The sequence below is a fragment of the Pholis gunnellus genome (assembly GCF_910591455.1).
Source record: "Pholis gunnellus genome assembly, chromosome: 21".
Taxonomy (NCBI): domain Eukaryota; kingdom Metazoa; phylum Chordata; class Actinopteri; order Perciformes; family Pholidae; genus Pholis; species Pholis gunnellus.
The window spans coordinates 13,485,935-13,546,854 of record NC_136548.1 but is presented as its reverse complement, the minus strand read 5'-3'; the positions used below and the strand labels follow the sequence as shown (position 1 = coordinate 13,546,854).

Genomic DNA, 60,920 nt, shown 5'->3' with positions numbered 1-60,920 from the left:
GAGACAGAACTACCAGATCCGTCAGAGACAGAGCAGATTTCAAGCACCATTTGAATAGGGTGGCAGGAAAATAAATAGCTTGTTTTGATGAGGGAAAATAAAAAGGACTATAAATGAGAGGTTGAAGACAAATACAGAAGGTATATTGTGAATGTCAACCGCAGCTAAATTCCTTCACGTCTGAGTCTTTCAGTTATGCGGAGACTATTGACCAGTGACCGATACAGCTGTGTCACGAAAGACATTTTGCTCAAAGAGAGTTTGTGCAGTTTTAGTTTTTTTTTCTTCTAAAAAGGAATCCGTGTTGCCTTCCAGACGCGTCAGGACATGAATATTGCATTTAGTTCATCCCCCAAACACTGACATTATTTATGGAGGCAATCATCATCAGCCATGAAGTGAGCCCTGTCTGCCTGCACCAAGCAGCTGACCTCCAACAGTCTCCTTTGTGTTCAAAACTGAAGCTCTTTGTGGGTTAATACAGCAGCGATTCAACCATCACATTGGTATGCGTTTCGACATTTGATAGAGACACTTTTTAATGATCTGCATGAATTTTCCCATCATCCCCGGCTACGTTGGCTATGTCTCGATCTCGCCTCCTCCTTCACCCCCACTGTCTGTCTCTTCATTGTGTGGTTGATGAGGCTGTCAAAAAGACAGCGTCTGGCCAAGTGATGGGATGAGACAAGGGCGAAGACTCGCCTCAACCAGACGCACCTGCAGCCGCAGGTAAAAGTCAGGATGAGTGTGTGCGTGCGTGTGTGTGTGTGTGTGACTCAATGTGTGTGCAAATCTGTGTGATGGAAACCTCAGGTACTCGCTTTTATCTAAACCCTCAAAATAACTGTGGAGAGCAATTATTGAGCATGAGTCATAGCTAAATAATTTGCTGTTTGTGGTACTGACTATGCAGCTGCTAAGTATTTGCACATCCACACATTTTATTATGTTTATGGATTGGATTTTAAGTGAGACGATTGAAGTGAGGGTAAAATGTTGACTTTCAGATGTACATTGAAGGTGCTCACATCCATACTGGGTGAACAGTGTAATAATTGTAGCTACCTAACATAAGAATACAAAGAAGAGGATGAAGAAGAATGACAAGAGGAGCACAAAGAAGAAGAACGTTTATAAAGAAGAAAGCAAATGTGAAAAAGAGGAAGACAAAGTAGAATGAGACAAAGAAGAAAAGAAGATTTACTGCCGAAACATCATCCGGGAGAATATTATTATATTATATTGATATACTGGTATCAGTGTATATATCTGTTCAAAAATGGTTCAACACTAGTAAGTTTATTTTTCAACTATAAAATGAACTGCTCAGTACAGACAGTTACGGTTCTTTAACCACAAACTAAAGGGAGCCCTAAAAAAATAATAAATGATGTGGTTACTTTGACCCCTGATTTATGATTTATATTTATTCAAGGACATTTGAAGTTTTAACATTTTAACTTCTCCTATGAGGACACAATTTATATAATTGCACTTGTGGTTATATTGTCATTCATTATCAGTTTATATACCATGCAGCATCCCATCCAGTAATGAATGTTTCACAGAAGGAGTTGAATTTGGGGTTGAAGTTAAGTATCAGATGAACTCTCAATATCAGTATCAGAAGAAGAGTTGTTCCGATATCGATACTCGGAAATGCCTACGGTACAGCCTAAAATACTGGTATATATATATATATATATATACAGGACTGTCTCAGAAAATTAGAATATTGTGATAAAGTTCTTTATTTTGTGTAATGCAATTAAAAAAACAAAAATGTCATGCATTCTGGATTCATTACAAATCAACTGAAATATTGCAAGCCTTTTATTCTTTTAATATTGCTGATTATGGCTTACAGCTTAAGAAAACTCAAATATCCTATCTCTAAATATTAGAATATCATGAAAAAGTATACTAGTAGGGTATTCAACTAATCACTTGAATCGTCTAATTAACTCGAAACACCTGCAAGGGTTTCCTGAGCCTTGAAAAACACTCAGCTTGGTTCAGTAAACTAAATCACACGTATGGGGATTATCACAATATTCTAATTTTCTGAGACAGTCCTGTATATATATAAATAAGGTATCGGCAAGTGCGTGATTCCATGCACCGATTCGATATCACGTTTTCATATCATAACGTATCTTACAGCTACCCGATAAGGTCCTGCCCGATCAGTACTGCACATTAGTTATATATTTGTATAAAAAAGACTGATATCGGATCGGTACACGGTACGCATGTAAAAAATGTTTTGCGAAAATCTTCAGAAGCATCATAAGAGGTACTTAAAAGATGCATCTGAATCTGCAAGTATCAGATCCTCGGGGTCATTGTTTTATTTTAAAATATGCTGGAGTGCAGAGACAAAACAACGGAAAATGTGTTCCTGTCCAAACTCTTACGGACGTCACTGCATGTGTAAAGTAGGTCAGGAGCAACGAAAAGTAGAGCCGGGGAGGATGGTTGGTGTGAAGTGATGAATAGGAGAGAGTTCAGCTCAGTATGAGTCATCATGGGTGGCGAGGTGGTAGGCAAACAGCATTCCTGTGTCAATAATGAAGGAGGGACTCTGTGAAGAGGGGAGCCATCATGAGGCAAACTGAACTATCAAGTCGGAGCGGCTCACAAATGAAACGGAAAAGTTAAACATGCTCTCACCTTTGTAGAGGTGGGAGTGACACCGAGAGGTAAAGATGGATTCCAGTTCATTTCCATGACTTGAAAGCAGCTCACACACACACACACACACACACACACACACACACACACACACACACACACACACAGCACAAAGGCATCCGGCTCAAACCACCTTACTGACTTTGAGGTCGTTAAGGTGCCACACTAGCTTTCACTGTAAAAAGCCCAGCAGGGTTGAACGCCTTTCCTAATGAGCATCTGCAACACTGTCAGCGCCGCGGTACATGTTTTGATGGCAAACACTGCAATCCATTATTCCGTTCAACTGAGAAACAACAAACAGCGCGGAGAAGAAGAAGGAAAAAAAAAAAGAGAAAAAGTCCAGGACACGCAATCAGGCCCTGCAAAATGTGCAGCACATGAATAAAACATTAGCAGAAGAAGAAGATTTTACACAGTGAAGTCTCTCCGTGGACTTTTTTTACTGTACACAGAGAAGCTCGAGCAGTCGGCGATAATGCACAGCGAAACATTTTATGAACAGCTCATTTTTTGCTCTGCAGGTATCCCGCTATTCATGCAGACCGAGGGGGGACAGTTACATGACAATTTGAAACCTGACTCTGAATATGTGAAGCTCAGCCCCCTGTGGATGTTAATGTATTAAATGTTCTTTACCGACCGGGGAAACCTGTTTTCTCAATCAGCCTCCTAAGATCCTACATGAAACTATTTTCTGCCAAGGTTAGAACGGCTTTGGTTATTTCTCACGAGAGACCTTTTTAGTATATTTATCAGTCTTTGCTTTCACCGGTTTGCCAAGTTTGAGTGCTAAACATACCTAAGCATGTTTTCTTTACTTTGACAGTTGCTTATTTAGTCATGAATATTTAATATAGAGACATCTTTTAGATGTTACAACTAACTTTTCTCAAAAATCTGACCTTTATTTAACTGGTATGGTCTCTCAACAAACATCATCAAAGTGTAAGCGTCTCTCCTCCAGCTCCGTGAAGGAGCCACGATTCTATCTGCAATTTTCCCCAAGCCCCGTGAAATCTGTGAGAAGTTTGCTTTTCCACTCAGCTCGGCTGCACCTTGGTGACAGGCCTACCCAGACTTTACATCCATGAGGGGCCCCCTTTTTTCATATTACAACATCAGAAATTCCTGCGGCCGTGTTGCACAGTGCCCTGACTGTCTGGAGCTCCTGCCAAGTCCATAGTAACAGACAAGCCTATATTTAGCCGTGTGTACGGACCGTTGGAACACGCTTAAAATAGTTAGGAGGGAGACACGTGGTTTAATGCCGCCCCACAGGGGTCCATCGGGCTGTCGAATATTAAAACTGCACAAACACAGCTCTTATTGTGCTACGACTGGATCTTGGCTCTTGAACATGGACATGATTACTTACCTGTGTATGTGTTGCAGCTGTGAAGAAGTCTAAAAACTAAATTGAAAAGTCTCTAAAACCGCAATGAATCATTTACTCCCCTAAAGGTTGTCAAATAAGACTGCTTTGCTTGTGGATACAGAAGCCTTTTAGCCCGCAGCTATATGGGCTCAACTCGAGCGAAAATGCTGTGGATTTTTAATGCAGCCTTTGCCCCCTTCCACTTATCTAACAGGTCCAGCTCTCCAACCTAGTCCAGAGGGAAGCCTGTAGCTTTAAAAAAATAAATAATAATCTGGCAGCATGCCATGAAATGCCTAGAGGAAACAATGACTGACGGTCCACAACATCAAAGATGTAACCCAAGTCACCTTGATGCTAGAGGTCCAGAGACACAAGCAGAGGAACATCAAAACTCCAGAGCCTCCGGCCTTCATGCACGCGCACACACACACACACACACACACACACACACACACACACACACACAGCTCAGATGGATGTCAACTATCTTTCCACATTTTAGACGAGACTTTGAACAGCATGCACAATCAAAGGCTCAAAGGGAATCATGATATCATGAAAGACACGTGGGCCTCAACCTCTACAATATACGTTTCTGTTAAATATTTAACTCTCACATTTATAATTTCTTTGAGAGGAGACCCTCTGCAGCTTCTTTTGGAATTTATAAAAACAGCAGAATGAAACACTACACGCCATTGTCTCCATCACTAACCTGGGCGATCCTAAGTATATGTTTACAGTCCGTTGAAGTGATCCATCTAATGAATCACTACGTGAAATGTTTCACTACGTGAAAAAAGAACCAGAGGCAATTGCTGTTTAAGTGTGGAAGGAATCAGAATGGCTGGAAGCTGAGATAATGATGTGGCATGAGCAGATAAACTGGCGGTGTGAGCCAACAACTGAAATTCCTGATACGCTCCTATTGTAAACATAGGAGCGTATCATCACTATATTTAGGCTGAATTCCATAGAGCCTGTTTGGATTAAGCCATCTCTTTGTTGATATTACGGATACATGTCACAGCCAGATTTTCCACAAGTGGAAAGAAAAATGTAATCAATCCATCCATGTGCAGGCAACTTTCTTCCACGCCTAAATAAAAAGTCTATCCCAGTCTAAGCATGGCGTCCACAACCGCAGAGGAGACCCAGGGCTGCTAAAAAAACATGCTTCATACACTCACCGATAACCTTTAACCGGCTAATAAACATCATAATTCTGTCTGAAAATATTTGTTTTCCACCTGCAGGAACCATAAGGTAGGTGGATATTTCGACGTGCACAGATATTGGGAGCAGAAAGGTGGAATAGTTTTTTTTGGGAATGCAGTGGGCTCCGAGCGGCACGGTGGTCCGGGCTCCGTGACCCTTGTGTGCGATGGTGTGATGGTGTTTGGGGACTTTTTCAGACAGCGGCTAATATCTTGCCAGCTGGAACAAGTTCCTAGAGCGTTCTTGGCTCGTTCCCTGCTCTGCTGACATTAAAGCCAGCGCTCTGATTGCCTCCTTCCTTCCCTCCCTCCTTCCCTTCCCTCCCTCCTCCTCCTCCTCTCCTTACACCTCTTCGAACCTGAATAGCTGCTCCCGTGAAGCCCCGAGATGCTGATTATGCTGAGCAACGCGCGCTGGGAGAGCACCAATTACCCTGATGTACCTTTTCATGTTTGCACATTGTTGAGCAGCACGTCGGCTGGTGTCCCAGGTGTACACAGCGGCACCACATGTCTGGAGAGGCAGCAGCAGCGGCCGCAGAGGTGACTTTCTCTGAAGGGATGAAGAATAGATGGAGGGCGGCAGTCATGATTGTCACGGGAAGAATGATGATGAACAGAGAATAAACCAGTTAGGGATGTCGCGATATACCGGTAATAATTAATGTATTTTCCTGGTTTTACCAGCCATCTGCAACTAATGAGTATTTTCAATATTGGTTAATCTCTTTATCATAGTTTGATTAATTGATTAATTATCCAGTATATATTATGTGAAAAATGTTCATCAGAATTTTCCACAGCCTGAATTAATTAAAAATTATTTAAAAGCAGCGAAAGGCAGCAATTTCTAATATTTGAGAAGCAGCGAAGGCTTGGCTTTTGTCCCTGATAAATGAGTTACATGGGGTTAATTCATATTTAATTTTGCACAAGAATAAAGTTGGGAGACAAAACTAATTTAAGAATTTAATTAATTTAACTTTGACTTCTATGCAACCTCGCCAGGATATCTACACGTCTCCTAGCTTGGGTCAATGTGCAAAAATGCAGAAGCCTACATTTCCCATAATGCAACTCAAAACATATTTTGTAAGACTTCCCCTGCCTCCTAAATTCACATATTTTAAGCTCCATGCTCTTGTTTGTTACACATGCTTTCTGTTATACATTTTAAATCTCAAACCCAATCTGAGGTAACCTGTGATGTCATCATCAGGGCTAATTTCTTGGACTTCATTATCTTCATTATAAAACAATAGAGGACGACTATTTTCACAGGCACGATGACTGAACTTACAAGGAATCAACTGCTTTCCCCCCTCCATTTTGTCCTGGAGTTAAAATCCTGCCTGAGGTATGAATTTCATCTTCACACATTAGCATCAACCCGACATCACAATCCCTGACTCAGCATTCGCAAAGTGCTCGTGGTGTGATGCGTATGACTGCAATAAATAGATGACCCCATGTCAACTCTCCATCAGCACCCAGACCTTGGAGAAAGCCCTGCGCTGTGAACGGCCTCACTGGCACCGAGCTGATGCAGCTTCTCACATCTACCGTAACAGAAAGAGGAAACATGCAAAACGAGGTTAAACAGCACCATTTAAATGCAGGGTTGGTAAGCTGTAATTTTTTCCAGCCGTATGCTAAGCTGCAGGACATCTCCATTCCAATTCGTGCATTAAAACGCTTAGTATCCATTTCAGAAACACAGCAAATGTAATGCTTTTATGCAGAATTACATAATGAATACATGATTACAAGTTGCTGCTGAATGCTGATGTGTACATTAGGATGAATGAAAATCAGCTTGTCACACATTATCCCTGCTAAAGTCCTTAACACCATGAGCTTAAGCTGACTCGCGGTAAGCATTTGTGCAGATACTTGGGTAATTATATTTCCATTTGGGAAAATCAACAAAGCGAGCACATGTATGTCTAGAGTACTGTAGTTCTAAAAGGATTTTCTATAGCAGGTGCGACGTAGTGATGTCACCCTTTTCATGTCTGATGACATCTCTGCGGGCAATTCCTCTCACAAAGTGATTTGTTATTGTCTCCACAGGTCACAATTGCAATCAAATTGTTCAGGCGTTCAGTAGGTGAAGCAGATCCACGGTGCCAGTTTTACTTTAGGTTATAAAGCCAATGATTTGCTTCTAGGCTGGTTTGAAAAAAAATATCAATCTAATGTTTGAGGTTGCTGGAGGAGGTAGCAGCTCATTGGTGCTTCCCAGAGGGATCCAGCCCATAATGCCTCTATCTAACCTCTTGGGCTGAAAAAACAATCAAATTCGCGAGGTGGAGGTCTCTCCGAGCGTCTGCCTCCTATAATAACACCTGTCTCTGTCGGCTGGAGGCGTGTGAGCAGCGGCGGCCATGTTGGAGAGCTTTGCAGGAGCTCCTTTTGTCGGCACCAGTCCGTGGCCAGAAAAGGAATGCTCGAACAGAGCCCAAAGCTTCAGGCAGTGATAACAGCCTGAAGCTTAGAAAAAAGGTACATCACTGACAGTCCTCTTGTCAACGACGATATTAAAGCAGAAGATGTATTAAAGAATGTACAACAAAGAGAAAAAACTAATGAGTCCACTATGTTTTAATGTGTGTTTCCATTACTCCCACAACTCTACTGTTGGTTCACTCTCAACGCTCTCATCTGCATCGTTGTCCGACGTAGCGACAAAGACGATGACGATGATACGTCAGCGTTGTTTTTACGGCTCGTTTCCGCTGCCTCAAAGTGGCCACAAAGGCAGGTTTAAGGGTAACTTTAACATCATACCATTTTCATTGCTGCTTGTGTTTTTATCAGCTGACATGGCGATAAAGAGGAGGTTAACATGCAACGCGGGCCCTCGTCTGGACTTGAACCGTGGATGATGAGGTTTTCTACAACACTTTTAGCTTTCTGTTGGAGTGCAGACCTGCGTGGCAACATTTCCACCTCGGCCAAGCAACAAAATCGTTTTGTTTTCTATTTATTTTGAAAATGTGCAAACGGGTGAATGGAAATGTACCTTCAGTCCTCGGCACCAGGCTCGTGGAACAGAAAAAGCATGCTGGCTAGCTCTTTGCTGAATACAAATGAAACGTTTTCTGTATGATTCGGGCATGTATGCAGTACGAATGTAATACGACGTTTCTCCCCAGCTTCCCATTTGAGATGCAATGCTGAAACCACTCAAATGAAAAGCAGCGTTGAGGAGCATCTTAGTGTTCATTAAAGGTGAGCAGCAACATCTGAGGAATATCAAAAAAAAGGCTTGGGCTATTGCCTGAGTCGCTCTGCTGTGTTTTGATAAAAAAAAAGAACCCTCTTTGAGTTAATTTAGGCTGCATCATTAATCAAAGAAATTAATTTGACTAAATATTTCAGCTTAGGAGTGCGAGGCTGATAGATGACAGCTTTTTTAAGGTCAGAGATCAGCAATCCCATGTGTGATATTTAGCTATAAATGGAAGAAGCAAACGCAAGGGATTATCCACAATTAAGGATGCATCCTGGTGAATATTCATGAGCGGAGGTTGCAAGTGTAAAAGAATCTAGCTCTTTATCAGCTCGCATGCAGATACTTACCTTGGGCTTTTTGGAAGCCTCTTTTGATCCTGGTATCTCCTCAGTCAATCTATCTTCCCTCAAACCTTTGCTTTGACAGAGATTTCTTTCGTCGATTATTCTATATGAAGCAAGTGGGCACTTCAGCAAACAAACTTGAACCCACTTTAAGTGCTTGTATGCCTCAGGTAACACAAAACAATCTTGAGAGGACTCATTGAAGTATTCAAAGCATGCAAAGATGTGAGAAATCGTTGTATTGGCAGCAAGAGAATCATATCTGCCACCATCTAATCTTGCATCCTGTGTATGTGTGATGGCATTGACCCCCCCCCCCACACACACACACACACAGATTCACCCAGAACATGACGAGTGGTAAAACAGCGTCCACATTTCCAACACAAGCCGAGCAGAAAGGAGAAGAGCACGCAGACTGGATCCAAGTTTCTTTTTGGATCCAACAATTTGTCTCCTCCTCAAACTGCGTCCGTTCTCACATCCAACAACTTTGTTTTTAGAAAATTTAAAATGAGTTGCATAACAGGAGCAAAACACAACGCTGACCTTTTGGGGAGGAAACTCTGAGTCGATGTTCTGAGACATTTTGTACCGACTGCTAAAAGAAACTTTGGCGACCTGAGAGGGCATCGGCGCTGACCAGAAAGCAGTTTCCAGCAGAATGTGGCCTTCATACTTTCCACATTAAGAAAACATGAGCATAGAGAATTTTCAAATCCACATCTTCTTATAGAAGAAATCGCACCGACAGGCAAAGAGAGTCCCTCACAGGTTTGTGTGCGGTCCAGTACGGTTGAGATGACATTTCCATTAATGCACCATAACGGGCCACTGCAGCACAGAATAAAGTGCTGATCGATCCCACTCTAATGTTCTCCATCGAAGGGAAGAATGCCATCATACTGCGTGTAATTAGGTATGGTTGCTTCAGTAACAGCGTATACATTTCTGAAGCTGAAAGAGCTTTTTCATGTACCAATACTCTCCATAGTTCATTCTGTGTGTGGTGTCACAGACCTGCTGTCTTGTTCAAGGATCAGTGGACTTTACTTTTATGAATTATGATGTTATACTGCATCTTAAATACTCTTCTCTTAGTTCAAATGTTTTAGTATTTTTCTCTTGAGTTACATTTCTTGTGTGAAAGTTGCTATTTAAATCAAGTTTATAGTTATTGCTGTTATAATATTTGAAATCCTGGAGTCTATTATGACACCTTTTCTTTTGAAATGTGCTCTATTTGCCCCATTTGACTTGTATTATTTTAAATTGTTGCACCGGATGTAGTTTAAAAGAGTCTGAATTGTAATAATCACTAAGCCTGCATGATAGGGATGATGTATCTTTGTAGGCATTGCACAGGTTCCCTCAACAAAATAAGCTCTTCAGCAAACATGTTTATGATACTTGCACGTTTTGTTCAGCAAGATAAGCCTTACAAAAATGACCACCGCTTTTTGACCAATGACAGCAAGAATTCTTCAGTGTGCAAACACGGGGAAGAGAAAGCCGTCCTCCCTGCCTAATTACCTTCGCACATCATGCTGATCACGGCAGGCTATGATCGGTTGGGGTTCAAGATGCAGTGTGACATGTCTAACCAAGTCTTGGCAGGAATCCAAGCCATTAATCCTCTGCATTCTTAATGAATAACTCTACAGCTAATTAAAAAGCCTAAAAAGTTTACCTGCTGAACCAGTTTGTTTCTATTTAGCTTTTGCAACAACTAGCCTGTATGCTTAGTCAGCTTGGCTCTTAATAAGGGCTAAAAAAATGTATTTTAAAATCTACTTTTCTGGGTTTCACATTCTGACACATGCTTGTACTGCAACTTTCTCTATACAAAGTGGAAGATTTCCTGCAGACCGTGTAAAATGTGACTGCATCTATGCTCATCTTTTAAGACCGCAGTTCTGGTTGCAGGTGAATTTACAGTATCTCCTGCCTACTTGTAAACAACAATGATTTATTCCCCGGCAGCAGCTATACGCGTCAGGATGAGAATCTCAGAAAGATCGACGGCTAAGCACACAGCGGAAATGAAATGGAAAACCCATGTTTAGAGATAAACAGACGGAAACAAAGAGGGGTAACAGTGCAGAGGAGGGGCGAGTAACAGATCTGGCATCAGTCTGGAGCCCAAGTCATCAAATTAAATTCATCGGCTGTAGAATAATGACCCGGCTTAAAACCGCTGAAGTGCTGACAAACAGCTTTAAATATGCATGTAAACGGAGTCACTCTCGCATGGAAAATGTGAGGCGGCTGTGGGGAGTTTGAGCCCACTCCTGCTTGTGTTGTGGGCCGCAGAGCTGAGCCCACTTTGAACTTTATGCCCCAGTTTCTCACAGTCAGACACAGCAGGCATCATCCCAGTGTTCCCCCATGAAAGCAGCTCGGACCGGCCATTATCCGGCAATAAAGCCTTTGGCTTCGCTGTATGGTGGCCAAAGCCCCGGGGGATGAGATAAGACGTGAGGGTGGATTTGGCTCTCAAAGCTGTAAATCTTTTTTACATGCCCTCCTCCCGACTCATGTTGGAGGCTCTTGCTGTCCGCGCTAATTGGTTGAAAAGGACTCTCCCGGCACGAAGCTATGAAAAGAAAATGAGCGGCGGGAATCCGATTGGCTTCGCGTACACATACAGGAGTTTGGAAAATGACAAAGGGATGAAACAAGGGGCGGCGAAATGAAAGTAACAATGTATCACAAGACAACGATGTGTTGGTATGGATTGCGCAACAGTAAATATGGATCACGAGATTTAAGGAATGGTTTAACATTTGGGGAAAACACTTATTCGCCTTCTTTGCAAGAGTTGGATTGATACCGCTCTCATATCTGTGTGCTAAATATGAGGAGTGTCGGCGGTAGCTTAGCAGACACGAGAGTGATATTGATCTAACTCAGCAAATTTTCTAAACGTCGAACTATTCCTCGACTAAATCAGTTCATGCTCCCAAATGTCACAAGTGTATGCTTGAACATATCTGAACCGCCTCAACTGCAGCCTGAAAATGGCGACAGGCTTCTGATCTTAGAATAGATCCTAGAAATGTATCTTTGAATTGATGTTTGTGGAAAATGTCGTTGTTTGGCAACTTTAAATCACACATTGGCTCTTTATCTATATGAGGCGTTTCCTTCGAGATATTTCTTTTATAAAGTAAAAATGCTGCTTCAGTTTTAAATGTAAGATATTCTTACGTTTTTTTTTTATTTACACAAAACACCTTTAAGAAAAGCTACTTTGAAAAAAAAATTCAGATTTGCCCAATTACAGAAGGAACATTTAGAAAACGTGTCCTGTTACACTTTGTATTAAAATGTAATGTCAGAAATATGTTAATGATATTAGCACATTAACTGTTTTAATACTAAAAAATAAAGATGGGGAGATAATGGCAAAAAAAATAAAAATCAGAGCAGGAAGGGATGCAACAACCTGTGTTTTGGAAACAGCAGCTTGGAGGGTAATAATGACCTTGGACATGTGCCCATGTCTGTGTGAGTCAGCAGACTGTGTGCTGCTGCTGTGCTGCTGCTACAACAACACCTGAATCAGTGTGAAACAGCAAGGCATCACAATAATGCTCAGTAGAGACGAGGTGTGTGTGTTGGGGGGGGGGGGGGGGGGAGTGTAGATTTGTGGGTGTTGTTGGGACAGTGATATGGGAACATCCATTTGGAGTTTGCAGCCAGTCTTGAGTACTAGATTCATAACATCTTATCACCGCATTACACGCTCCGATTTGAAATAAAGCAAAAACGTCAGAATGAAACAAGACAAGTTGTTAGTGAAGATGAGAAGCCCAAATAACCCCCCTGTGGCGGTTGCTATTTTGAGCTGTTTTTTTAATTATCATCCCCAGGGGAGTCACATCTTGTCAGAGGTCGTTGTCTCCGACTGAACGTCGGCAGTGATTTAGCATTTTGATCCCAAAAATCTGAACTGAACGGACATGATGTGTGCAACATTGTCCTCTCAATGTCCTCAGTGCTGAAATGATGAGGTCGTTTAATCGGTCAGTCAATCAAAAGAAAATAAACTGACAACACTAATAATTGAGAGACTGTTAAATACAATAATTAAGCAATCTCTTTGACCTAAATATATTTGGGTTTCAAAGTATTACTGGGCATTTGTAACGACCACTTTCCACTATTCTTTGAGATTTTGAGAATGATCAATCAATTAACGTCAGAATTGCATAAATCCTTCCCAAAAATATTCATGAGTGGCAGCCCCTTTGTTGATTATTCCTTCGTATGGCCTTGCTATCCAGTATTTTCCATCTTACAGGTGCAAGTGAGCACATTAAGTATTTTTGCCGATGTTTTTTAGATGAATACACCGTGTCCACTTTCCATTCCCTTCCTTTTTTTTCTTCAGTCTTGCCCGATCCTCCCGTCCCTTCTGCTCGATATATTCTCCCCGTTGTGAATGAATGGGACTCAGTGTTAATGGAGGATGTGAAGTCACCCCCTTGGCGGAGGAACACAGGTTGGCACCTGGACGGAGCAGCTGTCTCGCTGTCTGTGACTGACAGATTGCAGCTTGGGAAACAGGACAAGCAGCCACACAGCCGGGCAGACAGCGACCTGGACGCCGGCCATTCAATTAATCTCCGCCGCCATCAGCCTCACAGCCATTTTGACTCGGCCACCGCTCCGGTGCAGATTTACTCACCTGTGTTCCCCCTCCAGACCAGTGGAGTGGAGCCCAGTCAGACAACATCACCCTTTATTTCCATTTTTACAACCGAGGAGAGGCGCAGCAAGCAAACGTCCAAGTATAGTTCGACAAATTCAGCTCGGATTTCTGAATTACACACAGAGCTGTGTGTCTCTCTAATTTAATAGATCAATATTTGACAGGCCTCATAACTTAAGTCCAGCTAAATGTATTTCTACTGCAATTTGATCATCTGATCTGTCGCACAGAGGTTGATTTTGGCTCTTGCGTGAATATGGATGGCTGCTTTTTCTTGAATAGTGAACCTCTGGGCTCTTTCTTTCATTCAACGGGCCATCTGCTTTTAATCTAAAGTTACAGTACGTGGCAGACGTGAATGCGTTACTGTCTGTCACCCTGCTGAACCAAGTCACTTGTCATTTGTCTTGGCGTGTTTGATTTAAATACCAAAGTTGGACTTCGAAGTGTGTTCATTGTGTCAGCAAAATTTTAGAGAGCTGAAACAATGAAGCGATGAGTTGATGGACAGAAAACCCATCAGGATGTTTTATTTATTTGACAATTTAACACATTTATCAAGTAACAATGTCAAACATTTAATCTTTCAACTTGCTGCATTTCTTAGTTTTATATATGTTAAAAATCTTTACACGTATTTAGTTTTGTATAAAAAAAGTTAACTTTTTCACTCCCCATTAAGCACCAGTGTCCCTTTATATAAAAACCCAGCTTGTCAGATTTGACGTGCTGCTGTGCACAATAGACTCAGACCTTCTCTCACTTTACTTGTCATTTAGAGATATAATAGCTCGCTGTGCCCCAGAAGTACGCACAGTCCTCTGTAATGGAAGTTATCATTATACTCAATCTGCATATTACATTTTCCTTGAGAATATTCACAGGCTTTATGACCTTATGCGCTTTAAAAAATCTCTTGTGATCACAGAACTAAAGAAAATCCAATTTAGGTTCCTCACTATCAGGCCGTGGGGTTTAATGAAATGGCTGGTGTTAGCCGCGCTGCTGGGGCAATCTGAGTTCAGAGAGGCATCCCGCAGTACGTTGACCCATCAGAACCATGCTAATTAGTTAAATGTGGAGGCCGAGCAGTGATTACCCTGCTGGAAATCCCACAATGCAATGTGCAAATCTTTTGCATTAAACCAATTATGTGCGTTTGATCTGTGACCGGAACACAGGAGAGGTCTTGTGCCTGTGAAATCATCATTAATCACTGTTATTTGTATGGAAACGGTTATTGATTGGTGGAAATAGCCACACAGCTATGCCACTGCTGTGCCACTGAAAACATTTGTCATTTGCTCCCTATTCTGTTCTCTCAGGGAAGACAACAATCACAAGATGAAAACGTGACTTTGAAGCTAAAACTGCACAAAAAAAAAAGCCTGCGCCTCCCCCGAGCAGGAATTTCATGCTAGTATTCATTCATAGCAGGAAAGGGATGTGCAACGGTGAGGACATCAAAAGCGGATACGCCATCAAACTGTTTCTGATGAAGCAGAGGAAATGTGATCCCCCCAGTGTGCACACCCTGAAACACTGAGCACAAGATTTTGAAGTGAGCCGACTGAAAAATAAACGTGCATCCACACTCTGGCACACTGCAACGTAGTGCAGTGTTCACAACTCGGCATCGCTTCAAAAGCCTCGATGTGGTCTCCCCCACTTCAGACATAAGCGTCTCAAAAATATACTGCTCAAGCTGCGTCTGCGGTCGCTGTTTGCCTGTAAAACCAGCAAAGGAATACTGAACCCATGAATGAAAATAAAAGTGAGTGACAGGTTTCCATTACTCTGAAATAATGACTTCATTATAACCCTCTTAGAGTCCACGGTTTATTTACACGGCAGTGCCATTTAAGAATCTCATTAAAGCAGGATAAGATGCTAATGGGAGCAAATGATATGTACTTCTGTTTACCTCCAGCCATCTTTCAGTTCATGTCCGTGTCTCGGTTGATATTTGAATTCCTTTGTCGGCTCATTAAAAAACCCTCAGTCCCAAACCAATGAGGTTTGTTTCCTGGCATTAGGCATGTTTAGTTTTCCTCAGGAAGACATTCAAATAGTGTTTATTCTCTAAGTATGTGGAAACGTGAACATTTCCTGTGAAAACATGTTTCTTTAATATACTCTGGCAATAACCGACATTGCCATTCACTTTCCATTAGCAAAACCCGGATGCCAATTATTGTTGGATATGACAATAATATGTGATGAAACCAGCAACGTTTGCAGAAAATAAACGTATTTGTAACCAAGGAAACAGCCAAGGAGCATTGTGAATTCAGATGGAGCCTCTCAAATAATATCTGAATGGAAAAGTTATACATTTGGATATTAGTTATACACTCCATCCCTGCAGCTCTCTGACTGACTGCAGTCTTTCTAAGCATTGGAAACTAAAAATGTGTCTTTTTCTTTCAATGCTTTCAGAAAACTCTCTTGAAAGAGATGGATCTTCAAGGTTAAAACGCTGACAATTTGACTTCTATTCACTGAACTTCTGAAGCCAGTTAAATACGTCGGTCTGTGTGGACAAAACGAATGGGCCTACATTTGTCTCTTCATCATTCATTCATTTTAAAGCAAAAGAAACACATTCAGGGTGATGACGTGTTTTGGCACAGTGTTTGGTTTTGAAAAGTTGTGTGTGGGTGTGCATGAGAGGTTGAAAAAAGGATATTGTGCCTTTGGGCTGCAACAAACGCTTACTTTCTTTCGGGACTAATCTCGCAATTATTAGATGGTTTCGTAAAGCTTAGAAAATTACAAAGTAAATCCATCACAATTACCCAAAAGACCAATTGTCCAATACCAAAAGATATTCAATTTACTAAATTGTAGTCGGTTAATATTCTGACAATTAGGGCTGCATTCAAAGATTCAAAGAAAAAGAAACTAAAGATTATTTTTAGTGTCAATTAATCATCAATGAATCGTTTAAATATTTAAAAAATAGTGAAAAAATGCCACTCGCAATATATAAGCCCATGGTGACGTCTTCAGTTTGTTTTGTCCGAGCAACAGTCCCAAACCCTAAGATATTAAATGTACTATCATGTATGACAAAGAAAAGCAGCAGACCTTCACATTTGAGAGGCTGAAGCCACAGAATATCAGGCGTTCGTGCTGGAAACTTACTGAAGCGTTTAAAATCTATAATAAAACCAGCAGCTTCCGATCGAACAACCGACTGATCGCCTAAATGTTGCAGCTCAACTCAAACAACAACTCCATCAAGCTTGCATGCATGAACTATCTGTATATTCCATGTTGTTAACATTATATTGTGTTGTTACCTTTCAGGTATGGGAGATTGTATATACGTGTGGAAAATGTGCGTATGTGCACTGTTATGGGCAAATGGGCGGTGACCCTGCCTAGCAAGCTGATGTATGGCTTCCTGTCCAGCGCTACAGGATTCGGCTCTATTGGGCTTCCTCCAGAGACGAGACCACTTCAAGAAAAACCTTTTCCACGAGAAGGAACCACAAACACGAGCGGGCCCTCATAAATCAAATGTGTATTCCTCTGCTGTTCTCCCCTCCGGTGACTCTTTGAGCGCAGCTATTGAGTATTGCAACAGAAATTTTCAATTCTTCCATTCATCCACCGACGTGTAAAAGAGCTATGACGAAGACGATGGAGTGTGGCAGCTCCGATCGAAAAGACCCCGTTTGCTCAAAGTGCTGAGGCAGCACTGTTTCTCGGCTGATGTCTCCCCCGGACCGTTGAGTCAAATATCTTACAGAGATTACAGCAGATTAGCACATATGATAACAATAATAATGACACAGATCAGCTTTAGTCAGCTGAACTTGGAGGAACCCCTCTAGTCGAAGAAAAACATCCACTAATGGTGGTAAATTTAGCCTGCTCTGTAGTAAGCCATATAGGAGTTTGCATTATTTATTCACATGATGTTAGTCTGTATCAAACCATCATTTAAGCTCTCTGGAACATCTTCCAGTAGAGCTACGAGAACTTCCAAACTCTGGCTTTGTTAAAAACATTCAAAAATGAACTAACATTATCAACAGAACGTGAAGAAGTAACAGTGTTGGCATCATTTTACTGCACACGGCTACTTTTTCATCAATAAATACAAGCAGTCTGATAAATCGGAAAGCAATTCAACCTGCGTCACTCAGTTTTTTTAAAATCTACTGAGACCAAACTCTTTTACCAACCGTAATCAAGTGTTGTGACTTCCTAAATATAACCACACACACACATGTTACTCGTGTTTTAGCTGCTGCTAGTAGCAGATATTGTACTGGAAGAGTGGATCTTGCAGAGAAAACATATTCAATAGATTGAAACTATATATACGTGTGACATGATTTTAAAGATTTTCATCTTCTGTGGGAAGAAATCAGCTCGAGGCTGAGAGCCACAGACAAGGTAGGGAAGTTTGAAAGTATTGAGATGAATTAACGCATTGATAGTTTGGGGAATTTTCATGGGTAGTTTTGACAATATGAAAACTACAGATCAAGATATGAACTCAAGGTTCGGAAAAGTTCATCATTTGAAGATTTGGGGTTGTATTAAGATGGTATGAAAAATGAGGGACAATTATTTCTGAAACTATTGTATCTTGTTTACTAAATTTAAACGTAATAACTTATTTTTCATGATGATTTCTCTGCAATATGAAATATCAGTTAAAGCGGGATTACAGCCATTCTTCAATCTGAAATTGCATTCCACGATCTTAGTTTTCGACCCTTATATCGGTGCTGAATAGCACATATGGGTCAGGCTGCAATCACCTTTCAGCCTTGACAGACTGAATGAAAGAGATGAGCAATACTCAGGCTGGAAAGAACCGCATGGCAGCAGCTCTAAAACCAGACTTAGCAACCAACACATTTGCACGGAGGACAAAATAGAGACACCTCATGCCCTCGTCATGAACAAAAGTATTGGAAACATACTGCATTCAGTGGAAACAGTGAATCATTTAAACATGAGGTCAGTGTTCACTCTACTCTAGGAAATCCCCAATATAATTTTATCAGACATCTTTTCCGCCCCCTCTCACTAAAAGGCATGTCTAAGAGCTATTATTTCTAATCTCATTTGACTGTCCTGCTCGGGTTCTGTGCAACATTTTAAACTCTTTCCATTATACGGAACACTAGAAACTGAACGACTATGTTTGAGCTGACGGGGGTGTGCTGTTCATAAAAATACCCCTCAACAGGGGAGCCGTGGGGATGCAGTTTCCTCCTCTCCATCCAGGTGAGATGGAAATTTCTGGTATGGATGTGACTCACGTGGACTCAAATGAGTTAATAACAGGGAATCAGCCTGACACTACAAAGTCTCGACTCGACTACAAAATAAAAGCTTTTCAATTTGATTTCTTTTGGCTCCTATTTTAAGGAAATATGAAACCTGACAAAATGTAACTTCATAGACTATTTTTGCGGTTCTTTGATCACATTTGGAGGCTTCAAAATCGGTTAGTGCAGTGGAAAACCACCACACTATGAGTTGGATTTGCTGACCACCAATAGCAGTGATGACACTGAATTGATTGTTACAGTGATGCATAAAGGGGAGTAAAAAGTTTCATGCCAACTGCCAAATATTAGCACTTTTATCTTTGGCATGCCGTTTTTTGAGAAAGCAATACTGGAATGTGTGCGATGATGCAAGCGACTGACTGAATGACACGGCCAAACTGAATTAACTAAGGTTCTGGGTCAAATATCTGGTCATTCATTTCAGTGGAATTGGCTCGAAGGCGAAAAAATGGCCACAAGGGCTTCAAGAACAAGCAAACACACACACACACACACACACACACACACACACACACACACACACACACACACACACACACACACACACACACACACACACACACACACACACACACACACACACACACACACACACACACACACACACGTGCGTCGCCTTCCTAATGTGTGTGTGATGACACACACACACACACACACACACACACACACATGTGCGTCGCCTTCCTAATGTGTGTGTGATGACACACACAAAACAAACGCGGGTATGCAATTGTCTTAGCTGAGAACACACAGGGAGACAGAACAAACAATAGCAGCAACGTTTTCCTATTTGTTTCCTTTCCAGTGACTTCCAGCGGGGTTTAATAGAGACGGAGGCTGAGACAGGCTGTTGCTGAGAGGCATGTCTCACTGCAGACGTGGGGCAAACCACACGCGCCGTGACTCATGTGCTCTGGATGACTTGCCAAGGAGATCACCATCATCATCATCAGTGTTGTTCATCAGAAGCTTTGAGGATGAATACTTGCAAACTGTGCTAATAGTTGTTTGGAATGAGATCATCCTCGAGTGAGATGTACAGCAGGCGATCAGAAAAATTCATTTTTTTGAGTAGATGAAATTCTTGAAAATCTATAACCTCCCTTGGGCTAGCTGTTTATTGCAATAAAGGAAAAGACATACTGGCAATAACGGATGTTGGAGGCCTCTGAAACTAGCACATGGAAAACAGCAACTGAAGGCTTAATGGCAGCCACGAGGATGCTTGTGATGATGATGATTGACTCAGCGACGGCAGCAGCAGATCCGTGGTGGCATCGCTGAAACACAATATGAAAACAACATATTTCCCAGCTTTGTAATCCGTCTCTCGCGGAGACAACTGCGGCCGCATGAGGCTACAGCGCGGCCAAGCTGCTCAATACGTCCGGATTCGTCATGACGAATCACCTCCCACGTCTCTGTTCCACATGCTTCCGTGATCCCTGCTGGACTTTCATCATGCAGGAATTGGGGGTTGGTCTGTCTGCTGAAACACCAGCAGATAAACACACATCCTCAAAGGAATGGGAAATGATTGGCCTTTGTTTTCCGAAGTAATTGCAGCGCTTTCTGTTATATTCCTTTGTCTTGGAGGCAAACACCTTGTCTAAATTCTCGAGCCGTAGCGGTAATGTCGTAGACGCCGCTAACTCAGTGCAAGGCCAAAGCTGAGCAAAGGAAACCTAACAAACGTACAGACATGATGTGGCCTGCTATAAATCCTGCTTTGCCTTAATGGTCTGAATAACTAGCCAGTGAGCAGCAGCTGTCTTGGTGGCCACGGTCCCCTCCCCCACTGTCACCCGCCCATAACCAACCCCTCTATAGACTCAATAATACAATGATGGTCCAATAGAGACTTGGGCAATAATATGTTATGGTGTTCATTTTGTGACTACAGAGGTCTGTATGTGTTTAGCGCATGGACTTAAAGGAGATGAATCAATGGTGAGCTTAAAGGGCCAGTTCGCGTAAATTAGTAAAAGCTTATTTTCTCATTGACCATGCAGAGGTGTTTGTCTCATTAAAATGTAATGTGTGTCTTGAGAGATAGATTACTACTCTGTTGATGATTAGCTTTGGCCTTTTCATGGGATTTGTTGACAACAAGAAAATCTAAATAGTAATTAAAGTAGGCCTAAGATATAAGAAAAAACAGACTATCACCAGAATTTTACCCCCACAATTTAAGTGACTTGTCTTTCCAGAAATACATGTGATTACTCAAAATAACCACTTTCATGGAATTAGACCGATCATCTATTTGTGTATGTCAAACCTTTCCCTGTTCTATTTGTGAGGTTATATATGTGGGATGGTAGGCAGTGATGCTGAATCGTCTTACTGCACGCATCAAATGTGTTTAAAGGATTTAGTACGAACAATTAAGATTTGATCAATGAAACTGAAGGAATGAATTAAGAGAGGGCACTCCTTCTGGTTGTGGCTGTTGATTTATTTATCCATCTTTTAATTAGAAGGCGTGTGATATGACATGCAGCAAAGCTCCCTGCCAGGACTCCCACAGGGAACGCTGCGGCTATATGGCAAGCGCCTCAACCACCAAAAGCCACTGGGACGTCCTTTGATTTAGAAAATAAAAATAAAAATGCAATCTTTCAATAGCTCTACTGTGAGCACCGCAAATGAAATTATATTCACCTCTATTGTATCAAGGTGGAGTCAGATATTTGAAACCGATATCTAAAAACCCGGGCAGGTAAAACCAAAACTATGTGCATGACTGTATAGAATTTAGGGTCGGTTAAAAAAAAAATGTGTATTTGTATATTTGTGTGAAGTGGCCCTTTAAATTAGTCTGTTAAATTCTAGTAGGAGATCATAGCTCGTATTAAGGGACCCCTGCTCACTGCTCCCTCTTTTGCTGCCTCTCACCCTTACCCCAGCACCAATAGAGACAGAGAGAGAGAGAGAGAGCGAGAGAGAGAGAGAGAGAGAGCGAGCGAGCGAGCGAGCGAGCGAGAGAGAGAGAGAGAGAGAGAGCGAGAGAGAGAGGCGCTGACTCCCACCGTTCATATCAGAGCTCGAGAGCGAGGCAGAAGGCAAAGAGAGGCTGTCACATCGCGGAGAGTCTACAACTTGTTCACGTGTAACCCGCCAGCCAAGGAAAGAAATAATAATTACACGGATTTACAAATGCCATTAATCCGGTGACCGGAATGGAAATATACGAGGCGGCAATGACAAGTTGTTTGATCCGGGTGGTCGCGTGAGCGGTGCAAAAAAAAGACACTCATGGTAGGATTTATTTCACACATTTTCTCTGCGATGTTTATCCTTGTGTATCTAGATTCCTGTACATGCTTTTTTTCATTTTTATTTTTTTTAAGTTTCTGTTGCGATATGTTGTCTTCATCAGTTCCGAGCCGGTGAAGTTCATGTACCCGGGTTTTTTTTAGTCTCGGAAAGCGAGTGCGTGCAGAAATGGAAAAGTTTTTTTTGGTGAGTGAGTGTGTGTGTGTGTGTGTGCGACCTGTATACAACCGGAGACATCGCCAATATAACGGGCTCCTTTCAGCGGAGAGGCGCCCGCCGCCCGTAGAGAATGAATGGGTCACTATGTGCTCTAATCTAACTCAAGAGTTGCCTCCGTTTGCTTCGGTTTAAAGTGGGAGAAAGAGCTGCATGCTTGTGGAGTTAACAGCATGTAGACTCGCATGTCGTTACACGAAAGTATTATATCAATTAGGCTACTGTCCGAACAATCTAATCACAGTCTCCATCAGGTCTGTGAGGGACTGCTTTTATTCCAGGAATCCGATATTTTGTCACGTTTTCTTTGTGCGGGAATATTGTGGCTTCCATTCATGAGATGCGTTGTTAGGCTCGTTTGTCCGTAAGAGCCAAAACAAAAGGATCTCCCGCTGACCAATGAGAGCAGGGGAAGCCTCGAGAGGGACGGAATGGTCCTCTCTTCTCTTTGTCCTACCTGAGACACCAAAATAGACCACATACCGCCGCGAGGCAACTGGACCTACTGGGAAATGCTGGCCAAATGGATCACCATGTGTAGCTGCAGCAGAGAAATGTTTCCATTTAAAAACAAAACAGTTTTAGGTGACTGGTTGCACACACAGACCTTATGTGGATCCTATACAGATCATTAGATGTGATGAAGTACAGTGTGTTGAGGATCTGAGGAGCCATCACAGCACCTGCTAATTAAACGTCCCACAGTTCACGCCACAACATCCCTAATTGACTCTTTAAATATAAAACAGGGATCTCTAGTCAGACTCATTTAAACGCATCACAAGACATAAGCGTCTACAATGGGCTCTATACGCCGATGCAATACGGATTCACGCGAGGGTTGATACGTTTTGGTTAATGGTGAAGACGTGCCCTCAGGGTGCATCACATCACGTTAACCTCCTCTCACTTCCCCTCATTACTTTCAAGTTGCAGGAGTTAATGTGCGGAGTAGCACAGGGAGGTTTTAACTACTGTACTGAAGCTTTCAATTACTCACATTGTAGCTGATTATAGCTACGAGGGTTTCATACAAGCGAACTGAATCGGAGGAAAAGCCAGGCAGATGGGATGTAAATGCAAAAGTCGTCAAGAGCAGTGGCGCTGGAGCAGTTAATCAATTAGTCTAATTTAAATGTCCGAGTTATTTATCATGAAAGAAAAAGTACTCTGGCTCTAGCTTCTCCAATGTGAGGATACACTGAATATTTGGGCTTCGGTTTTTGACTTTTAACTGAAGAAAACAAGCAATGTGAAGATCATTTTCTAGAGTTGTGAGACACTTGTGGTGATCATTTCCCACTTTTTTTGACATTTTATAAACTAATAAAAAAGACAATAATGCAAATAGTCATTACTTGCCGTACTATAGAGCACTTGCAGTTTTAAAGCACATATTTCACAATGAAGAGCGTGCAGCAGTTTGCTTACAAGTTGACCCAGTGTCTGTGTGGAAAGCTGAGATGTAGGCGTCACAAAATGTGGTGGCGTAATCTCTTTCTCCCTGCAATATATCACGATACAGAGAGTGGGATGGATGATTAGAATGATTTAAATGCCACGACTGGCAGCCACTCTGTTTTGTTTTCCCATCGCAGATTTCAGTGGAGTGACTGAAGCCCTTTGATGAATGGATCCGTCCGAAATAAGTCGAGCTGTAATATTTCCGGCTGATCGCTCTTGATTTAGGTGCAGCGTTAACTTCGCTCTGTGTATACTGGGCTGATGAAGTATTCATTTAAAGGAACTTAAAGTAAATAAAGAATGAATCACACTGCCATGCGTTGTCAAATCTGCATGTGAAACAGGACTTTGTGCAACATCATAAAGAGCATGCAAATAGAGACAGAACTATGAATGAATAATATGTCATAAGTCTTCTATCAATTATGAAAAAGCAAGAAGTCTTTCAACCAGACATTGATTACATGTAAATGTGATCGCAGCGGGAAACACAGCTTTTAGATTGAATTCTTCCATCATTGGGTTTCTTTTGAGACTCCAGTGACGCTCTTACCAGCTGTAGACTAATTATTGCACTACAGACAAAGAGGGAATGCCTTTGTTATTTAAATCTTGGGATGTCTATAATGGGAAGGCAATTCAACTGGAATGGCTGAGGGAACCTTTTGGGAATTCAATTTAAATGGCCTTTTTTAAAGCCACTTCATCATGCAAACTGGAGAGAACGTGGAAGCAAACATGCACAAGGCTGTTTCCCTTTTTCAAAATTCACGGAGGGCATTAGACAGTGACAGTGATGAAACACATCCTCATGTTTGCACTAATGTAGAACAACAGACTGGATTAGTTTGAGTCCAGAAGATAAAACAAGTGTTACTTCAAAGCTGTATTTTTTGGTAGTTTTGAGGGTGCTTATGGGAATTGGCTTTCAATATTTGACTGTTTTGTTCCAATGTTGTTACAGCATTGTGTCTTTGTGCAATTTGCAAAACATGCACAGTGAATCTTTGTGCAGCGGAGCGGCTTTTATTAGCCGAGACATTTGTGGCTCCAAATAAATACATTCCTGTGAATTGTACTGCCATCCTGCATTTACTGCCGCACAGATTTAACAGGCTGTTGCTCTTGGTTATTCGTACAGTTTTAATTTTCAAAGGAGAGGAAATGTGCCTACTTGGAAATAGATTCGTATTTTCTCAAAGCTCTGGCTGTGTTATGACTCATATAAAATAACTAGAAATCTGAAGAAAAGATAAACACTGTGTTGCCCGACTTGCTGCCAACTTCCTTTTTGCTCCACTTTGTCTTTTGTGAGAATGCATGCTTGTCTGGGACATTTTGCATCAGACTGTCCCAGAGCCTCAATGTCTCCTCCCCAAAACCTCTGACCGGTCCTTTAGATACCCTGCGATTCCCTCGTTTTCCCAGTGACTCACACATTCTTGCCCTGCTCTGATAACTCCGACATCCCCCCCCCCCCCCCCCCCCCCCCCTCCCCCTCCCTTTCTGTTGGATACATCTCCTTTTTCAGCCTGAGAGCCTGAAGCAGCATTCTGTGTTTCTCAAATGAAGCATTTGACCTCTCTTTTAGGGGTCTTTTATTTCAGTCACTGCTACAGTAAGGTTAGTGTCAAGTATGCATCAGGGGCCGCAGTGAGCAGGTCGACGGGGCTCCTCTGGGGGCACAGGGCACATTCATGTTCATATGGACCCTCATCCATGCGTATGCAGGCAACACTAACACATAACAGGGTCGGCTGACTGTCCTTCAAGTATGATGTCCTCTAAAGGGCCTTTACTCACCAGGGGCACGACAGCACGCAAGTGCGAACTACTCGCCTGCAAACATATTTCGCATCAAAACTATTCATACCAGCAGCGATGTGAATTTGCAATCTTAGCAAGACTTTTTCAATAAAAGGTTTAAGTAGATTCCTGCAAGCAGAGGACCAACTACTAGGAACGTATTGACCCAGAGCAGCATCTGGCAGTCTGACCGGGGTAAAGCGTTGTATACAGTGGCGGCTGGTGGAACATTTTCTAGGTAGGGCCATCCAATCAATTTCAGCAAACATCCCAGTATGATTTAATGCAAAAAAAAATTAAGGTATCAAACACACATTTACTACTTTGCAGTTAAATATTTTACATTTATTCCAACACGAAAAAAAGCAGTAAATAACACTTTGATAAAAACGTCAGGACATCTTATTTTAGTCACCCTCACGGGCAATTCAGTATAATATATATATATACAGTGTAATATATATCATATAATAATATTCAGTATAATATAAAACACACACATACATATATAGATATAAGCTATGATGAGTTTTCACTGTTAATTTACCATCTCTATTAAATGTTGATGCCTCCATGACCACGTTGTCATGAAAGTTGACAAGTTGCCAAATCGGTTTGGCCCAAAGCTGAATCTATTTGAGGACGCTGATTGGCTAAATTGTATGTCACTCATTTATATCTTTAATCAGCAATTGGCTAAACTGCTTCATAGACCCTCCTCTTTTGGGACAAATTCGTTTGGCCCCCCTAGCTGCGCATTCTGAGACGTGTCGTGCACACAGGCGGAGAGGACGAGCAGGAAAAGCATATATTTTGCGCAGATATCATATTTTACACATATTACTGGGTACATTCCATAGTTCAAAAACACAAATATTTTTTGTTATTTACACCAAATATTTTTGTGAGGCACCTGCACCCTTTGTGCTATGAATTGGGAATGTTTTTAGGCTAGCCAGGGCCTCATTTAATAAATTACAGTGCTTTTTCTTCAGACGAACCTGGGAATTTCCCCTGTTTGCTGTGTTCAGTCTTTAGCTACTAATAACCAGTAACATATACACAATATTTATTTTATTAATTTTATTAATCTCACAATCCCTAGTGTTATTCAAGCATCAACATTTTTAAAATAGACCTTGTAGTTACAGAATTGTAGTCTCTTTTGTATGGGTTACAATTTTCGAGAAGAGGCCTAAAAAAAGGCTTAGGGTTCAATAGGTTTGTGATTTCATTTAAGCCTCGGTTGTCGATGAGCCTTGTCCTTCTTCTTGTCCTTCTTCTCCACAAAGAAAACTCCAGCCCCTGCGGGAGAGGACGAGAGGCGTATGAGTCAGGGAGTCGTTAATATAATTGTAAACCTCCTTAAAGTCCAGGTATTCTGCGGGAACCCCCATAAGTCCAGTCGATGTGAGGATTGTGTCGACGCAGCCAGGGGTATCCCAGAATGAGGGGGATGCGAGGGGTTTGCAGGATGTGCTGATGGTCTCGTGGTGGTTGCCGGACAGTAGCATGTGGAACGGAATGGTTTGGTGCGTCACTGTTCCCAGAAGGTGACCGTCCAGGGCGCTGTTCCTCGTCCATAACGGACGCGTCTGCTCCAGAATCCAGGAAAGTGGAAATAGTTTGGGAGCCCACGGGTAATAGTAGATGGGCGTGAAAAAGTGGTCGTAGACAGGCGGAGGGTCGGGAAACTGCTCGGCTCACCAGTACTTCCTTCTTTACTGGCGAGCCCTGGCTTTTAAGGGCAATTGTGAGCAAAATGACCCGCCTGGCCACAGTACATACAGAGATTTCCCTGTCGGCTCCGCTCACGTCCCTCCGTAGATAGCCCAGTACGTCCCACATGTGACAACACATTGTGGGTGTCACACTCACAACATGTTATCTTTGTGCTAATATATGACTATTCTCACACTGATCTCTGATCTCACACATTAAAGAGATACATAACACACATGTGACAACACATTGTGGGTGTCACACTCACAACATGTTATCTTTGTGCTAATATATGACTATTCTCACACTGATCTCTGATCTCACACATTACATTTTTTTCGCTATTCCCAATCCAGCGACAGCGATGCCAACCACCAATCCTGCTGTCAGTAAACCTTTGGCACAGCGAAACCACCAAGGTCTGGTCTGAGTCTGGTCTGAGTCAGCTGGAGCCGGCAGGAGGCTCTCTTCAGGACAGCTCTCAGATATTTCAACATCAACTGTATTCTCCAGGAGGATCTCATTTCTCTGATTCTCAGATGAGAAATGATAATGGCCAGCAAGTATCTGCTCCTCCTGCATCATCTTGTCTTTTTGCAAGTCATTTAGATACTGCTCAAAGTTAATAATTTGGTCTGACTTGAAATCATTTTCATCCTGAGACTCCTTCAGTTCCTGCTCAAGGTCATTCATTTTGGCAGACTTATCATTGTTAATCAGAGACCACTTCAGATTGTGCTGTAGTGCATTAATTTGGGCCGACTTGATATCATTGTTTTCCTGAGACCCCTTCAGTTTCTTTTCAAGTTCATTAATTTGGGCCGACTTGTCATCATTTTGTTCCTTCTGTTTCTGCAACAAGAGATTGTTATACCAATGAGTATACGCTAGACACCGCTTAAGTCTATACATTTGTTGCTGAGACATATTGATATTTCCTTGATATTTAAGTAAAGTCTGGGGTCTAGATATGCCTTTCTGAACTGACTTGCCTATGATCTTGACCAATCATTGCGTCTTTGATCTTTGTGTGACGTCATGCCATTCTATGCGCCAGCTGTATATGGCCTTAAGACCCCGGATTTGGGGGACACATCTCATGGATCCTTCGCGGCACAGCATATCCCAAGATGCATTGCGTGCCGGTGAAGATTTTATTTTATCTAACATGGCGGCGAGTGATGCGAGAGCTGGAGAAGCGGCAGTATTCCCTTTTAAATGTAAGTATTGGGTTTCAACTCACTCGAATGTCACCGATACTAATGTTGAAGCAAAATAAGAGATCGTATAACATCACATGTGTGTTAAAGTGATCCGTTAAGTTACGTGACCTTGGTAACTGACAAGCTAACTAACGTTAGCCGCTGCGCTATTACCGTCTGCCTGCATCCGACCGTAGTTAAGCCTTGTAAAGTAACTTTTAATAACTTTACTTTCAGTTTGAATAATATCTTACTGCGATTGTGATGAGTTTACAGATGATTTATACTTCATATCATGTACATAAACGGACCAACGTGAGCTCAGGTAGATAGGTAGTGAACCTGAAATATCACTTTAAGTCTGGTAACGTTAAGATTAATTACACGAATACACTGCATTTGAGTATTTTGCTAATTCTGTTCTTGCTTTGTTACAGAGAGCCAGGAGCTGAGGGGAGAACGATGGACAAACATTCAGCAACCGTAGCTTTAAATTAAGACATTAGTCCGTTTGTAATATCTCCATTTGACCATCCTGTACTTAAGGTAACAGTTACATTAGCTCACATCCATTATAAAGCGTTCACTAATAACACAACCAGTAGATCCTCCTCATGTGTTCATTTTGCTGTCAGAGATGACAGTTGTGATGTCACCTTTTTCTTTTATTAATTTAAATTGAAATAAGACATCCTTGTAAATGATTTCTGTGTGAATTTGTGTATATTCTGCTGTGTGTTACTGCAAGTTAATAAACACGTTTGCTGACTTTTGTTTTGCTGCTGTTAATGTTAACTGTCTTGATTTATTTCCTCTGCCTTAGGATTGCAATATATATGTATGTGTAAATGAAATAAAGTTATTGATAAATACATTTAATTACAAGAACTATAACTGATAGAAAATTAGTTATTTAACACAGTAACTGATTTAATTAACTGATTAATTTAGAAAAACATTATGAAAAAAATGTATGAATTAATTATTGAATATATGATAAAAAAACGGATTAAAACACTAAACTAAAACCTTTCCGGTATGTATGTATGTATATATATATATATATATATATATATATATATATATATATTTATAATCCTGCTGAGCAGGGATTATATTTATATATATATATATATATACACACACACTATAAAGGTGTATATATATATATACACACTATAAAAAAAAAAAAAAAAGATATATATATATATATATATATATATATATATATATATAATCCTGTTAAATATTTGAGGGTTTTAGACACAAAACAAGCACATTTTGGGAAATTGTGATGAGCATTTTTCATTATTTTAATCGATGGACTAATCAATAAAAAAATAAAAGTTGTTTGCGCCCCTGTTAGAGACTTGGCATTTATGGTTAACCAACTGAACACTGCACATCCCTTCTCATCAGCATGCAGATTGAGTTTTTGCATCAACATAAACAAACCGACTGTCAGATGCTGTTTTGTTCGGTGTGTCTATTTAAAGTGAAGTCCTGGGCCGCTCAGCAGCCTATCAAAACATGTCAGCCTCGTGAAGATGCCATCTTTAGCTTCACTCCTGTCACCAGTAACCCTTTGTTGCATAAATGTTTCATAGACAGGCTGCTGTTTCTGCGAGCTCGCATCTCAGTGACAGCAGGCTCCAGTTTTAGACTGAATGATGTTCTGTAGGGGAGACGGTATCCGGCTGCCTTCCGCGTGCAGAAGTTGGACTTTGAAAATAATGGCGCATGCCGGAGACCGGTGATGGATGGATCCACCAATGAAGTTATGTTATGTATTCCTGATGTGAGCAGTGGATCAGCGGGCGGGATTTATGTGGCTGTAAAGGAGCAACCACTCCAGAAGATGCTGTCTGACTTAAGCAGCGGTCCGAGGCTATTTGTCATTGTGATTGATGAGCTTCCAGTGATTAAGCCAACATGCTGACAGACATTAATCTGCTTTATCTCCTGAATGACTTGCACAGAAGTTTTATTGGCTTTAGTAAACAAGGAGGGAGCGTGGAAGCATCTTGCACGCCTCAATCTCATCTTGTCATAGACTCTAAGGTCTAAACTCTGTAAAGAGTCGTCATAAGTGGTCTTACTGTCATTTTATGCAGTACTTGAGACATTTATAAATCAGATGAATCACTTTAGAAATGTCACACATAAGCATCTGCCTATAAATTCAAACCACATTCTGGACACGTTCAGATGCAAACGTGTTTTGTTTCTATGTAAATTCACAATTAAAAAGATCAAAATTAACACCTTTTCAAACTGTACATGAAGCAATAATTGCAACAAATGATGTGAAAAAAGCACGTGACTTTTCTCATGTGTGTGACTTGTTATTTCACTTTTGTGCACTAACACGAGGCACTGCATGGGACTTTGAGGTGCTGAGTAAGAAGGTAAATCTGGCAACCCAGAGTCGCTGTGCCGCTGCCAAGTTTGGGGGGGTCATTGCTTGTATTAATGACGCATTGGGAAACTAAACTGGCTTTTATTTCCCTCACCATCTGTACCCAGTTGTGCTGTGTAGATGGAGTCTGGCGAATGAGAACAGCCCCCTTTTTCACGCTCGTGGTTTGATTTATGGGACTGTGTGGGGTGGGGATAATATTACTTATGCAGAGAAAATTGTGTTTATCATTATGTACAAAAATCCCTGTTTGCTAAATACACAACTGGTCTTATCTATTTATTATTAGCATTACAATTGGTGGAAAAAAATAAGAATAGTTAAGCTTAATTACTTTTGGCTTTCCCTGAATTTGCTAGTTTTCTTTTTTTTCTTTTTTTTTTTAGAGGAGCAGGTTGTGAGGCGCCGTTCCCCAGGGAGGTGCAGGAGAGATGAAGAGGGGGCACGGAGGGAGAGACGTGAGGTTCAGAATAAATACGCTGCTTGGGATGAAGGGCAATTACTTTAAAAGTCTTAGCATCCAATTGCTGCAATTTGTGTTCATATTCCTTCTCAGTCATAACTCAGACAAATCTTAATAACAAACAGACACGTGAGACTTTGACAACCCCCAATTAAAACTGATATTCACTCCCACATGCCCCAAAGGTGTTTCCCTGCAGCGAGATAATTCAAACTAAGGGACGAGGTCGGGATAGACGGTCGGGCGTCAAAAGTGTAATTTGAATTCCTAAAACAGTCAAAGTTAGTTTCTTTCAGCCTTCAGACCTCCATCTTTCCCCCACCATAACCAAGCAGTTTTAGTTGATGGCAGGTCAGAAAAACACTCGTGTGAATTGGTTTTGTAACGGCACGTTTAGTTCATAAAAGCTTCTGGTAAGAAAAAAAAGAAAAATGGGGAGAAAAGGCAAATTAGCTGTCGATTACGCACCAAATACCTCAATGAAAGTTGAGTTTAAATCAAAGGAAATAATGAAATTACAGAGAGCCTCCAGATTTCTGTATTGATTTCAAACAGCATTGAGAAACAATGCTCCTGCTTTTTAAAAAATCTATATTTACGCTTCCCTTTGATCATGGATGCTGTCATTTGTTTCCATGCAATCCCTTATAGCAGGAGGACCCAGTATTAGTGTTAGTGTGTGTGTTTGTAGACAGTATCTGTCTTCCAGATGTCCCTCTAATGGGCCTCAACACAGACCTGTGGGGGACTCCAACAATACACAGCGCCGGGGAGAGATTCATTTTCCAATTACCTTCGTCAACTCCTTTTAAATGAGCTACTGTGAAACCTTTCAATACCACGGCCATTTCTCACTACACTGTGTTTAAAAAACAACAATGTTTATGACCTACAAACTATTGAGATTGTTCCTGATGATTTCATGGCATCACTGAACCGCAGAGAAGTTAAATTGATATCTACTCCATCTTCCAAGTAGCTGAACGTATAGTTTAGTCGGTGATTGTAAGTGCATGCAGCAGCGGCCCCGGGCGAATTCAACCACAGCAAGAGGTGACATATTAACTACCTCAGACTGGTAAACAACAAAAAAAAAAAGAAAACTTGCATGCACTTGCCACCGAGCTGCACGTATGTCTGAGATCAAAAGGTCAACATCGAGTTCCGTTTACCAGACAGCCTCGAAATGTCCAGCAGAAGCGTCAGACGCACCTGCAGGTGCTGTTTGCATTTTTTCAGGCCTTTTTGGCAGTGAGGAGGCACACTCTGACCCGGCCCGGGTCACAGGGAATGTGTACAAATGTTATTTTCATCGCTGCAGCTATCATTTTGTGGGATTATCCCTGCCAAGTTAATTTGGAGCTGGAGTTTTATATCTGTGCAGGCAGCTGCTGCCAGTGGGAACCTTTGGCAAACCCGAGATTTTTTTACACTTTGCAAGATGGATGTGCTGTTGTAGTAAGAACATCTATCACCCTCCCTCCGTTTATCAGGACGTGGCCAAGCAGGTAGAGTTGTGATTAAATTGTTTTTTTTCCCTCCTTTTTCTTGCTACAATCTACTTCCAGAGCATACTGAACAGGGCAGATGCATTATTGTGATTTATGCTAAACCTCACACTTAAATTACAGTGCGAGGGATCCTTCTGTGAGAGAGGTGGAACATATTGGCCACCCTTAAAAATTAAGATGCCTTTGAATTAATCCTCCGTATTAAAGAGGAGACCTCTTTATGTGCACCCTTAATTTGGAGAATTAACCTGCCTGCCTGTCCGTTAAGCCTGGAGAATTTGTCCAAGCCTTCATTATTGTGGAGTCGCATGTATAATGTAGCAGGGAGAAGATAAAGCACAGCAACTTATAAGTTGGAAATCCACAGGCCAAGTTGATATTATGGATCCACTGGGATGCCCTCGAGTAGCCTCCCTAAAACTGTTTGCATCAGGCCCACTCCCGAGCGGCGGAGCAGTAAGCCAGCCGACTCAGTAATGGTCTACGTTTTGTTAATTCACACGTTTTCTTGGCAGTCATAGGCTAACACTCAATCCGTGCACATATCTGGCAGGAGGCTCAGCGCGGCTGAGAGATGAAAACCAAGTGTGAAACGCTACTGCACAGGATTACTACAGGTTTCCTGCAGAACCTTGAGGAAGCAGGGAATTAAGAGAAAAACAGGAAGGTGCTCCTCTTTTTTTCAGTTGCATACATCCATGTTGTATCTTTATAAAAGGGTGAATATCTCTGATGACGTCGAGTTACTGGTGGAATCCTCACAGCTTCAAGATTGCAGTGTGTTTTTTGGGAGATCCTCCAAGTTTTCCTCCAGTTTTAGTCATGAGTAAACAAATGTATTTGATGTTGAGAAAAAGCAGATGCACGGTTTAAATGTAAAGAAAGTTTCGCTCAAGCCTCATTTGATTTACCAAATGAGCTCCTCTTAGTTACTTGGCCGTCCAGCCCTTAGTGGCTTATACAAGTCCACGGTAGCGTCATTATCGTCTTCTGTCTGCTGGGCAACTACTACTAAAATATATCTGTCTACTGAGAACAATGAATTACAAACAACACGGAACACCTCAAGTGTCCCCTTCAGTCTGATTCATGGAAGGAACATTAGTCAATGATAAATGAAAGACTAACCACACCTCTACATATTACAAATTCATTGTGTTAACCTCAAGCGTTACGTGTAGTAGTCCCACGTACTTCAGAGCATTTCATATAATCAACACTGGTGAATGCTAACAAGCTGCAAACTGATTGCTAATTAGCCTTAAGTGTGATAGATTTACAACAATTACGTTATGATTTAATTGAATTTCCCAAGCTGGAGCCACCTGAATAATAAGTCACCACTGGGAATAACGACAGCACTGTCAGGTGAAAACCTCTCTGATTACTTTCATTTCTCCATTATCTTCCTCTTTGAGTTGAAAAACCTTTGCAAAGCCAAATCAGAAGAACTGAAAACTGCATTGCCTTTGAGCTAAGAACAAGTTTTTTAATGCATTCAACAGTGGTTTCCAGCCTGGGGGTCAGTACCACCAGATAAATCTAAGGGGTCGCAAAATGGAAACAGAGCAGACAAGCAGAAACAAAAGATGAACATTATATATATATTTTTTTCCAGGATCAGTCACTCATGTTTGATGTTTTTGTTCAGAGCACATAGTTCTATGTTTCCAATTTCTCGACTTTATTGTGCTCTCATGATAGCCCAGAGTTTACCGAAGTACACACTTTATTTAGATGTTGCACACATAAAGGCACATTTTGGTGGCGGTTTACCAACTTTAAGTGCAGTGTGATTCCAGAGCACAGAATAGTGTTCACAGATGTGTCCTACAAATGTCAATGAGTGTCAATGGGCAACATCATGTGGATGGAAAAATACCCTATAATTGCAGTATTGTTTTTAATGGTAAATATAGCCTTGAAAGTCCTAGCCACAACATTTTTTCTTCTTTTTATACAAGTGTTTTTTCCCCCCTAAGTTTTCTGTAAGCCGATTTGGATCTTTGCCATTTATGCTGCACTGTGGGTTCAGAGGCATTCCACTGCAAAGAGTAAACATTCCCATTGGATTAATTACCAACTGCTTTCGCCCCCAGCTCTGTCTGCTTCTTGTCAAAAAGGAAGATTAACAGTCGATTGAACTTTGGTCCACATGTAGAGAGACCGCCTGTCAGGTCTCATGAAGAGAGTGAGGAGGCGAGCAGCTGCAGGTGTTGCTAGAGTGTCGAACAAATGAAAAGGTGCTCGTCCGAAAGGAAGAAGTCAGATAAGGTAAATTCTAGCATCAATTGTTTCACCTCAATTATTCTTGAATGACACTTTCAAATCAGGAATTGACACTTTCACTTGTTAGTTGGGCTGTTTTGTGGGAAGCTTTGTTTGTTTTTTTGCCACCTTCTAGGGAAACAGTTCTGATGCCGAGTTGTTAGTGGTGCTCGATATACATGTTTCAAGCTGCCACCCACATTATTGGCGATTTAAAACACGAAATATGGACCTTAAGGGGATGTGTAACCGATTGGCACGTATTTCACAAATCTAAAAAAAACAGTCCTCCTACGCAACACTGAGCGCCCAAGAATCCAAGTGATATTTCACGACTTCTCACTCACTTTGCTTCCCCCCCCCCCCCCCCACAACTTACTCACAATAAGTTTCCTCTGTCAGTCAGCATTATTTAATAACTCTGTCTCTCTTATGTCTTTCATTTCAACCCACATCTCAAAATCTGTCGGCGATACAGATTAATATTTTACAAGACAAAAAAAACCCAAAACATCTGACCACTGACACAGAAAGCTAGACAAAAGATAAAATGGAGAAACTAAATTAAAGTGACTGGAGGATCACTGAAAGATCTCATACCAAAAAGATCTCCAACCGTAGCAGGAGAAATATGGAAATACACACAAGGATGTCTCCGGAATTATTTGAATTCATCGGAGTATACATTTTCTGAAGTTAGATAATAAGTTACAGACACATCACATCCAAGTTGGTCCTGATACATTATTCATTGGAAGCTGCTGTGCGAACACAGCACTGTTTTACATACGCCCCTCAAACTTCAAGCTCCTTTTTTTCGTTTACACGAGAAATCCCCGATTGTTTACTGCGTTGGAAATGCAGTTCTTCTATCAAAATTACAATTGTTTATTCATAATTTGATGTAAAGTAGGCTCCCATCCCAGATAAGACACATGACCTTTCACCTTTCCTCTAATCTCCACAGTAGCATTTTAAGTCCCAATTTAGCATCAGAGTAAGTGTTCTGTGTAGAGACCAGAGTACCCCATGTGCTTCATAACATATCCATTGCTGCAATCAATAATTTAAGTAGCAGCCATTGTTTTTCCGCGCTTTTTAATGACACCATCATAAGCACTTATCCACCTTTAGAAGGAGCCCAGGCTGTGGGAGGCTGCCAGTGGAATTAAAATAATGAATAAAAGATAAAGACGAAGGAAAGTGCTGAACTGGGACTCCGCCTGAGAGCCCAGCTGAGCATCAGTTATGAATCCAGGGCAGAGGCCACATTTCTCGCCACCCTCCGCAGCAGCGAAAGCGTCCAAAGGCTGTGTTGATAATTTGACCCGGCGGCTCCTCGGTCGGGTCACGGTCAGGTCCTCTGGTCTCCTGGGGGGGGGGGGGGGGGGGGGGGGGGGGGGGGGGGGCTGCTGCTGCTCGACTTCCTGGAGATTAGATTCTTGATCTTCGGTCAACAGTGTGTGTGATCTGACGGAATGTGATGGATGACTTCTCCCCGGGTGATATGACGAATGAATCCACTCTGAGCCACAGTGAATACCGATCTTCTCTTTCCTGCTCGGGTTACATGGTTGTGATTTACATGATGGGATGGGGCTGCAGCCCCCTGGGCGTGCTGGAGAAGGAAGTGGCATATTTGACAGGTCACAGGGGCTCCCGCTCGCTCTATTATCAGTGGGCTTCGTGGTTCATCGTAGCCCAATGCAATCCTATTTCCAGATGTTTCTCTTGTACTCCCAAGCTATTGTAAAGAGTAATTTCACGCCCCAGTAGCTTGCTTTGGTTCTTGCCTCATTTACTCGCACAAACGGTGCCTTTTCCAATTGATTTCATTTATTTAAATATAAACTAGTTAAGGCTCATCATTTTCAATGACAAGTATTTATTTTGATGATTGAAATGGGATTAAAAACATCTATAATACAAAAACCTGGGTGAAAATCCAACACACCAACATTTTACCATTTCTTGTTCGCTCTGGCTGCATAATCAGCTGCCCATTTGCAACATCTCCCCATTGTTCTCCGACTGTTAGTTGAAGCATTTTTTGAGACCTCATTTACTGTAACGTTCAGTGATTAATTAATATTTTCTTGCAGCAGGAAACATAACTTTTGCTTGTGTTGGAGACATTGACACTTACTACGTGATAATTTTTGTGATTAAAACCAAATCAAACCCCAGTTTTGATACCATTTACATCTCTAGTAGTGACTTTTTTGGTTGTGGCGGAGTCTGCCAATCCCGTGCTGGATTCAGATTGCCTTTACAAAGGATTCACAGGAAATGTACACGCATGTAATCGTATTTAATTTGATCTCACTCATAACAACCTCACTGTTAACTGCCCACTTCTTTACTCGAACATTTCCTACTGCAGCTGCTTAAAGCGTTTGACTTCCGAAGCACTCAGTGACTTTTACTGAAGCAGCCACAGGAAACGCAACATATTAGTAATAGTGCTCATCCTTCATAAAAAACAAGATAATGGTCTTATTCTAAATTTTTTCGTAGGCAAACCAGTTTTAAAATAATAGAACAAGAAGCAGCTACAGCGAGCTGTTAACAAGTATTTATTTTTGCTGAAAATACGTGAAAAATAAAAAACGCATACACATAACACCTATACCCAGTTTATGGAGAGAGCTCTTGTCCCTTTAAGATCCCCCCCTGCAAAATAAAATAGCCTTGATACTGGAGGAGGCAGTGTCAGTGTCATCAGCAGCTATTTATCACCAGCCCAATTTAACCAATCACAAGATTACCTCCGCGTCACATGTCGGGCTCAGTCCCATGGCTACACCACCCTTGCAGTGGCCTCATGCTGAACTTTAATTATTGTGAGTGGCCTGGTGGAAAAACATCTTCCTCCAGCTGACACAGCGATGACATACTCCTTGTTCTTCCTTCCGATGTTACTTCCTGTGTTTTTGGTGGACGTCGACCAAAATCCACTTCCCGTCTTTTTCGTAAATGTTAAGGGGTCACGGCAGAGAGGATGAGCAGATTGTTTCTCAGAAGAGACCACGCATTAAATGCTTGTTTACAGCCCTTCAGCTAGTATTGTTTTTTTTACAGTCAGCTCATTAGCTCTTTGTGTAGAAAAAGCCATAAAGGTAAACTGCCCGAGTATGCGGGCGGTACTGATATTCTGCTTACAGTCTGAAGTCATAAGCAGTTTACTCGATTCTTCAGGTTTTTTTTGTTGCACATTTGCTTTGGAGAATCTGTAAGTGGTCATAAAGGGGAAATGGATTTGCAGACGGGCTTGTTCCTGAATGACAAACTGCTTCTTCAGTATTACGGCGGATGGTTGAAATCAGCCTGTGAGAGTAGGTCGAGAGTACTCCTGGGCAGCTGCACACAAGGACCCTGTGGACAGAATGTGCTATTCTGTTCCCAAGGTCTCCCCAGTTTTTTCATCACAGGGCTCTCAGTCCCCGTCAGTTTGTGCTCATGTTTATATTCCTCCACACCTCGACTGTAGCTAAATTGCAGAGCTCGCTTGCTTTGTCTCTTTTCTCTGGCTATGTGGTCGTGAAAGGCAAGCAAGGAGCAGGTTGTTGTTTATGCTGCGCACATTTTACTTGAATTAATCTGTTTTTCCTACTGTCACACAGACGCAGAGTCTACTGGAAAATGTTCATGTCTGTATAGGGAGGAAGCAACACTGTGACACTCACTTTGCACACCTGCACAATGTAATCACTGCCTAGCAGGATAACTCATTTTGTAAAGACGCTATATTGTCCCAGAAATAATTGCAATAAACAACATTGCCTAAACAACAATGTAGGGAAAAGGCTGCTGTTCATCCGGTCATCATGCTGGCTAAAATGATCGGTGACTTTCTTTTGCAAACAAGCACGCATGCAAATAAAACGGGCAATATCCCGGTCAGCAAAAATGATGGAGGCCATGTCCAGATAACGTTCAATGAGTCAATAAGATAAAAATAATTGATGTCATGTCCATATATGGTACAATAAATCAATAGTCAATACAGTGTTACTGTAACAGGCCTATCAGTCAGTACATCACCTTCTCTGTGCAGCGTTTGCAATGCACTGAGTATCCATATCTTCACTCTTTGTCCAATTACATCTTGATTTCCTCCACCATCCATGTATCTCTGATTTAATTTGTGATTATAAATGGGGTATCCAATGATTCATTTGTCATTAACCATTTTTCAATAACTCGTCGTTGTAATATGGATCAGGCGTGCTTGAACTTATCGTCTCTGTGGGAAACCTCACATAGCTTTGCTTCAAAGTCTTCAACCTCTAAGCTGCCTGTTGCTCCTGCAGACGAGTCAAGTTTAAGCTTTTCATGCTATGTTAACATCTAAGAACATTCAAGTATACTCTGCATATGTGTCCGTCCTCAGAGGACCAGAAGACATATGTCAGCGGAAAATTGTCTTACGCTGTGTCTTCAAGAGTTTCCTGCTCCATTTATCAAAGAGAAAACAAGTAGGAAACATCAGAGTCCCACTGCAAATGGGTTAGCGTTATACCTATTAAAACAACATTTTAATCTTCTCCAGCAGTCGAAGATGAAGACAACAACACAGGGAGGTCTGTGGGGACAACTAAGATATTTTAACAATATTCTGTGATATGGAGCAGTAACTTCTACGTGGCCTGAGTGAGCTGCCGCTTTGCTTTGAATCCAAACAAAAAGGGTATTTCAGGGGCCCATTAGAAATACCAGTGAGCCTAAGAAGTAGGACAGTGTTCTCTCCACTGCGCAGACTGCTTCTGCAGCCAGGTATATAATGATCATGCGTCGCTGTGGTTTGAGGAATGAATGATTTAAGGCCTGTGGAGTGTTTTTTTGTCATTCCTACTGTCCGAGAGCATTTACTGTCCTACGGAATATGACCACAAGTCATGGACAGAATAGGAAAAGTAGAAGAATATTCCTTACAAGTGAAGTCTAGTATGTTTTCATCACCACTTTACCAATTTTGGCTCCCCAATCAATGCCAAAGAAAGCAAATTGTCACATCCACAGCATGAGAAAAGGCTGTAATAGAACCAGTTTGAAATTTGATTTGCTACAACAGATGGATTAACTGTCAACAACAAAAGATTTTGATTTATGCTTTTTTATTTTTTTTACAATAAAAGACAATCTGTCCATCTCCACCGCTATTTTATTTGGACAAATAATCAATCCGACAGCGATAAACACAAAGAAAGGAATTGTTCAGCGGAGAAAAAAAGGTACACAAGAGAACGGCAATTAGCTGCCAGTGTGTGAGACTGGTTTGGTTTTTCCAGACCGGAGATGGACAGCTAGCAGCGGAGCAGACGGCAGACTTTAAACAAATCTGCCTGATTGCCTGTTTCACTGATCCGTCTCTGAATGACAGGCGGAGACAGTACAGAGAGGTCTCCCCCTGATGAGTTATTAAGGCCGTGGCAATTCCATTTGCACCACACAGTGGGGGGGTATCAGCACAGCGTGCAGGCCATTACCACTGATGCCAGAGTCTTTGAAGTTAATTACAATCATTATGAATTTGAGTTATCTGCGTGGTCAATGCGTTTGATCTCTGCAGTCAGATGACACTTACTTGCAACTTTCTGACTTGCAGACTCCCTGAGCCAGTGATATTTCTGCCACACAGCTTCTAATAAGGCATGCTTTATAAAAGGGTTTATAATTTGTACCTTGTAAGGTTTATGGTTTTTGCTTGCTTGTCTTTATATATTATTATATTCTTGACGGCTAAACCTTTACAGGTTTCTTTCCTAATAAGCCGAGTGGTGGAGGGAGAACACGCGGATGCCAGAGCAATCTTAACCCGGTTTAATTTTTATAGTTTAAACATCAGACGAACTGTTCAGGCTGGTTTAGGTGAGATATGGAAAACAAACTTTGAAAAACATAAAAATAAACTTGGAAACTAATCAGTCAACAAAGACAAAGCCAATGCTAGGCTTCCTGGCTATTGGGCAGCTAGCAATAAGCTGCCAGAAGATCAGCAAAACAGTCATTTTTGACCTCATAAATAAATGAACAGTATAGGCTGCTTAGGCTACTTTAAAAATGCTACTACCGGAAACAATGCAAAAAAAACCCTCCATACTGAACAGTCTGAGTTCCCTCTTCTATAAAGCCCATTGGATGCACTCACTTCATGTCCAGTGTGGACCCATGACCAGCAGGTTTTAAGTTGCATATAACCAATGAATTAGTTTGAGTTGAATATACAACTCAACACTCTACATAACGTACAACTTACTTACAATTAAACATCCATCTTCAACGGGAAAAACAATACTTTTTTACTATTATTTAAAGGTTTTGGCAGCAGAAAAGGTAGATGATGCAACCGTGTGTCCTCTGTGTCCGCCGCCCTTCAGCCATATTTCTGTTTTAGTTAAGCGGTTTCATCATGTTTGATGGACAGGAGCGACGTTTTTGCTTTATGAATAGAGCAGAACTGTCAAGCTGCCAGTCGCCCACTGCTACAGTTAGGTGTCTGAGTGATTTAGATGCGGGTTCCCTTGAGGGTAACGTTCTCTCGTCATTGACACGGCCTCTTTTTCCTCTTTCCCTCCAACGTTTCTTTTTTTTACCTCTCTGTCTCTCTCTCTCTCTCTCTTACCCTCATGCCCTCTTCTTCATCCCCCTATTTCAAACAGCCTTGAGCATGAGCACCTCATTGACTTCAGCCTTGATGAAGGACACACACACAGTCAATAAGTGCTAATGGCATGACGACTACAGATGAGCGCATATGTTCATCAATAGCAAACAGTGGGCTTGTTACTCAAGTGCAATCCTGAAAATGTCATCCTACTTTTAGCGCTTTGATTACACAGCGTAGTGTCCGTTTCTGTGACGGAACAGGACATCTGACCTGCAGTAATTACATTTCTGTTAAAAGCAAACCTCTTAGTCTATTTTTGGAGCTTTCATCACGCTGGAACATGTTGAGTTTGTTTAAAAATGGGACCCTATGTCATTACAGACTATTTCAAATAACAAGAAGACTTGTTGCGGTGAACATTTATCCAAGACAAGCACTGATACACCATCTCTGACATGCAAACTTGAATTGAAATAGTGTAATTTACAACCCATTAATCTCACTCATATGTATTTATCTATTTTTTGGGAAAGTGCTAAACACAATCCTGCTCCAAAAACAGGTTCATTTCCTGGCTAAAAGCAAAAAAACATGTCAGCATCTGACAGTGGCTCCAGCTTCTTGCATTAAAGCAGTCACTCCACAGCTCCCTTTTTCAACTTCTTGATGGCTGGAAGTCAGTCTTTTCAGAGCGCGGCTTGTTATTTCTCCACCTGTCTCCTGGAGAGACTGTTGCTGTCGGGTGACGCCGAGGGCCCAGCTGGGGGTAAATGACATTGCTTGAGCAGGTAGGCAGGCGCTCTCCAGCCGCTCCTCTTATCAGCTCTGCCGCAAGCTCCGTGAATACAGAGTTGTGCGAAGGGTGTGGGCGGTGGTGGTGGTGGCGGGCAGACAATATCAGCCGGCGTGAGGAGGGGCGATGACTCACTTCCATAGAGCCCTCGTCTCATGATGTATGCCCGTCGGATGCAGGTGTAAAATACGTCAACCTCATGCCCGTATCCGTGCAGTTTCGAGGCTTCAGCCATATTCCCGTGCAGCCCACGCATCCTTTGACAAGTTTCCCAGACCCTTGGCTCTGCTGGCTTTTTGTCATTATGCCGTATTGTATTCACTGCCGTCATGTTGGCTCAGCTCCAGACACCCAGGAAGCCTCAAGGATAAAACTACACATTGCTGCTGTAGGAGCATAATCAGATCCCCAATTCATTCACCCTTTAGACATTGGCCCTCCCTTTTATCTGTGGGCGACTGTTGATCCATGTGACTTCCCAGTGAGGAATACCATTTTCTGATAGTATAATCCCTTCTCCGGTCCAGACCGGGTCTCTCTTATATTCGTGTCTCTCCCCAGGAGAGTCTGACACACAGCCTCGTAGCTTCTAGGCTGAAAGCATCCCTCGTCCTGAAGTCCTTATCACTCCCTCCACATTGTGACTCTGTTGCACAGGGAGGGTGGGAGGATGGGCTGCGAGGTTGGGGAGGGTGTTGCTGTGCCATTTGATTAAAACAGGAAGTGTAAGAGGAAGTCAGTGAAATTAATTTGACCCTGCTGAACGCAATTGTTGAGAAATTAATAATCAAAATCACATTTTCCAAGACATGGTTTGCAGGATGAAATGTTACTTCTTGGTGGCACATCTAATTCGTCAATATTCAGAGCAGACACATTCCTGTCATCGTTTTCCACGACTATCAATTCATTTTTCTTTTGTTCAGCCTGAGGTTGTATGGCTAGAACTGCGGCAGTACAGAGGTTAAAGCGAAATTCCCTTCAGCTATCGAATCGTTTGACTGCTTTCACGAAGAGGCATTATTTTGTCATCGGGATTTTCTGAGACTTAGGGATGTGATGACATGCTCTTGAGTGCCTGGCCTTGGTTGCGAACTGGTTCCCAAATGGAGCAGATCCACAAATGCAAGTCAGCATTTGATCAGGATGTGACTATGAGTGTTACAGTCTTGCAACTATGAAACTTCTGTAATATCTGACGCCTCTTCCAGCTATTGTCAATGAGAAACAGGAAGCCTCAGCTACACAGACAAGTGTGGGTGGAAAGAAAGGGTTATCTGACATGTTTTTGAGGTTTTAGAAGTTGCTGCATCAGCCCAGGCATGAAACAGTGAGTCAATGTCGCTGACTGTCTTTTTCCTCTTACTATAGGCGGGCGTCTGTTGATGAGGTGGGCTGTTCTCCACAACCCATCATGGACATCAACCGTCAGCCACTCCACCATCCCAAAACCTCCTGTCCCGCTGGATCCTGCTCCATAACGCCCCCCTGTTTCTGAGCCGTGATACCTGGGACCCGCGGGCTGTTGACGCCATGACGCAGATGGACTACAAATACAGCCTGCTGGGCTCCGCGGTGGACGACTACCGCAAGAGGCCGCTGCTCCTGCAGGTGGACGACACGCCCGTGAACCTGTTCGCGGTCCTGGAGGTGAAGCGGGAGCTGCCGAGGCGCTGGAGCACGCTGGGCTGCTTCCGCAAGATCCGCCTCTACAGCTTCCTGTTCGGCCTGGCCGTCACGTTCCTCATCATGGCTTCGTACATTCTGACGGGCGACAAGAAGGGTCTCCTCCTCACCCCTTCGCCCTACCACTTCAGCAGCCTGGTCAGCCCGGGACCTTTTGCCTTCAACCTCTCCTCAGTGAAGGACGACGCACATATCAAACTGGTGGTGAAGTCGATCACATCCAAAGTGGAGTTTCGCAGCAGTCGACAGCTCCCAGAGCTCAAAGCGCTGGTTAACAGTGAACCGCATGTGAGTATATCCATCCTGATATACTCAAAAGAGATCTTACGGATGCAAATTGTATCAAGAAGATAGATTTTGTTATCAGATTGATTGCCGTAATGAATACCTCAGTGTTTTGTAGTGTAAATGTTATCTCTCCATTTTAATCATAATACAAACAAGTCCCAGGCTGATATTGATCTCTCTTTTAATTGACAATCTCAGATGTGTCTTGAAGCATAATTAAATGCTAAGTGAAAAGGTGAGTCAAATCAGTATTCATGCCTACACGCCGTCTAACACCGGGTTCAATACAGATACATTGTTGCAATTCCCCACTGGTTGCAGTTTCTAATTTAATTTATAAAGAGATAAAACTGCTCTGAAAGCCTTTTATAACACTTCATGTCACACCAGATAATTGCACATGTTTCTACCAATTTTTTTGGCGCAAGGGATTTAAAGCTCAAAGTCATCCCGCAGTCTTCCAACACTGGTCCTGTGGCTTTCTCACAGTGTCCGTTTCACCTCGAAGCCCGGTTCAATTAATTGTTAATCCTAATGATAATGGCTTGTGCTCGGGCTAATTTGCAACATAACTAATTTCTTATTGAACCAGCTAATGAATAGGAGAGTGTGGCCGCGGGACAATCAATACCGCGTCTGTGGATGGATCCGGCATTAATTGTCCTCAAAGTAGACGTGTTTCACAGGCTGCGGGCGAGTCGCAGCAGCACGGGCCTTTGTTTGGTCCCCAAGAAACACTTGTGATATGTGAAGACAAAAAGACTGTATAGGAAACGTGTGTGCTGCCTCACTTCTACAGCTGAGGATGAATCTGCTTCGCTCAGGGCAGGCTGCATGGGTGTTCATGGACACTACTATCCGAAAGTATTATGAGAGATTCACTTTTTTAATTCTTTTTTGCTTGAATCCAGCACATTGTACTTCAAATGAAACAAGAAAACTATACATTTTAAGTGCTGAGGGTGTCCACATCCGGGGTAAACAATAAATAATAGCTCTTTTTCGGGCAGTGCATCAGGACAATGATACAAGTTTGACTTTTGTATGGCCTAAAAGGAGAGCAGATACCAAGGGCGTCTGCAGTTGTCTGTTAGAATATAGCCTTCAGACAGTCTTTGAATGCAAATGATTTGACACCAAATATTGACTAATAATATCTCTCTCCTGGAGGACTATATATATATATATATATATATATATATATATATATATATATATATATATATATATATATATATATAAAAAACAACAACAAAAATGGCCAATTCCTAAATACTGTCTGACTGCACTGTGTATGCATACATATGTGCACTCACTTGTGTCTACGCATCTATGCCAACTCTCTGCCCCCTCTAGAGATTGTATCCTCCCGCTCAAACTTGCCATGAACATGCGGCTGGATCCCACACAGATGGTGTGTTTGCCTACACCTGCCAAAACAGTGGCCTGCATAAATTAAATTGTTGAAGCAAACCTCTTGCTTTAATGAGTCTGTGAAATGACTGGAATGTATTTATCTTCCATCGTGCAGCCGTAGCATTGATGATCTCAAGGGTGGCAGAAGGCTTTGTCTGAAATGTTTTTTTATGGGGGGATTGGGAAGTACGGTGGCTTAATTCAGCCTGCTTTCATTGCTTTTACAGATGTTTTCTGCTATCCCACGCAAATTCCTGCCTAGCGTCAAGAACCCATGCTGGTATGAGGAATATACTGGGAATATCACCTCGGACCCTTACAGGACAAACTTGTATGCACGCTATTCGAGGCGCTTCCGGACGGTGTTTCAGCACTTGAGGAACACTTTCCGAGAACACTTGTATCACCGCGATGGGAAACTCTACCGCATGCGGTGCCTTCCATACTTCTATATCATCGGCCAACCAAAGTGCGGCACAACGGACCTGTACGACAGACTGAGGCTGCACCCAGACATCAAGTTCACCACTTTCAAAGAGCCACACTGGTGGACCCGCAAGAGGTTTGGTGAGTAGAGAAAACTGTAATTTGCTGTGGCTGAGGCCTTCAGGCTGGTTACACAATAATGAGAGCCCGAGAGCATTTAAAGTGTGAAACGTGACTCTCCACAGCAAGTCATTTTGGTAGAGCCATGCCTCGGGGGGCTTCAGAGAAGCGCTCGGTGACAGACGTTTGAAGGGGTCTCGGCCTCAAAGACAAACCTGTCTTTTTATTTAATAAGCATAGTTCATTTTATCTCCTGTATACTTGCTGTCATCATATTGTGAAGATGTGTTTTGTAGAAACTAAATTGCATAATTTATATACATTTCAGTATTATTGTGGAGTCCTTTGGATATTGACTGATAATTTCACACCATGTCAAACTGACAATTTTGTGACATCAAATACCAAAAACTGCACCCGCAATTATTAATGTTATAATGTGAAACCTAGCTGCTTGTGAGCCCTGAATGTGACATGAATTAAGTATCTCCGATGCACGCAGTTCAATCTCCCAATGCAATTAACCGAGAAATGAATATTCAACACCCCGTTTTGTGCTGTGCATGAGAATAAAGTTAAACTGTTTATTTTCTACCTGAGAGTTGTTGGCCCCGAACCTACAGCTCTAATGGTGCATTTAAGTTCTTCATTGCCTCGCACATTCAACATTTCGAAATGCTAATAGTCTTTTTTTTCCCCTGTACGCCCTCGTCATATCACATCTTACCGCTGCCACTTCCCCCATTCTGATACGTACGCCGATGTTTGAGCTCATGCGGTGGCTGTGCTCATTAACGGCTCAACTAGGACAATGTGCAGAAAGACTAACCATTCCTCTCCGTCATCTGCGACATAGATTTGTCTCTGTGGTGGAAGGGACTTGAAAAGAACGCGTGACAAATACAGCACATGAAGCCTCCTCGCACACTTTGAACCCACATGTGTGGGTGCACCGTTTCCTGCTCTCAAATACACTCACCACCATGAACTTTGCTTCATTCAGCTTATAGTTCTTGCTTTATTTTCCGACTGCTCTCTTTGCACGCCATGGATTTTATACTGTCATTTAACAGACAGAGCCATCATCTATTTATTTAATTAGATAGGAAATCATGTAATTTTAAGAGGGAGCCGTTTCTTATTTTACCAACACTTAGAGGTATACTTCAGGACGGTATTTCTCTCTAGTTTTAGGGAATATTTGCCAGTTGAGCTGGTGAAGACTTATGCATTGTACACATAATCACCGGCACGTTTCAGTTCAGACTTTTTAGACACACACACACACACACACAACCTACTGCCACAATCCTGGCTTACACTGTTGGTTTTCATGGAGTTTGAACAGGTGGTAATATGTCATTTTACCAAACAAAGAGATAAACCCCTCAAACTGTGCGTGGAGAGGTACGAGCCGCCTCGCAGCAGACATCTGGTCGAATGGCGGTTCTGTCATCTCAATGTGTGGATGCCATCGTGTGTTTGCTTCACCGTGTGCATCTGTGATGTCAAAAGAGCCACCGCACCACCACAGATGGGATTAAAAAGCCATGCGAGAGCTGAGAGTGCGACTGCATTTGGTTGAACTCTGTATTTAAACAAATCCAACCCCTCACTTATCTTGCAGATGCTTTGTTGCTCTGCTCATTTGGTTTGATTTGGTGACGTTTACCTAATGACACAAAAAAAAGCCTGGAGTCTAGTCTCTCCTTTTTTTAATATGTGTTGTGTTTTTGCTCTCTAAAGAAGGCAAATCGTTTTTCTCAACACCTATCATGCGTTTTGTTTTCTTTTATAACTGAAACAGCCATTAAGACTCATGAATAATGGAGCTTCTTCAGCAGCTCATGAGGCAGGCATCAGGAGTGTGAGTCAGTGTGTGTGTGTGTGTCGCTAAAGTGTGTCTGCATTTGTGAAGAAATACTAGAAGAAGGAAAAAATGTGAAGAGCAGCAGTTAAACTGTAGGGCAGCGATCTGTTCAAAGTCAGCTCTGATTATGAAATCAGCAGCAGATTAGATGACTTTAGACTGAGTTGAAAGGCGCGGGTAGCGAGTAGATAATCGAATTCTCTTTTAAGAACAGCAGCTGCATTATCACATCACTGCAGCATGGTTTTTAATGGTAATTTCTCACTGTGGAGGACTTATTCTTCTGCTCAGCAAATGACTGATACATACATTTTGTTTTTGCCTGGAGCCATCTGTCTAAAAATTACTTAATGATTTTAATAATTTCACCCAGGGGGGTGTGTTGGCATACTACTTGTTGAGGGAGCAACATACCGTATCGGCCACATTTTATGAAAATTTCATCAAAATTCTCACCGCAGAAATCAAAAGGAGGCTTAACCTCATCGTCGTAGCCAAAATGTTCCTTTTGAAGTTCATCCAGTTGCTGACTATGCCACTAATCCCTCTGAGACTAACGGAAACCTAACTGCTGGATTGATCAGTCGGCATGCGATACTTATTTTAACGAGATGTTCAGTTTGAGTTGATTATTCGAACCTCATAAAGCTGCGGGATGTGAGTAGTTTGCCTTAATTTGTCTGCCTTGTGCTTTTTTTTGCAGCCTGTGATGTTGCGTAGCAGCAAATGCAGCTGTATCCCAAGGACATAGGTCCCTCTCAGTTATTGCCCCCCCCCCCCAAATTCATCCTTTCATCTTTGCTGCCACTTTCCTTCTTTCTTTCTCTCTCTTATAGTGTTGCACTTAGAGCTATATGTGCTGATCATCAGCACTTTTCTCTTAAGACATCCTTTGAGAACACTTTGAATTCAAATGGTCTGGTTTTGTACTTATTTATTTCATTCCCCCTCGAGGCTCCACTCATCCGATTCAGTGAAAAGGTGATTGGGCGTCACATATAACTTTTTAAGAGGAGCGGTTTGAATCTCGGCAGACGTGCCTGCCGTATACAAGGCTCAAGAAACACAGGCCATTTGAAAATCACTCACACACACACACACACACACACACACACACACACACACACACACACACACACACACACACACACACACACACACACACACACACACACTACAAGTGTAACCGTTCTGGATTAGCAAAGATGCAGGCTGGATGTTTGGAGAGTTTACTAGAGTTTTCATGTTTTCCTGCTAGCTAGAGAACGGTGTTTTCATCAAAGCATCACTGAAAGTAACAGACGCCTGAGCTACCTCATTATCCTCATGCTGCATGGATACTCCGAAATCAGACCCTGAATCCCCACAATTGCCTGGTAAATTGTAATCAGGCTGCAGACCACAACAGCACGGATGGAAAACACATTTTCTCGTCCTGCATTTAAAAAGCACAAACTTCACGTCGGCCCTTAATTGGAAACGGGGAAAATTGAACAGGGAGGGTATTCCCTGCTGAATTTGGATTGGAACTTGGATTTAATTTGGTCACCCCACAGTCAAGACAACACAGGAGCCCCAATGACCTCCTTCACAGACACACATGTAGAGGAGAGGGGCAGGCAGGAAGAAAAACATGCTTGATGGATTACACACCATGTCTAATCGATTTTGTAGCACCAAAAACAGAAACCTAAGTCTCTCTCTACTTTCTACAAAATATATACGATCTGATAACTTGCCATCAAAAGTTAACATGCACTAGAGATGTTATTGTACTCTAAGAAGTTTTCCTTCCTCCCCCAGGTATCATCCGTCTGAGCGAGGGCTTTCATGATCGATACCCAGTGGAGGACTACCTGGACTTGTTCGATCAGGCCGCTTACCAAATCCAGGGAAACCTCACAGTGAATGCCAGCGGAAGCACCAGCCAACCCAACATCATCATAGGTAAGCGAAATGAAAAATGTTTTTTAACTAATTCACTGATTCAGTTTCCTGTCAGCATCAAATGTATTCACTTTTCTTTCCATTCGGGAATCAATGGCCAGAGCAGAGGTTAAGCTTAAAATGAATCACTGAAAACAAGGCGTGCAAGTGTCACAACCACAGGATCTGTAATGTAGAAACTATTTTGCTGATGCGTCATTTGGATTGGCCAGTAATGCTAATGAGTTGCAGTAACTGCTGTATCTGGTGACAGAAAAGAGTTGTTTTTATAGACTCTGGTATTCCCCCTTTAAAAAAAAAAAAGACTAGCTATCCACTTCGATACTTTCCATCATTTGCATTTAGGGCACTCGTTTACATGGTTTACATACAAACTTATAAAGTCTGCCTCTGCAGGGATTCATAATAAATGTATTCCAATGTCCTGGGTCGATCATAAGGATCTGAAATAGGGCAAAATAGGCATATTTTAATAGACAATCCAATTCATGTCCTTTCTCTGAGTGGTTTGTCTTGTCCAGCTGAACGCATCACATCAGTTTCACGAGTCACATTCTCCAGATAAACTGGATGATTTCCACAATGTGAAAAAACACAGACACAATCCTAGAATTTGATAAAAATGTGGATGGAATTTATAGAAATGAGGGTTTTCCCTCCCATTAGAAGTGGAATGAACAGAAAAAACCACTATGCCACTATGTTTTGGTTTAATTTAAGGGCACGCTGCTTCTTTCCTCGGCTCTCTGTTTCGGTGGTTCACTGGGAGCGAGGCTCTGTTGATCCACACGTACATTCACCGTTGGGTCAAAGAGGCCCACTGAGACGGCTCGCTTAGTTCACTCCAAACGACTTTAGCTCTGAATTTCAATTCGCCGATTGGAGCTTCCCCACAGAAGCCCCAGATCAGAGTCAAATTGGTGCTCGCTGTTCAAAGGCGAAAGCGTCGAGGCTCATTGATGCATCACCTAGCAAGCTAAACATCTGACCTGTTGATGAACTTCAACCGTTGAGAGCGCAGGGCACGTGTTGAGGGTAAACTTCGGGGAGGGTCCACATGTTAATGATACCAAAAAACTGAGGAATTCAACGCAAACAGCTAAATATAGAGCACCTTGTTTTACAAAACATCAAGTAGCTTGTGAAAAGTAGATTTAGTCGGCGGGTATCTAATATTAAAAAGGACTCAGACCAGTCGGGGTCAAAAGAACTATTCCAGTGCCTGCAGGGATTTGGAATCTGAGACTCCACTAGCATAATTTCTTTACAAATCACTTTTGTCCAACCCCAATCGAACACTGAGCCCATTTTTTTTATTTTATTTATCATTTCTACAATAGTTTTAAGATGAACTTAACCCCGGAAACTAAACATCAAACATCAGCTTTTCACAGCAAGCAAAGCAAAGCATCATGTGAAAACTCAGCAACCCTTTGGGTGGCAGGTGACATGCTAATGAGCAACCTCCTATGTCTAGATTACAATAGAGCACCTTCTGATCTATTTCAGAATCATTATCTTGAGCGTTACACGTCAGAGGTAAGATGGGAGAACACGATACATTTGATAGCGTGTAAAACAGTCTATCGCTCATCTCTCTAATCAGATCTCCAGGCAGGTGCACAAAACATTTCGTGTTCAGTGTAACCTCTGCCGTCCTGTTTTGTCTAACATCGTGTCAAGAGGACAGCTTTAGCCGCCTCCCTCTGCTGTATCGTGTTAGTTACTCGGGTCATGCATTGCCACTGTGACCTGTGCGAGGAACGAGGACCGACAACATTCGGTGCACCCTCGCCAGGATACGGCCAATCGCATTTGGCTCGGGGAGACCTTGCCTGGTACTTCGCCTGCAATATTACAAAAGCTGCTATTAAAGCAGCAGGTAGTGAGGCTGAAGCACAGCGCTGCTCCATAGCAGTCAATCTCATTTTTAAGAGAGCCGGTGACTCAACCCTTACAGCTTTATAATACTGGACTTCCTTCTGCTTCGCTTAGCCACTTCACTGAAGTGGCGTATAAAAGGAATCATTGTTTTTGTGTGTGTGTGTGTGTGTGTGTGTGTGTCAGGACAGCAATAATATCCGCAGCGGGGTGGAGAACTCTTTCAAACCTCCATCCTCTATTTGCATATCCTGCTTCCATCCGTCTCTGTCTTTTGCCACCGTCCAAACGCAATCTCAAAGAACTGCTCGACTGCAAAGAAAAAACTGATTTAAGTTTTCGACAATAGCCTTTTCAGACCGGATAGAGTTGGTGCATTGAGCACAGCTTAGCGTGCCGCTCTGTTTTGTTTCCCTCTTTAAATAAATAATTCTTGTAAAAAGGAGGGAGGGGGGAGTGTGCCAAAGCCCCACTCAGTATTCACACGATACCCTGGGAGAGCCCAGCAAGGTGCAGGCCTGTGGCCAGGATATAAGAGGCACGCCGGTCTGGCTCCGCCATTTCTTTGCCCTATTACGGCCCCCCCCCCCCCGTGGGGGCAAAATAAGCCCTTTTAATGGACCCCGAGACCTTTAAAACAGACTTGATCAGTGTGTATTATTTCAAGCGCGACAGCATTAGCAGCGATCCCATTTGGGCCCTCACTGTTGTCATCACAGAAAATAGGTCCTGGCTATCATCCCTTTCTCTGAGGAAGGGAGGCAGATAAGGCCCCGTGTTGTGTTCCCTGCAAATACATCACAGCTTCACTTCACAGATAAGAGGATAATGAAGGCAGAGGCTGCCTAATGAATCCTGGATATCATGTCTCAGCACAGTCTGATAAAAGTTTCTGCTCTCAAATTGTTGGAGAAACGACGTCTTCTGACTCCTTATGAGCAACAGCGCTGCCACTGTGTGCGAGTCTCTCCGCAATTTTACTCACAGCTGGAGTTGTCACTGCACTTGCTTTTTGTTGTTGTTGTTTTTTCGCTTTTTGTGTTAGAATCTTTTGTTTTATTGACTTGTCGCATCTATGTTGGGAACATGCTGTGTCTGTTGGTTCCAGCCTTGACTCAAAGGCAATTATATGTAGAAGTTGAAACAATCGTTTCCTTTACGGATTAGTACTTTCAGAAGATACTAATTGGGGAATTTATCTGTTTATAACGATTACTTACAAAAATGATTAAAAATCAGAGAAAACAATAAAACAAAACTAGGCGAATATTAAATGTTAAAAATAAAGAATTTTGGAGCATAATCATAATTAACCATATTTTCTGTACTGTCAATGTCCAAAGAGAGTATTGTTTACTATAAACTAAAACGTGTCTTATCAAAATCTGCCAATTATTTTCTTGATTGATCTATTATTAATTGATTTATTAGTCTATATAATTTGCAGAGTCAAAGATGACATCTCATCAAAAGTCAGAAACCCAAAAGATATTAAATTCACAATATTATAATGAAACAGACACAAACAAGCAAATCCTCACATTCGAGAAACTGGATCCATAAAATATTTACCTTACTTTTTACTTTTAAGTTAATTGTGGTTTAAACCAATCCGCTGCCTTGTAAAGATTGTGAAAATCTATAAAAGAAAAACAGAAACAATGAGCCTCGCGTATCCAACTACACACATCAAACGCAACTCCAAAGAGTGAGAAAAACTGTGAAAATGTGTGTATGTGTATGTGTATGTGTTTTGTTTTGCCTCTGGATAATTGTATGATGGCCTGTGTGCATGTTTGTATTTTGAACCACTGTGGCTGTAATTTTGCAGGAGAAGCCAGCGCGTCCACCATGTGGGACAACAACGCCTGGGTGTACTTCTATGACAACACCACAGAGGGAGAGCCTCCCTTCCTCATCCAGGACTTCGTCCACGCCCTGCAGCCCGATGCCCGCTTCATCATCATGCTCAGGGACCCCGTGGAAAGGTGAAAGTACTCTCCGCTTTACTGCCTCGCCCCTGCATATATCTGCACGAAGAATGCATGCCGGTAACGATGCAGATACAGCTCTGACTCGCACTGCGACATCTTTGTTGCCTCCATCATAGCTGTTTACACTGCAGATACAGACAGATACTTTTTTTTTTTTGTGTTTACAGGAAACAAAAGACCTGCTGTCACAGGCGTTGCGTTGCCTTTTACTCAGCCTGGCTGTCAAACGCTTCTCATTATGGTGCCTTTATCAGAGTCGAAGAGAACTTACTGCTGAATGCCTGAAAGGCATTCTGTTTAAACTACTTTGTGTAGCATTCATTTTATATTAAACTGTTCATTAGTGCTCAAAATGATCATTAATGTTGCCATCAAATATATTCTCAGGGTCAATATCTGTCTCCATATCATTCATTTTTTATACTCAAAAGTTCGCAGTCCAGGGCTTTCGGTCCCAGAGTATCATATCCCCAATTCCCTTTTAGTTACACATCATTGATATCTCCAGCCAGAGATAAATGGACTCTGTTAAAACCGGATTTAATGTCCACTTATTTCAAATATTGTTCATTCAAGTCTATGAAAATGGGTCCCCATGTACCCAAACCTGGATCATTATAATGGCAATCGTTTATTTCTGCAATAGCTATCCAGTCCAGTCCCGAGGATGACTGCTCAGTCATATTTATCCAAGTTGTTAAGTTTCTGTCTTCACTTTGTGCCTGACTTTAAAGCTACAGTAAGTTGCTGCAGGAAACAGATTTTGGATGCAAGACAAAATATGGATGAAAACAGGTTCTGTATCTGAAAAACCTGGGAAACAATGAGTCATATGTCCTCTTTTTAACAAAGTGAAATCTTCGGGTCCCAGGTTCAAATTTGTTTACAGAGCATCTCCGTTGTCTTGCAGGCTCTACTCAGACTACCTTTACTTCGGTATTTCCAACAAGTCTGCGGAGGATTTCCACGAGAAGGTGTCGGAGTCGCTGCAGCTATTCGAAGGGTGCCTTACGGAGTACACGATGCGCTCCTGTGTGTACAACACTACTGTCAACAACGCCATGCCAGTGAGTGCACCCCCCCGCCTCCCGCTTTTGCCTCGCAGAGCGCCGCAATTTAGCCACCAGCGTATTAGCTGGTGGGAAGAAAAGAAATAGAAAAGGAGTAAAAAAAAAAGACAGATGGAGTGAAATCCACACTTCATTAGCACGCGCTAAAGCTTGCAGGGCGGACTTCATGAAAGGGACTGGCGTCAACGACGCTGTCGAACCACCGAGCCTGGCAGTGTCTAGAGCCTCTCTTTGTGTTAGAAAACCAAGTTTACCAGTGGTGTTAACGTCCTTCTTGCTCACAAAAAAAGACCAAGTCTTAGTGTCAGGCAATGCTGGGGCCCCAGTGTTGGGCCCCCGGCCAGCTTTTTCCACAGTGCGTTGAGGCAGACTGGCAGGGGGAGGAGGAGGCCGTCCTCTTTTGGCTGCCTTACACAGAGGTCCTCCTCTCCAACTGCCACTGACAAGCTTTATGGCACTCTGAGAGCACGCTTGTCTATCCTCCACTAATACATCTTCAGAGTTATTAGTCCATGTGAAAATTCATTTCAACAACAATTGGGCTACCTGCTTGTGAAATCTTATAAAAGATCAACGGCAAATGTATTTTTTGGGGGGTTTGTCTCAGATGTATTTTGAGACACGCCCATCACAAGTTACCAAGGTGACATCTTTTCTGACCAACAGTCAAAAATCCAAAGCAACAGAGAACAGCAACAACACATTTGAGAGACCACAACTTGCGAATGTTTCTATCGTTTTTGTAAATGTACGCTTAATGGATTACAATCATGGGGTAAAACTAAATACAACAACATCATAGCGGGGTATGAAGTGGGTATCTGGTGGCGATTCAGGTTTTCGATCCTAGAAGAAACTTCCATCTTTCTGAAATCCCTCAACCACACACACACACACCACATGATACCAGCACATGTTCACATGCCCACGCGGTGCCTTGCATTACCCAGCCGTACCCAAGGGGAAGATGAAAGAGCACGCTGGTGGAATTCCCTCCCTCGGTCTTCCTCGTTCATCCCCTTGAAAGAAGTTTAACCCATGCATACACCCCCGTCCCCTGAGGAGGACGTTTCTTCTGATAGAGCTCGGTTTATCCCACATTGATTCTCCTGTTTTGTGTCCTCAGGTCAGGTTGCAAGTCGGCCTGTACATTGTGTACTTAATGGACTGGCTGACCGTCTTCAGCAGGGAACAGATTCTGGTCCTGCGGTTGGAGGACCATGCCTCAAACAGGAAATACACAATGCACAAAGTCTTTGACTTCCTTAGCCTGGGTGAGTAAGCGACACATCCCCACATAAGATCCTGGTCTGTAATCATTCCCTCTGGTGGCTCCGATCAATACAATTAACAGATCGGTAAAGACGTAGGGACATGTGAAAAGCCATGTCAGCGTGTAGTTAAAAGTACTCAAGGGAGGCAATTAGGGGATTCTGGTGTCTACCGTGTTAACAAAGAGCAGTGCATGTACTGCATTAGAAAATCCTGTTGATTTTGAAGTGCTCGAGTCGTGTACAGCCCACTAGCTTAGGAAAGAAAATGAAATGTCCCTCAGATGAGGTTCTGAGCTTTCTTACACTTTCTATACAGCACTTTTAGTATCGACCTTTCCTTGGGGTATACAGTAGATTGCTTTAAGTAACAGGCCAGTGTCTGTGTGCTGCAGTCAAAATACAGTCTTGCCCTGTAGTCTGGAAGCCCTCTTGTCTCACTGGTTCATCCCACAGTTGAGTTTCCCCAAAGCTCAGACTTAGCTCTTCAAAGAGCTGCCAACACCAGCCAAGATGCGATTACCTCCCGGAGCGTCAAATCTTCTGCTCAGAGCACAGCTGATACACACAGTGACAGAGTAGAGTCCTTTAACTGTATTTTTGTTCCATTTGTTTGGTGCTGCGGCAAAATGTGAAGTGGCCCGGGAAGGAGGGATGTGAAAGAAGTGTTTGTGTGTGTTTTACAGGGCCTCTGACGAAAGAGAAAGAGTCAGAGATCACGAGAAGTCCAGCGTCAAATACCAGGAGGCCGGCTGACAAAAACCTGGGACCCATGCTGCCCATCACTAGAGAGATCCTGCGGGATTTCTACATGCCGTTCAATGAAAAATTGGCCAAAGTGCTGCGGAATGACTCTTTCTTCTGGGAGAAGAACTCGAAACTCTGAACAACCCCCCCCCCCCCCCTGCCCTTTACTTCGGTTCAAGAAAACCACTGATGTGTCAGCCAGCCCCTTCATTTGAGCTTCATCTCTCTCAAGTGCCCATGAAAATCAATGTTGTTTTTTTTAATATAAATTATTTTCTAAGTTATAAAAACAGAGATGAATCAAAGATAGAAAATAGCACAAGAGAGCGTGGTGATTTTGTGTGTTTGTGTGAGAGAGAGCGAGAGAGAGCGAGAGAGAGAGAGCGAGAGAGAATGAATACAAGAGAGAAAGAGATGTTGGCAAGTCTGGATTGTTTTTGTTTTTTGTGACCAGATGTACAAAATTAAATAGTGAATTCAAAGATATTAAAACTGAGTCCTGTGTTGTTTGATAAATAAAAAAAAAGAATACGTCTCACAGAACTGAAGAGATGACACTTATTTTAATAGTTTTGTTCTTAGCTGGAATATATCCGAGCACATAAAAGACGTATTACCCTTAAGTACAGGATGGTCAAATGGAGATATACTTGACACTAACCTTACTGTAGCAGTGACTGAAATAAAAGACCCCTAAAAGAGAGGTCAAATGCTTCATTTGAGAAACACAGAATGCTGCTTCAGGCTCTCGGGCTGAAAAAGGAGATGTATCCAACAGAAAGGGAGGGGGGGAGAGAAAAAGATGTCGGAGTTATCAGAGCAGGGCAAGAATGTGTGAGTCACTGGGAAAACGAGGGAATCGCAGGGTATCTAAAGGACCGGTCAGAGGTTTTGGGGAGGAGACATTGAGGCTCTGGGACAGTCGGATGCAAAATGTCCCAGACAAGCATGCATTCTCACAAAAGACAAAGTGGAGCAAAAAGGAAGTTGGCAGCAAGTCGGGCAACACAGTGTTTATCTTTTCTTCAGATTTCTAGTTAATTTATGTGAGTCATAACACAGCCAGAGCTTTGAGAAAATACGAATCTATTTCCAAGTAGGCACATTTCCTCTCCTTTGAAAATTAAAACTGTACGAATAACCAAGAGCAACAGCCTGTTAAATCTGTGCGGCAGTAAATGCAGGATGGCAGTACAATTCACAGGAATGTATTTATTTGGAGCCACAAATGTCTCGGCTAATAAAAGCCGCTCCGCTGCACAAAGATTCACTGTGCATGTTTTGCAAATTGCACAAAGACACAATGCTGTAACAACATTGGAACAAAACAGTCAAATATTGAAAGCCAATTCCCATAAGCACCCTCAAAACTACCAAAAAATACAGCTTTGAAGTAACACTTGTTTTATCTTCTGGACTCAAACTAATCCAGTCTGTTGTTCTACATTAGTGCAAACATGAGGATGTGTTTCATCACTGTCACTGTCTAATGCCCTCCGTAAATTTTGAAAAAGGGAAACAGCCTTGTGCATGTTTGCTTCCACGTTCTCTCCAGTTTGCATGATGAAGTGGCTTTAAAAAAGGCCATTTAAATTGAATTCCCAAAAGGTTCCCTCAGCCATTCCAGTTGAATTGCCTTCCCATTATAGACATCCGAAGAGTTAAATAACAAAGGCATTCCCTCTTTGTCTGTAGTGCAATAATTAGTCTACAGCTGGTAAGAGCGTCACTGGAGTCTCAAAAGAAACCCAATGATGGAAGAATTCAATCTAAAAGCTGTGTTTCCCGCTGCGATCACATTTACATGTAATCAATGTCTGGTTGAAAGACTTCTTGCTTTTTCATAATTGATAGAAGACTTATGACGTATTATTCATTCATAGTTCTGTCTCTATTTGCATGCTCTTTATGATGTTGCACAAAGTCCTGTTTCACATGCAGATTTGACAACGCGTGGCAGTGTGATTCATTCTTTATTTACTTTAAGTTCCTTTAAATGAATACTTCATCAGCCCAGTATACACAGAGCGAAGTTAACGCTGCACCTAAATCAAGAGCGATCAGCCGGAAATATTACAGCTCGACTTATTTCGGACGGATCCATTCATCAAAGGGCTTCAGTCACTCCACTGAAATCTGCGATGGGAAAACAAAACAGAGTGGCTGCCAGTCGTGGCATTTAAATCATTCTAATCATCCATCCCACTCTCTGTATCGTGATATATTGCAGGGAGAAAGAGATTACGCCACCACATTTTGTGACGCCTACATCTCAGCTTTCCACACAGACACTGGGTCAACTTGTAAGCAAACTGCTGCACGCTCTTCATTGTGAAATATGTGCTTTAAAACTGCAAGTGCTCTATAGTACGGCAAGTAATGACTATTTGCATTATTGTCTTTTTTATTAGTTTATAAAATGTCAAAAAAGTAGGAAATGATCACCACAAGTGTCTCACAACTCTAGAAAATGATCTTCACATTGCTTGTTTTCTTCAGTTAAAAGTCAAAAACCGAAGCCCAAATATTCAGTGTATCCTCACATTGGAGAAGCTAGAGCCAGAGTACTTTTTCTTTCATGATAAATAACTCGGACATTTAAATTAGACTAATTGATTAAATCAGAGTCCCCTTATACTGTACAGAGTGAGAAAAAGCTGAATTCCTTCATCTGTAATCAGAGCATGAGTTTAGTGAAACAACACCACCCTCTACTGGACATCACATATCATTGCAGTCTTAACATTGGCCCCATCCAATGCTATTGCTGCTGATACCAATAGCAGCAGACCAAAGGCTCAACACTAAAAGACACCAAATCGAGTGAATTCAGTCTTTAAATGCAAACTTCAGATATTAATATGTTGTATTAGAATATTAAATGAGCTACAATGGAAATCTAAATGACAAATATAATTTTAGTTGTGAAGTTGAGTGAGTCAGATACCTGAAAGGCAGCAATTACTCTGATCAAGCCTTCATAACAATTTGCTCTCCCTCTGTTGAATGAGTGTCACAAACACTGAATAAACACCAATTAGTAACACGCTGGAAGCAAAACTGTTTGTGATTGGATTTGAAGCTATTAAATCTGGCAAATGAATTAGGCAAATGAAACAAAGACGTTTGAACTCTCGAGACATAGAAACACAGCTACCCAGAGTTAAAATACACCCGTGAAAAGAATCAGCAACCATTTCATGTGTTTAAAAACACTGCTGAACATTTTAAATTAAGGAGAAATGATACTTTGACATATTGAAATGCTGAAGTTGGAACATACACTTTCTCTACACCAGAGGGCAGATGAGCATTTAGTAAGTGCAGCACAATCTAGAATCAACATCCAGAAGATTTAGTGTGCAAAAAGTCACCCATCAGGAGTCATGCATCTCTTTTCTGGCTGCCTCTTAGCCGTCCTCCCCAAACTTTACTTCAACACAAATTGACCCAAATACCACTGGAAAACCTCCTTTCATAATTAAGAGGAAACTGGCAATCACACAGATTTATTAAACAACGAGTGACCCCATTCT

General features: G+C 42.1%; 1 protein-coding gene across 1 annotated transcript; it reads left to right on the top strand.

The window, feature by feature from the left end:
- The first annotated feature begins 21,997 nt into the window (after nt 1-21,997).
- On the top strand, nt 21,998-57,830 carry chst15 (carbohydrate sulfotransferase 15). The gene is made up of 8 exons (XM_079182816.1): nt 21,998-22,176; nt 44,040-44,642; nt 46,286-46,625; nt 50,278-50,421; nt 54,134-54,290; nt 55,207-55,363; nt 56,493-56,640; nt 57,324-57,830. Exons 2-8 carry the CDS (start codon nt 44,202-44,204, stop codon nt 57,521-57,523), a joined length of 1,587 nt encoding a protein of 528 aa, XP_079038942.1. The 5' UTR covers nt 21,998-22,176; nt 44,040-44,201; the 3' UTR covers nt 57,524-57,830.
- Nucleotides 57,831-60,920: the final 3,090 nt, after the last annotated feature.

What these genes read in the sequence shown, in the direction of transcription:
- chst15 (XM_079182816.1), top strand. Translation starts at nt 44,202, where the DNA reads ATGACGCAGATGGACTACAAATACAGCCTGCTGGGCTCCGCGGTGGAC. An exon ending in TGGTTAACAGTGAACCGCAT is followed by an intron (nt 44,643 to 46,285) that starts GTGAGTATATCC and finishes TTGCTTTTACAG; the next exon opens with ATGTTTTCTGCTATCCCACG. An exon ending in CTGTCAACAACGCCATGCCA is followed by an intron (nt 55,364 to 56,492) that starts GTGAGTGCACCC and finishes TTGTGTCCTCAG; the next exon opens with GTCAGGTTGCAAGTCGGCCT.